This window comes from Zea mays, chromosome 1 (assembly GCF_902167145.1).
Source record: "Zea mays cultivar B73 chromosome 1, Zm-B73-REFERENCE-NAM-5.0, whole genome shotgun sequence".
NCBI classification, from domain to species: domain Eukaryota; kingdom Viridiplantae; phylum Streptophyta; class Magnoliopsida; order Poales; family Poaceae; genus Zea; species Zea mays.
The window spans coordinates 288645612-288715492 of record NC_050096.1 but is presented as its reverse complement, the minus strand read 5'-3'; the positions used below and the strand labels follow the sequence as shown (position 1 = coordinate 288715492).

The window sequence follows — 69881 nt, the reverse complement described above, 5'->3', positions numbered from 1 at the left end:
CACATGAAGAAACAAATGACTCTCACTCAGTTGTCAGCTGCGATAAATGTGGAAGAGCGTGCAAGGTCCAGTAACAAGCCATCCCAGCAACTCCAGGCTCACGTTGTTGAGAAGGGTGGAGATAGAAAATTCCAGAAGAAGAAGAACTCTCCACGGAAGAATCTGAACCAACCTAAGTCCAAAAAGATGAAGAAGAAAAAGGAGGACTTTATCTGCTACGTTTGTGGTGTCTCCGGGCATACAGCTCGGAGGTGCAAACTTAGGAAGGGAAATGGTCTTCCACCTCAGCGCAAAGAAGGGAACGTGGTGGTTAATTCCACCCCAGGGTATGCACCTTAGGCCTTTATGGCAAGTCCATCAGATGACTGGTGAATGGATTCCGGTGCTACTGTTCATATTTGTGCTGATCGATCCATGTTCTCTTCATTCCAGGGATACAGCAGCGCACCAGTCTTGATGGGAAATGGTGTTCCGGCAGCAGTTCGAGGTACTAGACAGGTCTACCTGAAGTTAACTTCAGGAAAGACGCTCGTGCTGAAGGACGTACTCTATGTGCCATCGATGAGCTAATATCGGGATCGGTGAAAAAATATGAAGTGTTTCGTTTTTTCGGGGTCCTGTTCGAAACAAGATAGCTTTGGTATTTACATAATTACAGTGGTGTCAGCAAACATTCACAAAAATTCCCGCATGTTCTTAGGACCACCAAACGCACGACTCGTACGTATAAAAGCTTCCGTTACTCGCGAGACGGTAAAAGTGAAAACCTCACCTGCTCGCGGCGTCAGGCGGCAAGTGCCAACTGCAGTGGCGAAGCTAGATCAAAACTGAGGAGCAGGGGTGGAGGGCCCAATATGGCCCAGTATTGCGTGAGCAATACCATAGGCCGGCCTAAATAGAGATTAGGTTATCCTCCGGCTGTCAGCGATCGTCGATCGAGCGTCGTTCGCCCGCCCCGTAGGCGCCGTCCCCGTACCCATAGACCGCTACTCGGCTACTCCATGTCTCAGCTCCAGACCTCCAACACAGCACACAGCGCCGCAGGCCGCACCGCGCACAACGCCGCTGCGCGCTCCGCGGGTCCGCGCTGCAGGATCTCGGACTCTCGGCGTTCGGCGAGCCGCTGCTGGCGCCTGGGGGCTGCGCGCGCTGCGCCGCTGTGGGCTGGCCGGCTATGGCTCAGCGGCAGGGCACTGGCTGCCTGGTCTGGTCGCCGGCCTCTGCTAGCCTGCTCCAGTGCGTCTCGGCGTGGTCAGCTACTCGGCTGATAGGGTATTTCAGACTTCAGTATTAAATTATTGAATATAGACATATAGTCTAGTTTACAATTCCAATTTCAGACTTCGTAAGTCATTTTTCTTTTTTTCAGATTTTATTCGCTATATGGCATTTGATTGTAAATAGATTATAATCAAAATGACTATTAAATAAGGTATTTTTCAACATCTATTACTTATTTTGTAGTAACAAGTTATTTTAAACTGTCATAAATTTTATTTTTTGTTGCATTAGCAACACCTAAATTTTCTGGCGTCCTCCGCCACTGCTGAGGAGGGTACATTTAGTCTTGTGGGTGCATAAATTTTTTTCTAGGAATACACATATGGTGAAATTTTAACTAAATCTATAGGATTGGTATTTTGTGGGGGTGCATTTGCATCCACAGTGTTGAACCTAGCTTCGCCCTTGGCCAACTGTGACAGAAGTTGGCGCCAGATTATTCGCCATGCAGGTGAAACCTATGACCGTTACAAAACGGAAAAAAAAACTAGTATACGAAACTGCAGCCGCCTCGTCTGTGATCACTCCACGTAGTAGGCCCACGCACCCAGAGAGTCAGAGCTCCAACGTAATTCCCGACAGCTACAGCCTCTGATTGACATATGGGTCCAGTAACACAGTTCCAGTGGGCCCCTCTATCATTGGACGTGCCGTACGTAACTACGTACGAGTAGCAGGAGCTGCTAGCTAGCTCCAACCAGAAAGGAATGGAATTGGCCCGTTTAGCTTCTGATTAAAGCCATTCGCTGGCTCCAGCTTTTAACTGTTCTCTTCTCTGTGATGCACTATAGGCTAAAGCGGCTGCAGCTTAGGCCTGTTTGAGTTTCTAAACAGCTTCTTAGCGTGAATAGATAGAAGATTAAATAAACAACTAGTTAATACGTACCGGCTTCTACTGATTCTATAAAGCTTTTGTCTCTATGGATTATAACTGAAGTAGTCCAAACAGTCGGCTTTAATTCAAAGCGAACAGTTATTGAAATGCCATAAGCTAATTTATATAGAAAGTAGAAAAATCTGACATTGTTGGCTTTCTTTAGTAGAGCCTAGAAACCGATAAAATCGCGAGACTCAAAAGATTAACAATAGTTCTTTTTGAAAAGTTGTTTTGGGCTTTTAATCATGAGAACTTAATAATAGCTTCTTCATAATTTTACTAGGAAGCCAAAAAAATCCATAAAACTAGACTTTTCAATTCGTATATAAGCCTAGTTTGGTGCGAAAGCTAAACAAAAAACATTTGTTTATTTAAACTTCTTACTTTTCATACTGATAAAAGCTTAAACAAACGAACTTTAGACTGTCTTCAACATCATTCTCTATATTCATCTTTTATATCTATTATTTACAGTTTACTCTGACAGATTTTTTTCTCTCTATCTCCTGCCTCTCTAGCGACATCCTTTATATATCGTCATCTATATATCTATATGTAAATGGCTATATTAGAGACATATTTTACTTTTAACAATCATACACTCAAATATATTGTACACATGTTAGTTTTGCTAAATCTATTGTTTAAAGTGTTGAAATAGATAGGAAAGTGAAGTGCTAAACTGTTTATATTTAGATTTTAGTTACATGACGATACATTGGAGACGTCTTAGGCTAGATCCATACGAAGCGAACAACCCAGACCCGACGCCACGCCCTGGCCACAGCCCACAGCGCAGCGCGCCCGCGCCGAACCCGTTCGGATCCGTCTCGGCTCCAGCTCGCGTCCCCACGGGCCACGGCCACCACCGCGCCTAACATGAAGCCCACGCGCCGTCACTGACATCCGGGCCTCGGAACCCGGGCCCGCGGGCGAGTGACGGGATACCCGAGCCAAGGCGCAACCGCGCAAGTGGGTGCGGGATTGGTGTCTCACAGCCACGGCACACCAGGATCCAGCCTGGCTCCTCCAATTCCACGGCTCCGTCGTTCTCGTTCCTCACCCGATTCTTATACCAACTCGTCCCCTCCTTATCTCCGTCGTCACGCATCGCCCTCGCTCGCTCCGCATTGCCCGCATCGCCTCCAATCTCAGCAGACCAGGTCGAGTTTCGCGCGGATTTTCAGTGTGGGAGGGGAGTGGAGGTGTGACGGGAGCAGCAGAGGAAGCGCGCCATGGACCCGTGCCCGTTCGTGCGGGTGCTGGTCGGCAACCTCGCGCTCAGAATGCCGGTGGCGCCGCCGGCCGCCGGTGCTGGCGCGGGCGTCCACCCGTCCACGTCGCCGTGCTACTGCAAGATCCGGCTGGGGAAGATGCCGGTCCAGAGCGTCCCGGCGCCGCTCGTGGTCTCCGACGGCGGGGAGCAGACGCCGGCGTCCGGGGCCCTCGCCGCCGCGTTCCATCTGTCCAAGGCTGACCTGGAGTGGTTCAACGGGAAGCCGTCGCTCTTCTCGTCGCGCGGGGAGGCCAGCCTGAAGGTGTCGGTCTACGCTGGCCGGAAGGGGAGTGCCTGCGGCGTCAGCTCCGGGCGGCTGCTTGGGAAGGCTACGATCGCGCTCGACCTCAAGGGCGCCGAGGCCAAGCCCGCCGTGCTGCACAGCGGCTGGATCTCCATCGGGAAGCGATCCGGGAAGGGCAGCACCGCGGCGACGGAGCTCAGCCTCACCGTCCGCGCGGAGCCGGACCCGCGATTCGTTTTCGAGTTCGACGGCGAGCCGGAGTGCAGCCCGCAGGTGCTGCAGGTGCGCGGCAGCATGAAGCAGCCCATGTTCACCTGCAAGTTCGGATGCCGCAGCAACAGCGACCTGCGCAGGCCGGGGATGCAGCCGGAGCGCGACGCCGCGTCGGCCAAGGAGCGCAAGGGGTGGTCGGTGACGGTGCACGACCTGAAGGGCTCCGCCGTGGCGATGGCGTCCATGGTCACGCCCTTCGTGCCCTCGCCGGGCACGGACCGCGTGAGCCGGTCCAACCCGGGCGCGTGGCTCATCCTCCGCCCCGCGGGCGACGGCGCCTGGGAGCCCTGGGCGCGGCTCGAGTGCTGGCGCGAGCGCGGCGGCGCCGGCGCGTCCGACAGCCTGGGCTACCACTTCGCCCTCCTCGTCCCCGGCGCGGACCACGCCGTCGCCCTAGCCGACTCCTCCATCCCCTCGTCCAACGGCGGCAAGTTCGTCATCGACCTGACCGCCGCGCAGCCGCTGAGCCGGGGCGGCACGCCGGGGTGCAGCCCGAGAGGCAGCGGCGACCTGAGCAACTGGCCCCTGGGGAACTACCGCGGCTTCGTCATGTCCGCCGCGGTCCAGGGCGAGGGCCGGTGCAGCAAGCCGACGGTGGAGGTCGGGGTGGCGCACATCGGGTGCGCCGAGGACGCGGCGGCGTTCGTAGCCCTCGCGGCGGCCGTGGACCTGAGCATGGACGCGTGCAGGCTCTTCTCCCACCGGCTGAGGAAGGAGCTCTCGCACCTGCAGGCCGACCTACTCCGGTGACCCACCGGACCGGCGGCAACCGCGAATCACGAGCGAATTGTACAGAAGTAGTTGAGGCAGACGTGTGCTTTGTTGTAGTAGTTCGATTCCGGTGATCAACTAGTTGATCGTGGTCACCTTTTCTTGTGAGCGCTGAATGCCTTTGTGTGGTGTGATTTTTTGGTTGGTTGCTTCGCTTTAGCCATGTAGGGTGTCCGCTTTTACGGATCTCCGTAATTTATAAGCTGTTTGGTTTGAGGAATGATCTAGTCCATCGTCTCCTCACTCCTCTATTTTTTGTTTGGTTTGTGGAATGGATTGAGTTGATCCATCATCACCTCATTCCTTATAGTTATTTAGTTAGTACTAATATGAGGAATGAGGTCATCCCACCAAATTTGAAGAATGGACCCATGATGCACCACCATATTTTGGATGAAGTGATTCTTTAAACCAAACACCCCCTTAGAGATTTTTTTTGTGATCGTATGAACTATGGTTCCCAGTTCTTGTTATTCAAATTGAATGAGCAACGATTAGACCGACATGACTGTGACCAGCGTCACTGTGTCGTATGAACTATGCAATCAGCAGGCTCATTTTTGTTTCGCTCTCTAATCAGGCTGTTTTGCACATCCGATTAGACCGACAGTGCCTTTGCAAACAGGTTGTTAGTATTAGATGGAGTTGTGGGAGATTTTCAAAAGGAGAACAAAAGGAACGTGAAAGGCAGGGCAAATGACAGTAGGAGCAGTGCGGAGGCATGGGCGCATCGCATGGGACAGCAGGCGAGCAGAGAGAGGGGGAGGTGGGTGGTGGTGGGGGAGCACGGCGGGTCGGCTTGCCCCTCCGGCGCGGGCTGGGCAGCAGTGGGCGCGCCCGACGCCCACCACTCACTCGGCGTTGGTTTGCAGGCCGTGGGGCCGCCCGAGGCGGGAGTGGAGTGCGGGCAGCGGCAGGCGCCAGTAGTGATGACTAGTCCAGTCCTGCTGCTGGGAAGTTTGTTGGGATTGGCGCCCAGCTATGCCTGCCCGCTCCTTTTTCGTTTGGCTGCCTGCCCGCTTGCAGCTGCGGTGGAGCTGGGTCCGCCCGGTCCGGGCAAACCCAAAAGGAATCCAACGCACAACGCAGTAGTACTCCGTAGAATGGAAAGAGGAGGGAGAGGGCTGCGTTGAGATCCGTTTCATGTTCACTACCCATATGTTTGGTTGCCTGTATTTGCTGGTGCTTGCATCGCGGGATGCAATGAGCTGGTGTTTGGTTGTTGTCAACCAGGCTCTACGCGTGCGAGGTGTGTGTTTGGTTACCTGCGTGCAGATGTGGAGTCAGGCTCGCACGATACTTAAAGCACCCTGGGCCAGGCTCTGCAGGCGCGAGCAAATTGGTCGCATCTTTGGAGCCAGGCTCCCGCCGGCCTGGCTCATGCAGCCGGGCTACCAGGAGAAGCCAACCAAACAGGCGGTACGTATTTTCTCATCTCTCGCCATAAACATCACGTGAGGACTAAACGATACTGTTATATCTATACCTTTATATAAACCACTAATTTAAGTTTTACAAAAACCACCCAACTAATTCACTTCCACGCACGTAGGGGCCGATTGGTTTGGGTGGCCCAACTGAGTATGACTGGTTTTTGGATCCACGTTGAGATGGGATTGTTCCAATAGGATTTTCAGACTGCGATGTTTGGTTTCATTTCTGAGGTCGTCCTGGCTAAGTGAAGAATCTGTTTTATTTCCTATGACATGTAACACTTATTGAAAGTACCTACTAATAGTTTGTATGGACCTCACGAAAGTGAGGTCTATGACCCTAAACCTTTGGTTATGGTCAACTACATGGAGGGACATTGCTACTTGCTCCTCAATTGCAGTATGAATGTTATCCCTAACCATGCTTCTAGATCCGAACATGTCACACAACTGAAAAATGGTGCTTTCCTCATCCTCAACAAGTTAACACAATGTGTGTCATCAAATTCATATATGAATAGTAGGTTATTCTACCTCTAGGGTATCACTAAGCAACGAAGGACCATATATTATAGATCTAGACTCTATCCTTCTGCGTCTAAACCAAAGGAAGCGGTACACAACAACCACGACTAGTGATGCAGCTCGACTGCAACTCTCAAGTTCATTCTCCATTTTCTAACAGAAGGTAGCAAAGTAGATATGTTAATAACATGGTCTTGCATCTCGAATTAGGTGCATTTTTTGTACCAAAGGTTGCTACATACATAGATGGTCCTCGAGTGATACACTAGTGTTGTATTGTAAATGTAATCATGAACCTAGATATGCTTCTCATAATAGAAAATATGTATACTAATCAGATATGTCCATGTGCAATAGGACCAGGAAAATACATAGCAAAAGTACACACAAACTATAAAAACATCATACTGGAAAATCAAGGCACTGAAACAATACATGATCTACAACATAACATGTCAAAATCAAGCGATTGACATGAGATCAGGAGGTGGTACTGCCAAATCATATCAACGTCTAAATCAACCATACTTGAAGAAATATAGCGGGAAGTAGCACGTAACTTACCACATCTATGCCAGGATGTAGCAAGCAACCAATTGGATCTACCAATCAACCATACTTGAGTAACAGAAAAAGTGGATGAAAACAAATTGAAGCAAGCAACCAATAGAATAAGGGAGGGGAACTCTAACCATGGAGGGAAAATCCTCCTGCCGTAGGTGTTCAAGAGGAGACAGGTACTGACGGATCTACACAAGAACAAACATGAATCAGAGTTAGCAAGTTCCAAAAATGCACGAATCGAAATGTACACAAAAAACTAGAGGTGGTGGTAGTGCGAAATCGCCGAGACTCTCTGCACGAAAACACTGACGAGTGCATGCACCAGTAATTCACACCGGTGAGTGGCGATGGTGAGCGACAGACAGAGAGGAGAGGGGAGAGCGGAGAACGAAGGGCGAGGAGGGGAGAGGCGACCTGGAGGAGAAAACCCTAGCACACAAGCATTTACACCTTGGTCACGGAGAGCACAAACATGAGTTGAACAAAGCAAGGCTCGCGAGAGCTCACCAAATCAAGTGTGTCGGTTGATCCTGGCTCCGGGGGGATTGGTCGTAGCCAACCTGGCTGGGGTGGCCCAGCCAACAAAACGACCCACATGTTGGCTGGATTAGACCTTGCTCGGGGTTGGGCCAACAACCAATCTTTCCATAACCTCCCCTAAATTCACCAAACAAATTAATTGCACCCACGCATAACACACCCTTAAAACCAACGATTCTCATCGTTTGATACCTCTCCTTCCTCTTACTCAAATATAACAACCAATGTTATTTGGATCATCCTTCCTCCCTCATCCCTCATCACACGTACAGTATCCCCTGTCCCCTCCCCCGCAATCCTGTCGATCCCTCCCCCTCCTCTCTCTAGGACAATAGCTAGTGTTGGTGTAACAGTCTTTAATCTAAGGTTGTTTAGAGGAGATTACAATATAGATTGGAGGAGGGAGATGAGCTCTCTTATCCTAGTTTCAACACTGTTGTATGTATCTATCATCATTTCATATTAGGCCGTGGCCAGTGGACCGTGCAAAACGCAGTTTTGCACTGTTTTACATCGTAGAGTATATTGTTTACAGAATGTTGTTTGAAATAGGACGTGAGACAGGTAAGACAACCTTATATTAATTATCGAACATACTATCAATCTCGTTATTGTTCCTCTCATACCTTATATACTATAGCGTTCTAGTGCACAATCTTTAGCATCATCCTACATACACCTCAGGGTTATATTAGTTTTTTATAGGCTTTTAGTTTAAATAAAACACGATGTTTTATAGACGCCAAATGCTCTCTCTCTCTCTCTCTCTACGTCCTTCCTCGTGCCCACCTAGCATGCATCAAACATATGCTATTTTCAGAGTAAGTGGGAAGGGAATAATGGTTTTCATAAACATCTGCTACTATTTGTATATGATGTCAACGCCGATGTTGGCTTGTTGATTGATGCACAATAGCTGTAGATTACGGGGTAGAATGCACTCATTGTTGGAGTTGTTTATAGTGGAACATTGGTAGATGACATCAACATCTTGTTCTTCGATTGGTTTGCATCTATTGTTGGGGACATTGGTGTCGTGTCGAACTCTTATCCAAATTCCTTGCCCATTGATCATAGATGTTGTCGAGAAGCTCTTCATAGTGGTGTATCAGGACGTGGCCGAAGGATCGGTCTAGTATCTAAATGCCAGGTGTAATAGTTCTTGACCTAGGGTCCCATTTAGAGGAGATCAGTAGGGGATTAGAAGAGGGGAACAACTGCTCTGGGGTTGGCCACATAATTAGGGCTTGTTCGTTTTGCTCTCAATCCATATGGATTGGGTGTGATTAAGTGGGTTTAAATCCTAAAAAAGTTAAAATCTTTTATATATTTTTCAATCTCATACAATCCACATGAGATAGGAATAACCGAACAAGGCCTTAGCTATGCATGTGCGAAAGTTGATGATCTAAGAGCATCTCCAACAATACCTAATATGCAATCCTAATCTCCATATCACGTTGCTTATCACACTTTCTATTTTAAATTTCTCTATGCAAACAGTACATCTATAGCGCAAAATAATGTGATACACGTTCTCATATACGGAGTTGCTGGAGCTGGCCTAAAACCATGTTTTGGCCGGCAACCAGAAAATCATTGCTCTAGCAGTTTCCAATCTAGTCGTCCAATCTTTCCGCACACCCAATCCCAGCAGCGTTGGCACCTATATTTCTGCCGCTCGTCTGAGCTCCCAATCCTTGTTTGCGCGTAGCCTGAGCGTGCAGAAGCCACACTGCGAGTCGTGGAATCCTACGAGCCGCTCGTGCAGGCGACCGTCCTCATTCCTCAAGATGCTGTACACATACGTCATGAGGAAGAGCGTGGACCGTGGTGGTGACGGCACGGAGCACGGTGGTGGTCACAATGCTGTACACAAGGCTGTGGGGGTGGTCACGGCACGGCGGTGAAGGCCGTGCACACCTGCGTTGAGGCAGGAGCTCGTCGCCGCATCCGCCTGCAGGCAGAAACGGAAGAGCGTAGTGAGAGGGAGGAGGGCGGGATGACGTGCCTTCGCTGTAGCCGAGCTTCGGCCTGTTGAAGCGGGTGTCGAGGAACTCGAGGAGCGTGGTGCTGGGGAAAAACAATTAGGAACTGTTGTTGCAGAATGGCAGTGTTTGTTAGGTCTAGAAACGTTCGAGGAAATTCCAGTCTAAGGACTAGTTTAAGAACCTTATTTTATTTAGAGATTTCTATTTTTTCAAGATAAATTATTTTATTTTCCTTTGATAAAACAGAAATCACTTGAGAAAAATAGAGTTACCAAACAAGTCCTAATTAGGAGGTTAAATATTAGGTTCTATTGGAGATGCTCTAACCACGTACTTTACCTGTATGTCTGCCTAAATTAAAACAACTTACGTTTTCGATCTGACGAAGTACAGATACATAGCTCAAGCGTGCTGGCGTACGAAGATTCCGTGCCACGAACGGTGGCGTCTGATGGCTCCGATCCCGGCGCAAGGGTTTAAGTGGAGGTATGTTTTGTTGGCTCTGCCACGTCTAAGGTTAAGCACACTTGATCAAGTTAGACGTGTTTGGTTTGTAGGCATAGTTGGAACAAGAATTTTTCTCTTTCTATGTAGGTCCCACTCGTCAATGACCTCGTAAAATATGGCAAAATTCTCTTAGACATGGAGATACAGAATTTGAACGTCTAACGTTAAAAAAGTGCAACAGAAAACATTGTAACAATTTTTAGCACCTTAGACATGCAACCAAACATGCCCTAATTTTTTTGGTCGTCCCGCCAGCAATCACGCATTCGGATCGTTAATTCTTGCTTTGATAAGCGTGCGCGCGAGTTGTATGTATGTATGGGGTTTTGGCCTTTGGGGGCGGCAACACGGCTCGAGAGAGGAGATGACAGTTCAACCTTGAAAGCCGCTAGTGCCAATATCTATTGTACAATATAGTCTTTTAGTTGTCTCCTGTGCTTGGAGAACCGTTTTGGTGTCTCTCCACTGTACATGCCCTTAAGCAGCCCGAAACACATTGCATTGCACGTCCGAATCACGACAGCTCACGCCGCTCTGGATCATAACGATGATGGCCGCAACGGACGGCTGGTCCGGTCGTAATCGCCAACTAGGTGAGTGCCCGTGCGTTGCGACGGGAGTAAAAAAATTGTATGAAACATAGAAACGGAACGACAACAATCACTATAATAATACAAAATCCATTAAAAATAATTTATTTGATATTAATAATGTTTACCACACAGATTTTGCATATCATATATGGCTAGTAGTTTCGCCTTCTATAGATTTCATGATTAGTGAAGTGATATACATCAATCACTCTACATCTCATATTTAAACCGTGTTGAAATAAAGCACAATCAATGAAATCGTGTTTCAATAATAATCTGAAACACCAAATGTGTGTTCCATAACAGTGCGAATACTTGAATGCAAATGGTTAAAATGCTCCGGGTTCCACCTTCCATTCATGACCTACGAGTTTCTAGGTCTATGACCCACTTATGACCTATCGAGCCTAGACCTAAGTGCGTTAGCCACCTACAGGCCCCGCAAGACGACGCCCCGTGTCGAGACCCTGGATACGACGGCCAGGGGTCGACGCTACACAGAGACGACAATAATCGTGCCAGGGCTTTTCGCCTTCCATGCTGTCGACCATAAAGAGCACGATCATGTACACCTGTAAGACCGAGACATATACAGACAAACATAGCCTTATCCAGGTAGAACGCCTCGTTTTACCACAACGCAGTAGCTCCTCAAGAAAGCTACTCGTGGCCGACCCCCACCTTAGCCTATAAAAGGAGGAGGTCGGCTAGAAGGACGAACAGACACACGAGACGAGACCAAAAGGCCCGGAGGCCAAAGCCAAGGCGGGAGCCACCGCGACGTCCAAGGTTCAGTTTAGAACTCTAGTCCCGTAGTCTTTAGGTTCACCCACGCATAAGAGACTTGGGAGCTCCACCCTCTCTCGCTCACTTGTAACCCCTACTACGGGCATTGAGTAACAAAGGTGTCAGTAGCGCGAGCCATCATAGACTGCATGCAGGAACGTTCCGTCTGAATTAGTATAAATCTTACACGCACCGAGCATATCATCTAAATCACGGAACAATCACATACAAATTTATTTGTCGAAGCGTAGGTTCGAAACGCCGACATAAATATTTAGTGTCTAAATTATTCTAAACGTAAAGAGTTTCAACTTTAAAATATTGAATCCTATCAAGCAAGACGACTTTGGTGTAGGGCGTCTCTCCACCTGACGTTATTTGAAAAAAAGAAGCTATTTTTGTTATTTTTAAAATCTAAAAATAAGAAACAAATTCAAATGATAAAACCACCAACTTCAATTTAGTAGATCTCTTCAACCCTACAAATGTGATATAAAGTTTGTATTTATCCAACTCTAGTTCACAAAACTATGTTTTTTAAATCTATTTTTATACGTGAGCCATTTTTTGACCGTGGTTGGAATTCGTTTTCTAGAATTGATGCTTCTAGCAATATCTCTATTTCTAGCTATATTAGAGACGGTATTTAACACCAAATCCTCTACGCATGGATTTCCATTTCAGACTGTATTCTCATTCATCGTGTTTTCTGATGCCCAAATTGCATTTCCCCAATTTCAGTGGTGACGATCCTCGCTTGTGGAACGACCACTGCGAGATCTACTTTGAAGTGTATGCCATCAGCGATACTCTGAAGCCAAGATTTTGCTGCGCTGAACTTTGAAGGGGCTGTAGCTACCTGGTTGCCATCAGTTGAGCTCAGGGGGCAGGTTCGGTTCTTGGCCTCTTCTCTGCGATGCAGTTTGTGCCTGTTTTGGTAGAGATCAATATCACATTCGTATGAAGTAGATGGACAATATAAAGCAGACTGGTTCTATCATGGAATACATTGAGCAGTTGGATCACCGAATTCTGTGTTATAACTCTGCTTATAATGATGTCTACTTTGTCACTTGATTTCTTGGTGGGATCAAGAAGGGTTTTTAGTGATCTTAAATCTGGGACTGCCCAAGTTATTCTAGTTGTTCAGGAACAAAGTCCATTTGACCCTAGTCTACTTCAGTTAAGCGGCATAAAACTATGAGATTTAGAGGCTTTGTTGGTAAATAAGAGATCCTGACATTATGAGATTCACGCAGTGTGGCTACTTTTATCCATGACACTTTGGTTGCTCAAGTCTAACATCCACAAGCTACTTGTGAATTGCTCAGGTACTAAATAACTGATGGTTCTCTCATGGACTCCACTACTACAGTGCTTATCTTCCATGGTTTCAGTGGTGCATCCAGGGACACTCATTCAGCTTTGATGCCCGAGTTCTTCCACTAAAAAACTTTGGCATAATTTTTGGCGTTGATTGGTTGGAAGAACACAGTCCCATGTAGGCTCTTGCTCATCATTTGGTGGAGGAGCCCTTCTCCACAATTAGGAACATGGTACTCCCATCATTAGATGCACTCCCATCTTCGGAGCCACTATCGTCATTAGATAATAATTTGAGTTCACATAACATTACACAAATTAATATAAAAGGTTCATGTAACAGTACAAAAATTAATAAATAGAGTTCACATCATCATGTGCTACTTTCTACCTGTCCATATTATTGTTGTAATAATATAAACTGAAACTCTGCCAGCAAATGAAACTCAAGCTTTTTAATGATGTGTTATCTTTCAGCATAATTTTTGTATAATTATACCTCGAAGTATTCATGTCTCTAGATTAGCCCAGCAAAGGATGGTAAGCCTATTTTGATTGAGATGATTGATGTTAAGACAAAAGAACACAAGGAGACACTTGAGGTAAATGGTAGGGAACTCTTCCTTTTCCGCTTCAGTACTGTAGATGATTTCTTCTAATCTTTAGGTACTTTCATCCTATGTTCTCCTAAGCTAAATGGTTTATACAAGTATATAGCTACATGTTGATGCCATTATCAGATATTAGTGGTGTCAAGCTAGATTAAATTGTTAGGCCAGAGTAAATGTCAGAATAACATGGGCAGTATGTTGACGGATGGTGCTTGCAATGTTATTGGCAACTCAAATGCTTTTACTGTTAGGTAACCAATTATTAAAAATTTCTTATATCTGTCAACCTTTGATGATTAATTAAAATCGTAATAAAGTTTATTAAGCAAACAATATTTCTGCATATTTCATAAACAATATACTTTGCATCTTGAAACTTAGATTTGCATCCACAGGTGGATGCAGCACTCGGTCGACGACTGCATACAAAAATTACCATGTTACAAACAACCAACCCACAAGTCTTGATTACCTGATGCCCTTCATTGCTAATCCATTTCAAAACTCAAAAAGAAAAAAGTACATCAGTTTATCACGTTTCCTAACTCTACAGTCTGCACACACCCCCAAAAAATTACACCTACTTTGGCCCCCAAATTACATCGTTATTATTGTGCATGGATCAGAGGAAAAATGTTGTGAGCAATCCATTGATATGAAATTCGTAACTCACCATCTCATTTCGGAGTAAGCAGCTACAACCTACAACATGCAAACTTGACAAACAGGTAGCACGTCTCGCCCAAATTCTAGTGTCTCAAACTGAATTCTCCGCTAGAATTCAGCAAAAGCAACAGATTCATTGTCCTGTATCACCATCAACCCCGAAAAAACCAAAGCAAGGTCTCATCTCCTTCTACCCTCCGCTCAATCAGACACCAGCCCAGCCGCCAAGAACTTGTGCCAAGACCGATTCAAGGGGAAATAGGAAATGCTTCGAAAAACGAATCGTCAGAGGGGAACACACCATGGCCCGATGCTCGCCCGCGAGGAACCACGCCTTCTGGTGCACGACGACGTACGTGTACACCTGGGACAGCGTGTTCGCGACGCCTCAGAACACCAGGTGCACCTCCGCCTCTACCTTCATTTCTTTGCAACGTGCGAGTTGGACTCCCACTCAGACAAGTACATGGGTGTCGGCATAAGGATGGCGGCGCCAGTGAACGTGCAGTCGCGCACTTCGTCGGCCTCCCCAGCCAAAGTCGTCAGATCGAGTGCCACGCACGCGACGCGGGGTGGGTGCGAGGAGGTGCGTGGGGAGGGGGCATGGGCGAGCATCGCGACGATGATGCTGCTGCGTCACGGGGGCAGAGGCAGGGCAGGCGAGGCTGGTTGTCGCGGCTGGGAGAGAGGGTGGGGCATGTCGTGGACGCCGACTATGGAAGTGGGGTGTCGAAGATGGAAACTCCACCTATGGATCGTCGACGATGTGCGAGGATCGAAGGTGGGCGCGGTTGGAAGGGGGCGGGGATCACAGTGTGGCATGCAGTGCGATGATGGGGCACGACGGCGCTGGAATCATGGGCTTCGGGAGACGGGGGCGGGGGCACGCTGCGGGTGCGTGGTAGGCGGGGGCAGGCGGGGGCACCACAAGGTGTGGACGCCCTCCTTGCTCTCTTAATAGAGTAGTAAAGATTGGGTCCGCCGGCCTGAACTTGGATGCCGCACGCGCGCCACACCCAAACCAAGCTGGCTGCATGGCTGCTCGCCTGGTCCCTGCGGCTGCTCGCTATGTACGGTCGCAGCGGTCCCTCCCCGCCATCCGACGGCCACGGGCGACACGGCACTCGCAGGCAGCTGATCCGATCCATGTGGCTGTCGTCAGCACGGTATCATGTATACGTACGCCGTACTACTGGCGTCCGGCCGTCCGTTCTCGCCTCCGGGCCAGGCTGCTGGCTGCCAGGGGGGCTGCCGTCGTGCCGTACGTACGACTCGATTCTACCATCGATCGTATGTGCCACAGTTTTTAAAGCTATTCTTTCTACTTGGTGAAACTATTACCATATTTGAGTATCAGGTTAGCACCATGATCTAGAACATTAAGATTATATAGATCAACATCAAAGCATGACATCGAGATATCACGCTATCGTGACGACTTGACCCCGACGTCGCCTTAACGTTGTTAGTCGTGGTATCAATGCTACGACCGACGGTATGCTGGGCTTTAATTTAAACTTCCGCATGGAGTCCCCTAGCCAAAGGAGATCTCATTTGTTTTGGATCTCTTTTTATTTCTCCATCTCTCAATCCTTTCAACAGTGTCCAATCTCTTGATTCAAAATCTTGGAAGCTTGGGCTGATGTGTATATCTTCGAGAACAAGTTATCATCTCTTCTTTCTTCAATTTGTACGTGTTTGTTAGCACTTCAAGAAAACCATACGTCAGGACAAATTCAAAGATCACAGTATAGAAAGTTATCGTAGGGTCCACCTATTGGGACCATCGCCTCTTAGGCCCCATGCCTAAGGGACTTTGCCCTGGCTTCACTCAAGGCAGGGGCCTAACCCTTCGGGCAACTTGAGCTTGAAGCACTCCAAAGAAATAACATCTACACCATAATGTCCCATTAAAAACGACCAAGAGCCTCAAGGCCCTTGCTTCCCTCGAAGCACTCCAAAGTTTGGGACACTCCCCCTCTTATGAGAACCACCCCGCAAGAAAAGTCTAAGACCTTGGGACCCCTATGCCCCGGGGCGCTCTCAACTAGAACGACTTTACACTGGCCCCCGCCTCGGAGCCAGACTACTAGAATGGTTAATTCCCTATAGCATCCAATGCCCTAAGGAGTTCATGATGAAGGATTTAAGTGCCATGGACCCTACAAACCTCGAGTCACTCATAATGGCACAAACACTTAGTCACTTGGGGCCCTCTACCGCCTCCAGTCCCTAACCTTGAGTAATATGAACAACCGACCCTCGAAGCCTACAGAGCCTAAGGCCTTCCATAAAAACAAGGGACTCTTGCTATGACTAAGTACAAAATTGTACGTAGGACAGAAGGATGTGGCTAGTCCCACCAAGGGCCTTATGGTCCCTAAAACAGAGATACCACGTTAAAGCCTAATCTTGACATGGCCATAACATTGTTATTTTGAATAAGCCTCAAATCAGACATATTAAATATATGATGCACGACGTTATAGCCTGATAGATGCACTGTCACAATGACTTAGGCAATAAGGTACTAGAGAACACTATTTGGTACGTGCATCGACCATGAGGCCACTCATGAACATGTTAGTATTCCATGAAGTATTATCAAGTATAGATTGCCACACTAGTTAGCAAGTATGTGGTACCCAATGGCATAGACTATAATATCTACAGAGGTGACATAATGTATCGGCCCTTATGTAGGTATGGCTGCCACTAAAGGACATCATCGATAATGTGGCACGACCAAAGGCATAACTCTCTATATGACTTCACAACCAGGATAAGATTGGTTTTATTGGGTATTAGGTAGTCGAACTCATCGTTTGAGTAACATATAAACTCTCTCACCTTGCTTTATAAAAGGGGATCATGATAACGATTGAAGGAGATTCTCCCACATAAAGGATACATGCTCATAGGATCCACTCCGAAACATAGGGATAAAACTCCCACACACGACATTTAAGAACAATCATAAAGTTGGATTATAGACCAATAAGCTAGAACTCTCAATATGACTAAGGAATATGTGGGGAGTTAGATGGTCATGGTGCTCAATTGATTCTATAGCTTATAATCTTCTTCACCTTTATGTTCATCAGTCGACAGTGGCAAGGGGATATGGAGTATTACACACACTATCACCCAAACCTATCTAAATTGCGTGTGTGCAAGTTCGAGGTCATGACTAGGTTCATCACAGCACTCGCATATGCCCCCACTATCTCCAATAATTCTCTTCTTCTTGGTGCTTTATGTACTCCAGTGTCATACCACGATGATATTTGGCATGTCGAGTAGGGGAACAGTGTTTTTCTCTTTGGATTGATGTGTTTTGCTATGCAACACGACTATGGTGATGTCTGCACACTAATTAGCTAGAGTAGTTGCTTCTAACACCTGCTCCTACAACTCATATTGTGAGCCACGCCACAAGAGGCATTAGAACCTCATGTAGTCTTCCCCACCACCACCTCCACCTGGTGGATATGCCTTAGTGGGCCACATGGCAATGTTCCCATAGGCCTAGCTTTGGCATGTGTCATGACTGGGATGCGCAATGCCTATGTGCTTTACATTGTATGCCTCCACAGGTCGTAAAGGAGCACGATTGCTCGATGCACGTCACTCTCCCAGCATCATGACATAACCTTGGGTGAGGCAGCCTCCAAGCATGAGGGTTCCTCCCTACATTAGTCATCTTGGCGAGATTTCCATCGCCTTGATTTTTGCATTGATAATGCCATTGGTCTTCTCAATGTCGTAGACGCTCTTCTTTTCCATCCACTGGCACCAAATGCCAGTGATGTTACTATTGAATTATGGTGATAGGATGTATCCAGGTTTATAGTTGCAACTAGGGTTAACCACGATCCTTTTTACCATATGAGTACTAAATCAGAAAACGTTGCAAGAAAATCATATATGTGTTCTTGGTCCCCAACCATGGTCCCCTAGGGTCTAGCCAATAAGGTTGTACCTTAGCCTATAGAGCCATGGTGCATCTCAACATTAGCTTCGAACACCGTGCTAAATGCCTAAGTGGTCACACGAAGTGCAAGGCGTGCTTGGCTACCCCGCAATGATGAAGTCGATCGCCAACCACAACTTTTCAGCCTAACATCGCATGTAGCACATGTCTGCCATAGAGCTCATTTAGGTGTATGGCAGTCACCCTACACTCTACTAGACAGCCTGGTCGCAGAAGTTCCCCCATATTTTGGAGAAGTATGATGGGATAATTTGCCTCATCGAGTTTCTCTAGATTTATGTCCAACTTATAGGGCTTTTACTCCTAGGACGATATGGAGTCCAACCTCCATGTTGCTCAATAGCCACCTCGTGAGTCCCTACGCATCTTCATGCAACTTTTTTGCCAAGTTAGGGACACCATTCCTTACACCTCGGTAACACCCATCATTGTTGTCTTTCGACAAGGAATCTGCAATGAGAAAATGCTTGAGAGTAAAGAATGCCCCCAAATCTGTGTCCAGTGGCGAAGACACCAGGGGGGCCGGGGTGAGCCTGGCACCCCCAACGGCCCAACTAAGGTATACCACTAATGTATTCTAGAGCCCATTATTTTGCCATCAGTTTATTGTTTAGTAGTCTAAAACCCTTAATTTTTTCCCTAGCGCGCACGATCGGATGCCGCATTGTCTTCTTCTCTCCGTCTCTCGTTCTCTGGCAGCACCTGCGCTGAGCGGCTCTGCCGTCTGCGGACTGCGGCTGGGCTGGCAGGCAGCACGCCGCACTCTGCGGCTCTGCGCGATCTGGCCGAGCGGCCAGCTGAGAGCACCTAGAGGGGGGGGGGGTGAATAGGTGATCCTGTAAAAGTTCAAAACTTAAGCCACAAAAACTTGTTAAGGGTTAGCACAAGTATGGCCAAGTGGCTAGAGAGAACTCAAAACACGATAACCACAAGAAAGCAATCACAGAGTTGACACGGTGGTTATCCCGTGGTTCGGCCAAGTACAAAACTTGCCTACTCCACGTTGTGGCGTCCCAACGGACGAGAGTTGCACTCAACTCCTCTCAAGTGATCCAATGATCAACTTGAATACCACGGTGTTTTTCTTTCCTTTGATCTTTTCCCGTTTGCGAGGAATCTCCACAACTTGGAGTCTCTCGCCCTTACAATTGAGTTCACAAAGAAATACGGAGTAAGGTGGGAATGAGCAACGCACACAAGACTCGAAAATCAGAGCAACAACACGCACACAAGTCGCAACAAGAGCTCGCAACGCAACACAAAGAGTTCACAACTCCACAAGAGCTCTATATGCTATCACAATGAAACGAATGCGTGAGATTGATGTCTTGGTGCTTAGAAGAGTTGTAGGAATGCTTGGTGTCTTCCTCCATGCGCCTAGGGGTCCCTTTTATAGCCCCAAGGCAGCTAGGAGCCGTTGAGAACACATCTGGAAGGCTATCCTTGCCTTCTGTCGTCGGGCGCACCGGACAGTCCGGTGCACACCGGACACTGTCCGGTGCCCGATTTGTTTCCTTAAACAGCGCATCCGACCGTTGCTGTCAGAGTCAGATCTGCGCACCGTTGGCGCACCGGACATGTCCGGTGCACACCGGACAGTCCGGTGCTTCCTTCCGACCGTTGGCTCGGCCACGTGTCGCGCGCCGATCGCGCGGCCGACCGTTGGCCCGGCCGACCGTTGGCTCACCGGACAGTCCGGTGCACACCGGACAGTCCGGTGAATTTTAGCCGAAGTCGCCGGAGAAAAACCCGAGAGTGGCCTCTTCGGCCAAGGCATCCTGGTGCACCGGACACTGTCCGGTGCACCACCGGACAGTCCGGTGCCCTAGACCGAAGCAGCCCCTTGGCTGTACACAGCCAAGTCTTCTCTTCTCTTCTTCTATCTGTTTCTAACACTTAGACAAGAATATTAGTACACAAAACCAATGTACTAAGGCTTAGAAACATACCTTTACTTGTGATTTGCAACTTGTCCATCCATGAGCATATTTTCACATTCTGGCACCTGTGTTTGCACTTAATCACCAAAATACTTAGAAATGGCCCAAAGGCACATTTCCCTTTCACCAGCGGGCAGCAGGGACAGGGCGTCCAGCCGTGAGCCGTCCACCACCAAGCACCAGCCACCAGGCGTCCAGGCAGGTAGCCGAGTTTCTTAATTTCTTTGATGTTTGATCTAGCTAGGTGCCTAGGTAAAATAATAAATTAGATAATTACCATTTACCATCTGTCAATTATGTTTATTTGGGGCATTGTGATTATGTAATTTTGCATCTACTTAATTTCAGCCAAGATGAAGAGAAAACTCAAGACAATTGATTGTTTTTTCCAACGTGATAATCCTAGAGCTACTCCTATCGAAAATCCTAACCTAACCAATGTGCAAGATTCTGATCCAATTAATTTGCATACTGAGGCAGCTGAGCTAAATCAACAAGAGACTTTAGCCACGGCATTTGAGAGAGACCCAGGTAAACGTGTTCAAATTTTGAGGCTACCTTTTGATCAACAAGATGAAGCTCGGAGATTTTATATATCTGAGGGCCCATATCAAGTTATATTAGATGAGTACCCATTGAATGATGCATCTCATGCTCGTCGATTCCAGAGCAATTGGTTTAAACAATTTAGTTGGCTAGAGTATTCACCTCATACAGATCGTGCTTATTGTCTCCCATGTTTTCTTTTTTCAAAGAAACCAATTGGAAAGTATGGATCAGATACATTCACAGTCAAGGGGTTTAACAATTGGAAAAAGGTTAATGAAGGAAAGGAATGTGCTTTTCTAAAACATATGGGAAATTCTGGTTCTGCCCATAACTATTCTGTTGGATGTTTCAATAATCTAAAAAATAGTATGACTCATATTGACAAGGTGATGGTTAAAGAAAATGAGAAATTAGTTGCAGAAGCAAGACTAAGGCTTACGACTACCATCAATTCCATTAGGTAAAAAATAAGTTTGTTTTTTATGATGTTTATACATATGTATACATTATTATCATCATCATCATCTTAATAATTTAATATCTTAAACCTTGCATGTTGTGTAGGTGGCTAACATTTCAAGGTTGTCCATTTAGAGGCCATGATGAATCTCAGAATTCATTAAATCAAGGTAATTTTCTTGAAATGGTCAAGCTTTTGGCTTCATATAACAAGGAGGTGAAAGGAGTTGTGTTACAAAATGCTCCAAAAAATGCCAAATACACTTCATCTGATGTCCAGAAGGAAATTCTAAGCATTGTTGCACGGAAAGTGCAAAAATTAATAAGAGAAGAAATTGGCACTAGCAAGTTTTGCATCATGGTTGATGAAGCTCGAGATGAATCTAAAAAGGAGCAAATGGCAATAGTCATCCGTTTTGTCAACAAAGAAGGACTTATCAAGGAACGTTTTCTTGACCTCGTTCATGTGAAGAATACTACTGCAGTGACTCTTAAGAACTCAATTTGTGCTGTCTTAACTGCTAATAGCTTGAGTATAGAAGACATCAGAGGGCAAGGTTATGATGGTGCAAGTAATATGAGAGGGGAGTGGAATGGATTGAAGGCTCTAATTCTAAACGAGTGTCCATATGCATATTACATTCATTGCATGGCTCATCAACTGCAATTGGCTCTAGTGGCAGCATCAAGGGAAGTGCAACAGGTACACAACTTCTTTCAACATGCAACTTTTATCATAAATGTTGTTAGTTCATCTACTAAGCGCAATGATGAGTTACTAGCTGCACAAGCTGAAGAAATAGCTCGTGAAATTGAATTGGGAGAGCTTGACACTGGACAAGGTGCAAATCAGATGAGCTCTCTACAGAGGCCAGGGGACACTAGATGGAGTTCCCATTACAAGTCAATTCAAAGCTTAAAGAAGATGTTTAGCGCCACAATTTCAGTCCTACGTAGTATTGCAAATGATCGTTCAGTTTCAAAGTATTCTCGTGGTGATGCTGCAGGTGCACTACAAATTATTGTCAAATTTGATTTTGTGTTTATTTTGCTCATGATGGAAAAGATTATGAAGATTACCGATGTGCTATGTCAAACACTCCAAAAGAAGTCAATTGATATTTTAAATGCACTAGATTCAGTTTCCAATACTGAAGTCTTACTTGGTAACTTGCGAAATGATGGTTGGGATCCTCTTCTTCAGGAGGTCAATTACTTTTGTGAAAAGAATGACATCGATATTTTGGATCTGAATCACAAGTATGTTTCCTTTGGCTAAATTATTGCACAATTATTATTCATATCATATGAATTGATCTTATTTGTATTTTATCACATTTGTAGGTTTCTTGATGTGACCAAATCTCGAAATAAGAATGATAACACCACCGTTTTTCATCATTATAAATTTGATGTGTTTAATGTTGCAATTGATCAACAACTGAATGAGATAGAAGATCGATTTGGTGGCCAAGCGACAGACCTTTTATCACTTTGTGCTTTCTTGAATCCAATACTTGGCTCTTTTGACATGGAAAAGGTATGCTCTCTAGTGGAAAAGTATTATCCTGCTGATTTCTCAAATCAAGAAAGAATGCAATTAGAGTGCCAATTGCCACATTTTCAACTTGATGTTTGCAACCATCCAGAACTAAAGGGTTTATCATCTTTGGCTGATTTAACAAGTGGATTAGTTAAGCTGGGTAAAGATTCTTCTTATCCGATGGTAGATAAATTATTGAGATTACTTTTAACTCTCCCTGTGTCAACTGCGACCACAGAGAGAGCCTTTTCAGCTATGAAATTTGTGAAGACACGTCTTCGAAGCAAAATGGGAGATGCCTATTTACGGGATTATCTGGTCGTTTATATTGAAAGGGAATTAGCGGCAATGATTAGTTCCGATGATATTATCAAGGCCTATGATCTAGCTAATACACGTAGAGCTAAATTCAAAATAACTGAGATGTAATTTTATTTTGTTTGACAAAATAGATGCTGTTTTATTATACTGTTTTTGTAATGAACATTATATATCAATATATGTATTGTGGTTGGTTTCTTTGCCATTTTAATAATGTATCCTTGCTGGTTTGGTCGCTTGGAGGCTAAGTCTGCCCCCCTATCTTCGGATCCTGGCTTCGCCCCTGTCTGTGTCACCATAGAAAGCAAGAGTGAACCTACGCCTCAGGACAAGAAGTAGGACACTCAACGCCCTTGGAACCGATAAGTATTTCCATGTGCACAAGTTAGATAGCCATGACATGATTGAGTGTAGGGCAGTGGCGGTTAAGGAACTACCCGACTCGAACATCGGTCTCTAAACTGTTCGTTTCCCTGTGTGTGGAGAAAATTCCTTCCTCCGTAGGTTTTAACAGTGCCCTAAAAATTGTTCTCTAAATATAGAAGATGCATCTCAATCCTCTCTACATACTGAGCCTCTCTTATCTCCTGTATCTACTTTTTATATTTTAAATAGTAGATTTAAGTAAAACTAAAATATGAATAGGAGATTTAAGGGTACAACAAATAAGTATGTATAAAAACCTAGAGTAAATACATGTCTAATATGGATATTCAAAATAGAGGACGAGATAGAGTTTTAAGTGCACTGCGTAAGGGCAAAACTGTGTAATTCCTCTGCACATAGACCATGGTCGACCTTTTGAAACTTCATCCAAGCTGCCATGCGCCACCGACATGATGATTTTGCACTCACGCGGCTGAAAGTGGTGGCACCTCCGCACCTGACACGCGAATGCACTGCGCATCGGACGCACAAAATAAATGGCCCCTCTCTCGTTTCTCGATCCCTCCTCGGCCGAGCACATGACGCCGGTGCAGAGCCTGACCCGCTAGCCTTGGCGGTTTGACCGGCACGCAACTAGAGATGGTAATGGGTACCCGAAACCCGAAACCCGATGGGTTTTTACCCCATTAGGGTACGGGTTTGAGTCAATTTTCATACCCATGGGTTTGTTAATGGGCATAAATCTATACCCGGCGGGTTTATGGGTACGGGTTTGTTCCTATAGTACCCAAACCCGTGAACCCGTGGGTTTTTTAAACCCGACCAAACCTAGTGCATATTGTCATTTTATTTTATAAACGACCAACAAACTTGTTATTCCTTATTTACTTCATAATTTTTATCAATTGGTGAATGCATCAATAGTCGGTGAGAGTGTTGCTTGCTTGCTATTATAATTTTTACTAGCGTTATATATGTGGTGGATGGATAACTTAGTGCAAGGTCACTTAATTATACAACTTATTATTTGTATTTCATTCTCTCTACTAATAATTTTTATACCAAATCATGAACTCGTTGTTCATTACATAGATTTTGGATCATGATCTCATTAATCATTACGATACTTATTGATTATGAGAAGAACAAGTATATTGGAGATGAAACCCGCGGGTAACCCATGGGTACCCGCTAACCCGACGGGTACGGGTTTGGGCAAAATCTCAAACCCGTCATGGGTACGGGTTTTTTAACGGGCATGGATATTTTTCACGGGTACGGGTTTGGGACGGCAAAACCCAGCGGGTTTGTACCCGTTGCCATTTCTAGTCGCGTCTGCCGTCTCGTGACTGGAAATCCATGCCATCATCCTCTTCATCAGCGGCAACGGCAAGTCCATCGTCCGCGTCATCTCCATCGGCCTCCGGTCCCTCATCGCCGCCTTCGGCGTCGCCAGCCTTGCCGCTCAAATCATCATCCGACGAGCCGCCGCTCCAGCTCCTGGCCCCAGCAGCAATGTCATTGTCATCGACGGACGCGTGGCCCGGGAAGCGGACGAAGCGCATCCTGCCCAGCCGGCGCCGCGCCGGCTCGGCGTCGTCGTCGTTGCTGCTGCCGCTGGTCTCCTCCACGGCCACGTGCCGCCGTCGCTCGCCGAACGGATGCGTGAGCTGGTACACGATCCAGACGGCGACGGCGACCAGCAGGAAGGCCTGGAAACCGTGGCTTGCCCGGAGCTTCTTGCTTCTATGGCTCCTGCTTGACAGTTGCCTCAGCATGGTGGGCTCGGCTCGTTTCCTTTCGTTCGGTGGATGAGGATCACTTCAGGTGCTGGCTCTGTACTCCTCCCTGGCTTCATCAAGTACCATGCGAAGGGGAAAAAAAAATAAGAGCAGCAAGTGACCTGACGGTGAACTGTATATGCACTTCACTCCAAAGAAACTGTTGCATGCTCAATGCTGCCCAGCGTAATACAGGAGTAACAAAGACACGGCGCTTATGGCTATGTTCTTGGAGAAAAGTTACCGAAGAGGAAGGAAGAAGCGCTGGAAAGCTTGGCTTCCTGGCAAAGTCACTGCGACCGAGAGAAACTGGAGTGGAACCAACCGCCTGCTTCACGAGTTGATGCTCCAGGCCTTTACTGACTCTGTGCGCCCTGTCTCGGTTTGGGAGAGGACGAAGACCAGCAAGACACCATGAATGCATGCCGACCAGAGAAGGCACGTACGGAGCTACTTCCTCCGTTATAAATTTGATTCAATTAGATTTGGCATGCTTTGCTTTGAGTCTTCGATGATTTGGAACGGAGCGAGTGGCTATATAATACTGCTACTGTGATGAAGGCATGAAGCCCAGGCAGTCAGAGTAAACACATGAGACGGAGGGAGAGAGAGAGAGAGAGGCAGAGAGCTACCGATGTCTGAACCGTCAGCCACCGGATCGATGACCATGAGCGCAGCGGATCGAAACAAGCAAGTCACCGGATCTCCAAAAGCTGGAAGCCTAGAGCTCGAAAGGAGAACGTGTTGCGTGTAGAGATGGCAACGGGTACAAACCCGCTGGGTTTTGCCGTCCCAAACCCGTACCCGTGAAAAATATCCATGCCCGTTAAAAAACCCGTACCCATAACGGGTTTGAGATTTTGCCCAAACCCGTACCCGTCGGGTTAGCGGGTACCCATGGGTTACCCGCGGGTTTCATCTCCAATATACTTGTTCTTCTCATAATCAATAAGTATCGTAATGATTAATGAGATCATGATCCAAAATCTATGTAATGAACAACGAGTTCATGATTTGGTATAAAAATTATTAGTAGAGAGAATGAAATACAAATAATAAGTTGTATAATTAAGTGACCTTGCACTAAGTTATCCATCCACCACATATATAACGCTAGTAAAAATTATAATAGCAAGCAAGCAACACTCTCACCGACTATTGATGCATTCACCAATTGATAAAAATTATGAAGTAAATAAGGAATAACAAGTTTGTTGGTCGTTTATAAAATAAAATGACAATATGCACTAGGTTTGGTCGGGTTTAAAAAACCCACGGGTTCACGGGTTTGGGTACTATAGGAACAAACCCGTACCCATAAACCCGCCGGGTATAGATTTATGCCCATTAACAAACCCATGGGTATGAAAATTGACTCAAACCCGTACCCTAATGGGGTAAAAACCCATCGGGTTTCGGGTACCCATTGCCATCTCTAGACGCGACGACGATCCGAAGGCCGTGCATGGAGGAACTCATCAGAATGGACTGAACATAAGCGGTGTTGCTACAGTGAACGGCACCGGCACTGTGCTGGATGGTGCTGCCGTTCTACTGTCCGAAGCGACTGGCGGTGCTGCAGATGGCGCTGCCCTGACTCTGACTGCTTCTGCCAAAAACGATTCATCTGTCGTCGGTACGGCGTTGTTGCGTGGCACAGGATCAGCTGGTGAGTTGCTTGCCAACAGTTTCGCTGCAGGGGCACCTGGAGCAGAGAAGCCTGCTAACAAGACCCAGAAGGCAGGAACCTTCTGATAAAAAAGAACGCATCTCGAGCTGAGAATGCACGATGTTACCCGGGGCAGGGAGAACTCTAGTTCTCCATGCATATTGATTTATCACTACCTTGTACACAGGGCATTTTGACTCGTGTTTTTATTTTTGGGGGTCAGATGTCCTATGATCCTATCACCAAAATGGGGGATGCTACTGCCCGAAGCATTGTTTTCCTAGTGCAGCAATAGAGAGTTTGCAGATGAACGATGAGGTCTCTCTTTCCCTGAAACTACAGTTGATCACAATTTCTGATCCGTTGCTACACAGCTAGAAACCGAAAGCTGGGATTCACAAACACTAGCAATAGAGAACATTAAAATATTACCTTGTCCAACCTACATGTTTACTGGAAAATAAACAAAACAAACCATTACGTTCTGCCTTGATAGAATGATAGTTGATACGGGAAATCATCACGAGCACAGGGTGCAATCTTAAGCCATCAGAATATGATAACAGCTTTTGATAATTGTGATGCCGTTTCCTGACACCGGGCAAGATCAACTTACAGGTGACCATATTTGACGTGGACGGCAAAGAAAAGAAGACAAGACGGTAACAGCTAACACAGTTAAAACCTCACTGTCAATACAAGAGTTTGGTCATTCTTATTTCTTGTTGCAGCAAATAGGTCTCAAGGGAAAAGGAAAATCACTGAAACAACCATATAACTCTTTTAAGCATGCACCAGCTCCTGAATGTGTGCTAATCAGGGCTCAGTGGTGGTCCTTCGTCTCAAACAAGCCATCAGGGCCTGCATTACACAATTGTATGATGTATCAGAAATGGAAAAGCAAAATTCATAATCGATAGCCTGAAGTCTGAAATCACAAATGGAGCTGTTCGGCAGCAAGAAAAGGTTGCTGCTGCTGCATACTCCAGTGTTTCACTGAGAGAGAAAAAAAAGTCCATCTGCTACAGCAGCAGCCGCCGCAAGCTCTGAGCGAACGGCTTCAATAATGTTTACCGTTTGCACCTAACTTAGATGATACAAAAGAACTCTCTGGATTCTAAAAGGCATTTTCCTATTAATATATACAGGAAAGAGCTGCAGCACTTATTGAACAATGATGAAAAACAGTTTGGAGTGAATGCCATCTTTGGCATACTACTGAGTACTGACTACTCAGTTCCAAAAAAAGATGCAATTCTAAGTTTGACTAAATTCATACTAGATAAGCTTCACTAGATTTGCCATGAACTATATTTTCGTATACCTATTTGTAGTCTCAAAACGTTGATACTATTTTCCATAAACTCAGTCAAACTTATGTTAGTTGGCTATGCCCATACCTAGAATTGCATGTTTTTTGGGACCGAGGTAAGACACATTGAACCAGATTACAATGAAGACACAAAAACATTCTTTTCAAGGTATTTTTGGAGTTTGTGAAATAAGGGTGAAAAGAAAGACAGAAAGACACACTTGGCATCATGTTTGAATGTCTCAATTCCGAACACTGACCAGGCTGGGGATTAGATCAACTGTTATCTTTTGTAAGGTGTTGAATGCAGTGGTAACTCAACAGAGTAAATGATCACAGATAAGTGGATAACAAGCAAGCAAATGCTGATCTTCGCAAAATAACCACACTACTATGCTATTCAATCACAAATCAGTTTGGTCATGATGCAGGGCAATCGAGTTCAACTAATATTCCAAAGCAATGTGGGTCGTGTGAAACATTAAATGAATTCTAAAAATTATTGAACAGCCGACAATAATAATAATAATAATAATAATAATAATAATAATAATAATAATAATAATAATAATAATAATAATAATAATAATAATAATAATAATAATAATAATAATAATAATAATAAAAGACTTGGCCAGGGGGGAGAGACATCCCCCTCAGTTTGCCCTTAGGTTTGAGCCAGCCTTCAAACCTGGACTGGTGACAGGGGTTTCCAGACCCACCGAATTCAACAGTCTACCCAGTGTAACTAGGGAGAAGTTGGCGAACAGCCCTAACTAATACTGTAGAAACTTGCTCGATGTTCAAGGCTAACACATCGTTGTCCCTTTCTTGAGACGATGCAAACCCATTTTAGTATACGGTCATACATGACAAGACAACCTCTTGCAGTGTCACACAGGATAAACTAATGAGGCATTCCATCAGAGTATCTATTCCCTAGATAGTTCCTGGCTAGAACAATTATTAACAGATAAAGATAACAATCCCATAGCATGCTCACCTGGTGTTTCAATATTTGTGCAAAACAAAACAACCAAGAATAAGGGAAAAATATAAGATACCAATGTGCACCCTTAATATTATTTGTAGAGCTATCAGACAGATGCATACAATTAGTTAACCAAGACGATAATCCTATACGCAAATAGAGAACTCTGTCAACTAAATACTAGGCTATAATGTCATACAGAGGCCTCTAGTACACAAAGTATTACAGATTAATCCGATGGCATATCACCAAAGCAAGTATTAATCCTGACGCATTTCTTTCAACAAAAGGGAACGGAGCAAATAACATAAAATCAAACAAGCAGCCAAATCGAATTGATGAGGTATACAGTCCATACCCCATGGGAACTCCTTGTTGCGGATGTGCAGATAGGGGTACGCCTGCAACAACAACAAAAAACATTTTAGACTCAGGCCAAATCTAATCAGATATTCCGAGAACTCAAGAGTGAGATCTGACCGGCGGCTCATCGAAGTGGGGGTGGCCCTTGGACAGGTTGTACGCCGCCAGGAGGGTGCAGGTCACGATCCCGGCGTAGGTGATCTTCTCCCACTTGGCCGTCTCATCTGCGAACGCGGAAAGCGAAGGGCCCAGAACCCAGATCAGGATCCGATCGGGTCTCGCAAAAAGAGAAGGAAGGGAACGGGGTAAGCGACCAAGGCGGCAAGATGTACGTACAGGCGTCGTCGTGGACGGAGGAGGACATGCGGCGCCTCAACGGGCCGGCGCGCACCGCCAGCGACCGGAGACCGGATCTCGCCGCCGCCGAAGCCATGGGTGGTGCCGCTGGTTTGGTGGGAACGGGTTGGGCTGCGTCGTTCGTTCCGGGGAGCGTGGCTTCGGCTAGTGCCTTCGCAACCTTCTTTAATCCGCTGGTTTGGTGGGCCGTTTTCTTAGCAATCTGGGCTGTTTTTTGGGCCATGGGCTTTATACTAATTCGACAGCACCTGAACGGCGTTGACCTACAAATATTCGCCGCCTACTAGAACGTTTATTTTTTCCTTGAGTAATGTTTTCCCGTTCCTAGTCGAAAAAAATGTTTCACAACCAAGGAGATTCTTTTTAGGGTTTCTAAGGGATTCTTATTTTCCTAATGTTCCGTTTGGATCATTGGAATTGAATTTTATTCCAATAATAATAATTTATACATATATCAATTAAGCTAATTCGGTTTTATACAAAATATATTTGTATACTATTATTAGCAAGATGTCGGAGATATTTATGTACTATATTTTTATTATAAATGAGTGAGACGAAGAGTGTTATATAAGTTATAGAATATAAACAAATTATACTAATGCACAAAATCATTTCTCATCCTACGCCCCATGAATTTGAGATAGACTTATATCTGAACTTTGGAAAGTGGTGGAATCTCAAATTCCAAACTAAATAAGTTAATTTATTGAGTAAATTCCAATTCCTCTAAAATGAAGGGATCCAAACGCCCCGAAAAAATGTACCAATTTCTCCTGAAAATGGAAATCCCTTAGGTAATCGGACAATATTCAAAGATGTTCTTATAGAAGGGAAAATATCCACCGAGTAAAAAGCACTGTTCGTGGCTTAATTATCAGTGCTCGTTATTTGATAAATAGTTACTCCCTTCGTTCTTTTTATTTGTCGTCGATTATTTCAAAAATGAACTAGCGGACGATAAATATTCAAGAACAAATGTAGTAGTTATTAGTTAGGTAACATTTTGGTCTTTAAAAACTGTTGTGAGCCACCCATTTCTTCTCATGGCCAACACAAGTTCCCTCGGCTGCAAAATTTTCGTCACAGGCTCCACCCTTGCCGGCAATGTCGTCGTGGTCTCCCACTATTCCGTCCTCAAAAAGGACTTGCTTTTGTTTAGTTCAGCTTTTTTTAACGTTCTTCTCTCAAAATCTGGTTTCTTGGAGAATCTGGTTGTGAAGAAAATCTAAATATCCTGAGATTTACATATGAACAAAGATAGATGAGTCTATAGGGTTTAAGATTTATGTCGGTGTTTCGACCCATGGGGTCCCTGGACCGACGAGTAAAATTGTCGCTGCGTGCCCCAGTCCAGATGGGTTGGCGCGAGACGGAACACAAAAGGGGGGAAACCGCGGTTTCGTGTTATCCTGCGCCAGAGTGGGTGCGCTTGCAGTAGGGGTTACAAGCGTTCGCGAGGGAGAGAGGGAGTCCCACGTGACCACCCTCTCGTATGAGGGCCCTGGCCCTTCCTTTTATAGATGCAAGGAGAGGGTCCAGGTGTACAAAGGGGGTGTAGCAATATGCTAACGTGTCCGGCAGAGAGGAGCCAGAGCCCTATGTACATGCCGACGTGGCCGTCGGAGAGGTGCTAGAGCCCTGTGCACGCGGTGTCGTGGCCGTCGGGGGAGCGTTTGAGCCTTGTAGAAGCACAGCTGTCGGGGCTGTCGGGACCTTGCTGACGTCTCCTTGCTTCTGTAAGGGGCTGAGAGCCACCGTCGTCATAGACGCACGCGGGGAGCCATCATTACTTGTTACAGGGGCGAGCCTGGATGGGACGCCGGTCTTGTTCCCCCGTAGTCTGAGCTAGCTAGGGGTAGGGTAATGATGTACCCCCTGCGACGTGGTCGGTCCGAGCCCAAGGTCGGGCGAGGCGGAGACTCCTCCTGAGGCCGAAGCCGGGGTCGGGCGAGGACGCGATTCCACCCGAGGTCGAGGTTGAGGCCGAGCCCTGGGGTCGGGCGAGGCAGAGACCACCTTCCGAGGTCGAGGTCGAGGCCGAGCCCTGGGGTCGGGCGAGGCGGAGTCCACCTTCCGAGGCTGAGGCGGGGGCCAAGCCCTGGGGTCGGGCGAGGCGGAGTCCACCTTCCGAGGCCGAGGCGGGGGCCGAGCCCTAGGGTCGGGCGAGGCGGAGACTTCTCCTGAGGCCGAGGCCCAAGGTCGAGGCAGAGCTTCCTGTGGCGACTGAGGCTGGACTCAGCTGCTATCAGCCACACCCTTGCGAGTGGCACAGCAGTCGGAGAGGGGCGAGCGGCACTATTTTCCTGTCAGGTCAGTCAGTGGGAGGGCGAAGTGACTGCGGTCACTTCGACCTTGCCGACTGAGGCACGCGTGTCAGGATAAGGCGCCAGACGATCCTTGCATTGAATGCGCCTGCGATACGGTCGGTTGGTGAGGCGATTTGGCCAAGGTCGCTTCACTACGAAGCCTTCCCGAGCTGGGCTTCGGGCGAGTCGAGGGTGCGCCCGTTGCTTGAGGAGGCCCTCGGGCGAGGCGTGAATTCACCTGGGACTACTATTCCCGCCCGAGGCTGAGCTCGGGCGAGGCGAGATCGCGTCCCTTGAGTAGACGAAGCTTGACCTGAATTGCGCCCATCATCCTCTACAGTTTGCGCTGATGGTGACTACCAGCCGAGTTTAGGAGTGTTGGGGGTACCCCTAATTATGGTACCCGACAGTAGCCCCCAATCCTCCAAGGGAGTGTTGGTACTCGCTTGGAGGCTTTGTCGCACTTTTTTGCAAGGGGACCGGCCTTTCTTGGTAATATTTTGTTCCGATGGGTGCGCGCGAGCGCACCCGCCGGGTGTAGCCCCCGAGGCCTCGGAGGAGTGGTTTGACTCCTCTGAGGTCTTAATGCCTTTCGTGATGCCTTGGCCGGTATGGTTGTTCCCTCATGCGATCTGATCGTAACCCGGGTGCATGGTCAGGTTCTGACTTTTCAGGCTGGTTTGTTGACGCTGTCAACGGTTTGGCCGGAGCGGGTTTGCGAGAGCAGCCCCCGAGCCTCTGCACAGAGCGAGAGGACGATCAAGGACTGACTCGGCTTTTATCATATGCCCCTTCGTCGCCTTTTCGCAAGGAGGAGGGGGGAAAGCGCCATGTTGCCCTCGGAGGGCGCCGAACATGGTGTCTCTAGTGAGTTGCTAACGGGTGATCCGAGTGGACGCCCGTGCCCCGTTCGATAAGGGTTGGCTAGTGGCCCAGAGGTACGCTCCAAAAGTACCTGCAGGTGATTTGCCAGACCCGGTCCTGTTCGATAGGGTCCGAGGGCTCGATGCCTCCCTCTGATGGGACTCCGTTACAAAATCGCTCCTGTTGGTCTCGGAAATGTCCTAGGGTACCTCGGGAGCGTAGCCTGAGCCTCGACCATGTATCGGACGTACCCAGAGTCATCCCTCGCTCTACGTGCTCTGGGGCGGCTGTCGAACCCTTCGAGGGGCCAGCCTTCGAACCCCTGATCAGTATTGGGCGCGGAGCCCGAGTGTTCTGAGGCGGCTGTCGAACCCTTCCGAGGGGCCAGCCTTCGAACCTCTGATCAGTAATGAGCCTGAAGCCCGAGTGCTCTGGGGCGGCTGTCGAACCCTTCCGAGGGGCCAGCCTTCGAACCCCTGATCAGTAGGAGGGCTCGGGGCCCGCTTCCTTCGCGGAGAAGGATCCCTTTCGAAATATCCCCTTTCCCGGTCCCTGTAGCAAGAGAGAGAAAGGGGAAAAAGAAAAGGATACGAATTTAAACGATGTGGCGCACCTTTTTTGACGCGGCCATCATGGCGGAGGTGAAACGTTCGCCCGCTTCGCCCGCCAAAGGTGTCGCTTGCCCTGCCGCGAAGTTAATGCGACGGGACGGGTGGTTCGCGGGGTGGTCGTTGCGCGAGCCGTTCGAGGGACTGAACACGGGTGCGTCGTCTTCACGCCGTGGGAGAGGGCTCCCCTGCTGCTCTAGGAGGGGACGTGAGCCTGCAGACGATTTGACTGCTGCTTCCGCTCGCCTGCTGCCACCATTACTGTCGGCCCACTTTTGGCCATATCGACCGTCGCGCCTCCTCCCACGGCTGACTGACCCGTGACCGATGTGCTCGGTTGGCACTGTTGGGCCATGCGCAGTGTTGCCTCGAGTCGCGGCACCAGTTCCGTAGTCGAGAAGGCGCGGCATTGGCGCAAGTGGCGGTGTAGTTTTTCGCACGTATTAACCGGCGCGCCGGTTTCATGACGTGTGGGCCTGGGCCTCCATGTTGGATGCGTCGAAGTCGAAGGGGTGCGTCTCCGTGGTGCGGTTGCACGCCACCTGCATGGCGGTCTGCCCTTTCAACCATTGGTTTCAGCGAGGGTGGAGGAGTGCTTGTAACCGTGGGGCAGTTACACGCTCCGCACGCGGCGATTTGGCTTCTTCTGTTCTGGGCCAGCTTGTATGACGTGTGGGACCCAGCCCCCGTGTCGTAGGGGGAGGACCCTGGGGCACGTCAGTGAAGACTTAGTCTGTGACGCCTGAGGACGCGAGTGGGGAGAGCCGCCTTTTAAAAGGGATCGGACCCCCGGGTGGTAGCCATGTCTTCGCACTCCCCTCATGCATCGCATCCTTCCACCTTCCGAGCCCCCGGATGGGGAGCGCCCGCGTTGCCTTCGTCTTGTCGTTGGAGGAGCGCAACCTTACGGAGGTGGGCACCCTTCAGCCATCGCTCGGCTTCAAGGATTTTCATCAAGCAGCCCGGCTGCATTCCCTCACTGATGGTCACCCAGGATGGTGACCACCAGTTCGATGGTGGAGAGAAGCAAGCCGAGCTGCGGCCTCTGCCCCGCCCTCAGCTTCAAGGATCTTCATCATCCTTGCTGCGGCGGGGGGCGAGCTGAGCCGGAGCTCTACCTACCGTATGGGCCAGCGGGCCACCTCTTCCTTCAGCATTCAGGGGAGAGGGCGCTCACCGACCTAGCGGAGGGGGCGGACTTCGACAACATGGGGCCGGTCGGCCGCAGGCGTCGTCAACTCCAGCATGCATGGCTTGCTGGCTCAGCTGGCTCTGGCGCTGCTTCCAGTGCCACCTCCCACCGCTGGGGCAGAGCGTGGCTATCCGTCCGCCGTACGGGCGGCTGTTGCGCCGTGCGCACCGGGGGACCGCCCAAGATGTCGCACGCCGCTAGGGCGGTTCATGTTCTTGGGTTGTCTTGTCCTCACTCCGGCACGACGCCTCTGCGCGAAGGTCGGTGCTCGCCCGTCCGGGAGGACTTGAGTGGGGATCTGCCGGTGGGCAGGTGGCTGCCTGTCATCGATGCTGAGGTGGTGGCAGCCGGAGAAGGTTTCTCCGCCGATGAGACCGTCAGCGCCACCCGCGGACTTACCTCCGGCTCTTTGGCTTCGATAGCTTGTCCTTGCCCCTCGAGTGGGGATGCGGGCGAGGGCCTTGTCGCAGCAGCGTCTGCCCTGAGGTCATCGCTGCTGCTGTTTAGCCGCGCGGAGCGGAGGTCGTTGTCGCTGCTGCTGCAGTGGTCGGCGGCGAGCCACCCGGAGTTTGTCGTCCCGCAGGCCCTCCGATGTGGAGGTTGTTCATACCCGCGGGAGTGGAACCGGAGTTCCGTTTGTAATGGCACCTTGAGTGCCGGTGTTTATTCATTGTGGCTGTCGAGGCATGAACATCTAGGTATTTGAGTGTAATATCGTGTTTCTTCCTCATTTCGAGCACTAGGACTCGCCTGTCTGCTAGCTGAACCGCTTAACCAAATGTGAGTTGCCCTGTGCGGAAGGTGACGAGTGAGGTATCCGTATCCCGGAGGCATAGGAGTCCCTCGGCTCGATCGGCCTTGCCACCCAAGGCTTCTCTTGCTCAGTTAAAGAACCCTCGGCTGCTCTGTGATGAGCCGGAGCCGGAGGCAGCGGTGTTAGCGTGGACAAAGGCGGAGTCAGCTCAGGAAGAAGCTTCGTTGGCCCGGGAGTACGTGGCCTCCCTGGCCGGAGAGGTGCATCAGCGGCGACTGGAGCTTGGCCAGGTCGCCCGCTGGCGAGACCAACCCCGGAGTCAGGCTGCCGAGGCCATGAGCCGGGCTGATATCCTAGGGGACAGCTGGCTGAGGCTACGGAGCGGCCGGTCGAGGTGTTTGCCCGGGCCGGGACCCTTACAGAGACCTTGGCTATGATGGCCCGAGCTTGGTGCTAGTCTCCTCCTTCGAGGTGGAGATCCTTCCGCCCACGTCGCCGTCCGAGTCCGGGCCAGATTCCTCCGAAGGTGGAGACGACGCCGAGGGTGCTGCTGCTCCCTCTGTTGATGTCTGAACCTGCAGGGAGAGTTTGTCTGTAGTGTGCGTATGTTTTCGCGGCCGCCGAGGCCCAAACATACCATTGTCGTGTTGTAAAGCTGCATTTCCTTTCCTCTTGTTTCGAGTATTAGGACTTGTTCGTCGGTAGCAGAATCGTTTATCCGAGCGAGAGTTACTTTTCACGAAAGGTGATGATTGAGGTATCCGTATCCCAGAGGCATAGGAGTCCCTCGGATCGGTCGACCTCGCTGCTTACGTGCACTCTTACTCGTTCGTAGGATTCTATTATCGATATAGTCGAGAAGGCACGAAAATCATTCTGGTAGAAAAGTTTTCAAGCGTTAAGACTTGTTCGGTTGGCAGAATCGCTTATCCGAGCGTGAGTTACTTATCGCAGAAGGTGATGAGTGAGGTATCCGTATCCCAGAGGCATAGGAGTCCCTCGGCTCGGTCGGCCTTGCCGCTTACGTGTACTCCGTCGTTTTCAGGATCTCGCTATCGAAGCAGTCGAAAAGCGCGAAAGATGTTCTGGCAGAAAGACTTTTTCCGAAGAAAATTTTGACGCAGAGGGGGTCCCCCCCTTCTAGCCCCCGAGGGAGGGTCGGGCTTTGCCGAGGCAAGGCTGACCCTTCCTTGACGGTTAGACTTTATTTGTGTATGTATAGAAAACGAGGTATATGAACGACTTGAAAACATCTTAAGGGTAAAAGCGACGTAGCTGTCGGATGTTCCAAGCGTTGCTATAGACCTCGCCTTGATTGTTGGCCAGCTTGTATGTTCCGGGCTTCAAAATCTTGGCGATGATGAATGGCCCCTCCCAGGGAGGAGTAAGCTTGTGGTGCCCTCGGGCGTCTTGCCGCAGCTGAAGCACCAAGTCTCCCACTTGAAGGTCTCGGGGCCAAACCCCTCGGGCGTGGTAGCGTCGCAGAGACTGCTAATATCGCGCCGAGTGTAGCAAGGCCATGTTCCGAGCTTCTTCCAGCTGGTCCAGCGAGTCTTCTCAGCTGGTCTGGTTGCTTTGGTCGTCATACGCCCTTGTCCTCGGGGAACCGTATTCTAAGTCTGTGGGCAAGACAACCTCGGCCCCATAGACTAGAAAGAACGGTGAGAAACCCGTGGCCCGGCTTGGCGTCGTCCTCAGACTACAGACCACCGAGGGTAGTTCCTTCATCCACCACTTGCCGAACTTGTTGAGGTCATTGTAGATCCTCGGCTTAAGTCCCTGCAGAATCATGCCGTTGGCACGCTCCACCTGCCCATTTGTCATGGGGTGAGCCACGGCGGCCCAGTCCACCCGGATGTGGTGGTCCTCGCAGAAGTCCAGGAACTTCTTGCCAGTGAACTGGGTGCCATTGTCGGTGATGATGGAGTTCGGAACCATGAAGCGATGGATGATGTTGGTGAAGAACGCCACTGCCTGCTCGGACCTGATGCTGGTTAGGGGTCGGACCTCGATCCACTTGGAGAATTTGTCGATGGCGACCAGCAGGTGCGAGAAGCCCCCGGGTGCCTTCTGCAAGGGACAGACGAGGTCCAGACCCCACACAACAAACAGGCAAGTGATGGGTATTGTCTGCAGGGCCTGAGCGGGCAGGTGCGTCTGTCTCGCGTAGAATTGACACCCCTGGCAGGAGCGTACAATCCTAGTGGCGTCGGCCACCGCGGTGGGCCAGTAGAAGCCTTGTCAGAAGGCGTTCCCAACGAGGGCTCGAGGTGCTGCGTGGTGACCGCAAGCCCCCGAGTGTATCTCTTGCAATAGCTCCTGCCCTTCGTGATGGATAGGCATCGTTGGAGAATGCCTGAGGGGCTGCGGTAGTAGAGCTCCTTTTCATCGCCCAGTAAGATGAACGACTTGGCACGCCGCGCGAGTCGCCGAGCTTCGGCTTTGTCGAGGGGGAGCTCTCCTCGGTGGAGATATTGCAGGTACGGGGTCTGCCAGTTTCGATTAGGCGTGACCCCATTCCGCTCTCCCTCGACACACAGTGCCTCACCCTCGGCGGCCGAGGCATCCCCGGGCTCGGGCGTGTCGTCGGTCTTGACGGAGGGTTGATGTATGTCTCTGGAGAAGACATCCGGGGGAACCGTTGTCCGCCCTGAGGCTATCTTAGCCAACTCGTCTGTAGTCTCGTTGTACCGTCGGGCGACGTGGTTGAGCTCGAGTCCGTAGAACTTGTCTTCCAGGCGCCGAACCTCGTCGCAGTAGGCCTCCATCTTCCGGTCGCGGCAGTGGGAGTTCTTCAAGACTTGGTCGATGACAAGCTGAGAGTCGCCACGAGCGTCGAGGCCCCGAACCCCTAGCTCGATGGCGATGCGCAACCCGTTAACCAGAGCCTCGTACTCGACCACGTTGTTTGACACCGGGAAATGGAGGCGCAACACGTAGCGGAGGTGCTTCCCGAGGGGTGAGATGAAGAGCAGGCCCGCACCTGCTCCTGTTTTCATCAGCGACCCATTGAAGTACATGGTCCAGAGTTCCGGTTGGATCGAAGCTGTTGGTAGCTGGGTGTCGACCCATTCAGACACGAAGTCTGCCAAGACTTGGGACTTGATGGCCTTCCGAGGAGCGAACGAGATTGTCTCACCCATGATCTCCACCGCCCATTTTGCTATCCTACCCGAGGCCTTTCGGCACTGGATGAACTCCCCTAGGGGGAAGGATGACACCACAGTCACCGGATGAGACTCGAAGTAGTGTCGCAACTTTCGCCGCGTCACAATTACTGCATATAGTAGCTTCTGAATTTGCGGGTAGCGGATCTTGGTCTCGGATAGCACTTCGCTGATGAAGTAGACCGACCTCTGGACGAGCAGTGCATGCCCTTCTTCTCATCTCTCGACTACGATCGTGGCGCTGACCACCTGAGTGGTTACGACTACGTAGATCAAGAGGGCTTCTCCTGCAGCGGGGGGCACCAAGATGGGCGCACTTGTAAGGAGCGCCTTTAAGTTTCCGAGGGCTTCCTCGGCCTCGGGGGTCCAAGAGAAGCGCTCGGTCTTCCTTAAGAGGCGATACAAGGGTAGGCCTCTTTCGTCGAGGCGCGAGATGAAGCGGCTCAGAGCCGCAAGGCATCCCATGACCCTTTGTACTCCTTTCAAGTCTTTGATAGGCCCCATATTGGCGATGGCCGCGATTTTCTCTCGGTTGGCCTCGATGCCCCGCTCGGAGACGATGGACCCCAGGAGCATGCCTCGGGGGACTCCGAAGACACATTTCTCGGGGTTGAGTTTCACGCCCTTCGCCCTCAGACACTTGAATGTCGTTTCAAGGTCAGAGAGGAGGTTGGAGGCTTTTCTCGTCTTGACTACGATGTCATCGATGTAAGCCTCGACCGTTCGGCCGATGTGCTCTCCGAACACGTGGTTCATGCACCTTTGGTATGTCGCACCTGCATTCCTCAAACAAAATGGCATAGTAATATAGCAGTACATGCCAAAAGGTGTGATGAAAGAAGTCGCGAGCTGGTCGGACTCTTTCATCTTGATTTGGTGATACCCTGAGTAGGCGTCGAGGAATGACAGGGTTTCACACCCAGTAGTGGAATCCACGATTTGATCGATGCGAGGCAGAGGGTAGGGAACCTTCGGACATGCTTTGTTTAGACCAGTGTAGTCTACACACATCCTCCATTTCCCACCTTTCTTTTCACAAGCACAGGGTTGGCTAACCATTCGAGATGGAATACCTCTTTGATGAACCCCGCAACCATCAGCTTGTGGATCTCCTCGCCTATGGCTCTGTGCTTTTCTTCGTCGAAACAGCGCAGAGGCTGCTTCACGGGTCGGGCTCCAGCTCGGATATCCAGCGAGTGCTCGGCGACATCCATCGGTTTGCCAGGCATGTCCGAGGGACTCCACGCAAAAACCTCGGCGTTCGCGCGGAGAAAGTCAACGAGCACTGCTTCCTATTTGGGGTCGAGCTCGGAGCCGATCCGGACTTGCTTGGAGGCGTCGTTGCTGGGGTCGAGAGGGACGGACTTAACCGCCTCTGCTGGCTCGAAGTTGCCGGCGTGGCGCTTCGCATCTGGCACCTGCTTGGAGAGGCACTCTAGGTCGGCGATGAGGGCCTCGGACTCGGCGAGGGCCTCAGCGTACTCCACGCACTCCATGTCGCATTCGTACGCGTGTCGGTATGTGGATCCGACGGTGATGACCCCGTTGGGGCCCGACATCTTGAGCTTGAGGTAGGTGTAGTTAGGGACGACCATGAACTTGGCGTAGCACGGTCTCCCCAGCACCGCGTGGTAGGTTCCTCGGAATCCGACCACCTCGAACGTGAGGGTTTCCTTTCAGAAGTTGGAGGGAGTCCCGGAGCAGACGGGCGGATCGAGTTGTCCAAGGGGCTGGACGCGCTTCCCGGGGATGATTCCTTGAAAGGGCGCCGCACCGGCCCGGATCGTGGGCAGATTGATCTGCAAGAGCCCGAGGGTCTCGGTGTAGATGATGTTGAGGCTGCTGCCTCCGTCCATGAGGACCTTGGTGAGCCTGACGTTGCCGATGACGGGGTCGACAACGAGAGAGTACTTTCCTGGGCTCGGCGCGCGGTTGGGGTGGTCGCCTTGGTCGAAGGTGATGGGCTTGTCGGACCAATCTAGGTAGACTGGCGCCGCCACCTTCACCGAGCAGACCTCCTGGCGCTCTTGCTTGCAGTGCCGAGCCGAGGCGTTTGCCACTTGCCCACCGTAGATCATGAAACAGTCGTGGACCTCGGGGAACTCCTCTGCCTTGTTTCCCTCCTTCTTGTCGTTGTCATGGCCTTTGCCCCCTTCCGCAGGGGGCCCGGCCTTATGGAAGTAGCGCCGAAGCAAGACGCATTCCTCAAGGGTGTGCTTGACGGGACCCTGATGATAGGGGCACGACTCCTTGAGCATCTTGTTGAACAGGTTGGCCCCTCCGGGAGGCTTCCGAAGGTTCCTGTGCTCGGCGGCAGCGACAAGATCTGCGTCGGCGGTGTCGCGTTTCGCTTGCGACTTCTTCTTGTCTTTCTTCTTCGTGCCACGCTGGGCGGACGCCTCGGGGATGTCTTCCTGCTGGCGTCCCTAAGGCTGCTTGTCCTTCCGGAAGATGGCCTCGACCGCCTCCTGACCAGAGGCGAACTTGGTGGCGATGTCCATCAACTCGCTCGCGCTGGTGGGAGTCTTGCGACCCAGTTTGCTCACCAGGTCGCGGCAAGTGGTGCCGGCGAGGAACGCGCCAATGACATCCGAGTCGGTGATGTTGGGCAGCTCGGTGCGCTGCTTCGAAAACCGCCGGATGTAGTCCCGCAGGGATTCCCCTAGCTGTTGGCGGTAGCTTCGGAGATCCCAGGAGTTCCCAGGGCGCACGTATATGCCCTGGAAGTTTCCAGCGAAGGCTTTGACCAGATCGTCCCAGTTGGAAATCTGCGCAGGAGGCAGATGCTCCAGCCAGGCTCGGGCGGCGTCGGAGAGGGACAGGGGGAGGTTGCAGATGATGAGGTTATCATCATCTGTTCCACCTAGCTGGCAGGCCAACCGGTAGTCCGCAAGCCACAGTTCCGGCCTTGTTTCCCCCGAGTACTTGGTGATGGTAGTCGGGTTCGGAACCGGGTCGGGAACGGCGCCCGTCGTATGGCCCGGCTGAAGGCTTACGGACCAGGTGGTTCGGGCGAGGGGCTCCGATCCTCCCCACTGTCGTAGCGTCCCCCACGCCTATGGTGGTAGCCTCGGCGCACCTTTTCGTCGAGGCAGGCTCGACAGTCGTGGCGGCGGTGCTCGTTGTCGAGGCGACCCAGGGCTGCAGGTGTCACGTCCCGTGTGCGCCCGGTGTGGATCGAGGCTTCCCGCATGAATCGGGAAGTCGTGGCGCGATGCTCCGGGGGGTACCCTTGCCTTCGGGAGGCAGAGCTCTCGGCCCGTCGGACCGCGACATCTTCCAGGAGATTCTTGAGTTCTCCCTGGATACGCCGCCCCTCGGTGGTGGATGGCTCCGGCATCGCTCGGAGTAGTATTGCCGCTGCAGCCCAGTTCTGGCCGACTCCACTGGAAACCGGGGGCAGCCTTGCCCTGGCATCGTCAGTGATACGGCGCTGGACGTCCTGGGCCTGATGACGCGCTTCTCCTGCTAGTGCTCGGCCTGCCCACTCCTGCTCGATGTTTTGCCGGAGCTGCACAAGTTGTCCTGCTTCCTCGTCGAGCTTGGCATGCATCTCGCGGATTTGCTCGAGCTGTGTGTCCTGACCCCCCGCAGGGACTGGGACCATAGCTAGCTCCCGCAGGATGTCAACGTGAGGCGCAAGCCCAGGGGGATCATCGTCCTCCGGCATACCAAGGTGGTTGCCTTCGTCGTGACCCCCTAGATCGACGTGGAAACATTCGCGACTTGGGCCACAACCTTCGTCGTCAAGGCTGTGGCCATCATCAGAGCAATCGGAGAGGCAGTAGTCACATGCGGTCATGAAGTCTCGCATGGCGCTAGGATTACCGAGCCCAGAGAAATCCCAACCAGAGTCGGGCTCGTCGTCTTCCTCGGAGCCCAGGGGCCCGTAGGTCGAGACGACCGTCAGTCGGTCCCAGGTCGACCACATATGGTACCCCGGAAGGTTAGGATATGCCTTTATGAAAGCGCTCACCGAAGCGGGATCGCTTGGTGGATCGAAGCTGAATCTAAAAGGCACAGGGTGGAAAACGGACGGTACCTCTCGATCGATGGATGGTGACGAAGTCGCGTCGGGGACGAACTGCACCGTTATCTCAGGTACGAGGCTAACGCCCAACAGGCCCTTCGCGAGCGTGCTGGCGTCATCTGTCCGCTTGGGGTTGGCGTGTTGCGGGGAAACGACACTCGTCGTTGTCTCAGGCGCGAGGTCAGCGCCCGACATGTCCCTCGCTAGGGTGCCGGCGTCGTCGACTCGCTCGACAGCCGACGAGGTGCCGCCTCCTGCCTGGCCACGGTTGCCCCGCCTCCTTCTCCTGCGGCGAGGAAGGCGACGGGACAAACCCGGATGCTGCTCTTCCACCATGGGGGGAAAACATCGCCGAGTCCGCCGCCGCCGGGCGGGCTGACGACCGTCGTTGTCGCTGTCGCGCTGTGGGGGAAGGAGTACCATGTCGTAGCTGTCGTCGAGGGACATGAACTCGAGACTCTCGAAACGGAGCAGCGTCCCGGGCTGAAGAGGTTGCTGGAGACTACCTATCTGGAACTTGACGGGAAGTTGTTCGTCGACACGCAGCAGGCCCCTACCTGACGCGCCAACTGTCGGCGTTTCGACCCCGGGGGTCCCTGGACCGACGAGTAAATTGTCGATGCGTGCCCCAGCCTAGATGGGTTGGCGCGAGACGGAACACAAAGGGGGGGACCGCGGCTTCGTGTTATCCTGTGCCAGAGTGGGTGCGCTTGCAGTAGGGGTTACAAGCGTTCTCGAGGGAGAGAGGGAGTCCCGCGCGACCACCCTCCCGTATGAGGGCCCTGGCCCTTCCTTTTATAGATGCAAGGAGAGGGTCCAGGTGTACAAAGGGGGTGTAGCAATATGCTAACGTGTCCGACAGAGAGGAGCCAGAGCCCTATGTACATGCCGACGTGGCCGTCGGAGAGGTGCTAGAGCCCTGTGCATGCGGTGTCGTGGCCGTCGGGGGAGCGTTTGAGCCCTGTAGAAGCACAGCTGTCGGGGCTGTCGGGACCTTGCTGACGTCTCCTTGCTTCCGTAAGGGACTGAGAGCCACCGTCGTCATAGACGCACGCAGGGAGCCATCATTACTTGTTACCGGGGCGAGCCTGGATGGGACGCCGGTCTTGTTCCCCGGTATCCTGAGCTAGCTAGGGGTAGGGTAATGATGTACCCCCTGTGGCGTGGTCGGTCCGAGCCCAAGGTCGAGCGAGGCGGAGACTCCTCCTGAGGCCGAAGCCAGGGTCGGGCGAGGACGTGATTCCGTCCGAGGTCGAGGTTGAGGCCGAGCCCTGGGGTCGGGCGAGGCGGAGACCACCTTCCGAGGTCGAGGTCGAGGCCGAGCCCTGGGGTCGGGCGAGACGGAGTCCACCTTCCGAGGCCGAGGCGGGGGCCGAGCCCTGGGGTCGGGCGAGGCGGAGACTTCTCCTGAGGCCGAGGCCCAAGGTCGGGCGAGGCGGAACTTCCTGTAGCGCCTGAGGCTGGACTCAGCTGTTGTCAGCCTCACCCTGGCGGGTGGCACAGCAGTCGGAGAGGGGCGAGCGGCGCTGTTTTCCTGTCAGGTCAGTCAGTGGGAGGGCGAAGTGACTGCGGTCACTTCGACCTTACCGACTGAGGCACGCGTGTCAGGATACGGCGCCAGGCGATCCTTGCATTGAATGCGCCTACGATACGGTCGGTTGGTGAGGCGATTTGGCCAAGGTCGCTTCACTACGAAGCCTTCCCGAGCTGGGCTTCGGGCGAGTCGAGGGTGCGCCCGTTGCTTGAGGAGGCCCTCGGGCGAGGCGTGAATTCGCCTGGGACTACTGTTCCCACCCGAGGCTGAGCTCGGGCGAGGCGAGATCGCGTCCCTTGAGTAGACGAAGCCTTGACCTGAATTGCGCCCATCAGCCTTTGCAGTTTGTGCTGATGGTGATTACCAGCCAAGTTTAGGAGTGTTGGGGATACCCCTAATTATGGTACCCGACAGTTTAGAAACTAACAAATTCCTTTAATCACAACGATCTGCCGAATTCTATGTTCACATTGACGTGGATGATTTTCATCAAATCAATTCTCACATAAGCGGGCTTAGAAGCAAAGTGTTTGACTGTCAAAACCTGATTGTGACAGCCATAATCTGATTTTAAGGTGAAATAAACACCCACTTAATTTGGCAGGCGCGGCCATCTGAGTACTATCGCCGGACAAGTCTCTCACAGCCTCACAAGCCCTACCCACTTTTAGGGTTTAGGGTCTCTTACAGCCTCGTGAGCCATAAACAGGATAACATGTCATGCGATTTAATGAAAAAAGATACAAGAGAGTTTAATGAAATATATTATAGTTTCATGGGGAATCAAATTTTAGATACATTTTTTCCTAGATATATATTGACATGACATCCTTAAAAACAATGCATGAAACTATCTATTGAAAATGGCCTCACAACCCTATCAAAAAAATTATCTTGGTTGTATGCATGCAAATGCCACATTTCTCATTGTTTTCTAACGTTTCCATTGTCCAGAGCAACTCAAGTCAAATAATGTGACCTTCTAAACAGTCACAAGTAAAGCCGTAACAAGTGTTCTGTTCACATGTCTCATAGTTTGGCATCTTTGTTTGACTGTGATTTAATGATTTTGGACTTGGTACCTGGCAGAATGGCAGGTAATTCTAGACTACAGATTTTTTTTAAGCATACCTCTTACTATCTCTATCGTCTTTACTTCACATGCGTTCAGATTCCTACCATCGATGTCTAGCCTGAAGAATTTTGACTTGTCTGATGATTTTTTCGTAGACCAAAGTTTTACGGTACAAGATCTCATCAATCGGTCATTAGCTCATCCTCATTGCCGAGTTCAGACACCCAAAGGACACAACATGATAAGTCGGTACAAGATCTCAGCCTATATTTTGAGAGCGAGTTGCCCGTCTAAATAGGCTACCCGCGAGCGCATGAACGTCCGACGCTGGCGATGGTGGACTTTGGACGGACTGACCCAGAGGATGCGTTTACATTTGTCATCAGCTATTTAGAGCTTTTTACCCGGCACTTATCGACGACTTCGTACTGCCGCCAATAATGTCTCTACCGCTTGCAACGTCTTTGTTCATGTTGTTCAATCTAACTAGTAGTGTACGAGCTTGCTTACGCTAGTATTTATATCCATACTATTAACCTGAGTGTATGAGTTATGTTTCCACTAGTTTTTATGTTCATGTTGTTCAAACTAATTAGTATATATGTTATATCTATACTATTTTACGACATTGTTACATATTTGAATTTTAATATATAAATTGACTACTTTTTAATAATGTCCGTGCTCTGATTTAGGATGTTGGGTGTTATGTGATATCACTACACCAAAACAGTTAACTTTCTATAGCCTAAACTCTAGAAAGTTAGCGGAACTCTCGGAAGTAAAGCTATCCCGTCGAAAGTTTGGCTCTCGGATTTTTTTCCGGAAGTTAGCTTAACTTGCTAGAGCCCTCTAGAAAGTAAGCTAGAGCTAGCGTCCCCTCTCGAAAGTTAGTAGGTTCACGCCGTTAAGTTATGTAGCGTCGTCAGCCAGCTAACTTCTTACGTGGATGGTGATGTCCTATTCCAAGGCTTAATAGAATTAATAGATTACTCATATAAATAAGGCGCATCTTCTTTTTCAGAAGCCTAACTCGAAAAACCTCCAGGTTAAGCGTGTTTGGCCTAGAACAATCTTAGGATATGTGACCGACAGGGAAATATTCTCGGATGCGCATAAGTGAGGGCAAAGTGCACACAAAAGACTCGTGTTAATATGTGAGGATGGTCTATGGTTCTAGAGGGTTGTCAGAATTAAGTATCGTCGGTCCGGGAGTGGACGAAGTTTTCCAAATGATATTAGAACCGACCCTTGCGGTTTCACGGGCGTGGGCTAGGGGGTTCGGGTATATGGCGTATGTCGTATATGGGTACAGAGTGGTCAGATAGCATGACATATAACGACACTAAACATACATGCCCATGAGGATAGGTTTCTAGCTTGGGGTGACCACTGTCTTCTGAGGGGATGGATTGTGATATCTTGTCCCTATTAGATGGTGATATCCTGGCCCAAGACTTAATATAATTAATATAGTACTCATAAAAATAAAGTGTATCTTCTTTTTTGGAAGCCTAACTCGAAAGGACCTCTAGGTTAAGCGTGTTTAGCCTAAAGCAATCTTAGGATGGTTGACCGGTCGAAAAGTCTTACGTACATATAAGTAAGGATAAAATGCGTATAAAATATTTATGTCTGTTAGGATGGTCTATGGTTCTAGATGGTTGTCACCAGAAAATAGCGCCGGTCCGGGAATCGGCGGGATGTTACATGTTATTGGTAGAGTACTAGAGTTGCTCCTCCAGCTTCAAGAAATTGTAAAATTGGCAACTCTACAGCATAGCATACTACTGGTACGTACTGGCGCCATCCAATGTACATGCTCCAGCAAGACAGCGCGCTCGTCATCTCCCATCAGAGAGGCCAGTCATAGTCCCTATACTCATCGCCGTGGACGACAACGGCTGCGTCGTCGACGCCGACAGGATAAAGGAATCGAACCCTTCGCTCCGCATGAGGGCCAGCATGCTAAAGCTGAGGTGCGACGGCGTGAGCTCAGGGAAGGGCATGTCGCCGTCGAGATACTGCATGACCTGCCGCATGCTGGGCCTCGCAGCGGGCAACGGGTGCGAGCACAGCAGCCCTAGCTTCAACGCCAGCATGGCCTCCTCCTCGTCGCAACTCCCCTTGAGCTTCGCGTCGATCACGTCGGCGAGGGTTCCGTTCTGCCAGTGCTCGAGCACCCAGTCCACCAGCATGAGCCGGCTGTCGGTCATGCTCTGCTCCACGGGTCTCCGGCCACAGACGACTTCGAGGATGAATGCCCCGAAGGCGAACACGTCGGTGAGAGGGGACGCTTTCCCTGACCGCGCCAGCTCTGGCGCGAGGTACCCCATGGTGCCAACGACATGGGTTGTTTGCGGGTCGGCTCCATGGTCGTACAGCCTCGCGAGACCAAAGTCCCCCAGCCGTCCGTTCATGTCGCTGTCGAGCAAGACGTTGCTGGCCTTGATGTCTCGGTGGATGACCACCTGCTCCCAGTCCTCGTGGATGTACAGCAACCCTGACGCCACGCCTTTGATGATCCGGAACCTCTGCGCCCAATCCAGCGTCGCCGTGGCCTTGTCGTCCTTGCCGTAGAGGTACTTGTCAAGGCTGCCGTTGGGCATGTAGTCGTACACCAGGAGAAGCTCGCCTTTCCGCCGGCAGTAGCCGAGCAACTGGACGATGTTCCGGTGTCGGAGACGGCCGATGCTGACCACCTCGGCGACGAACTCCTTTATGCCCTGCCTCGATTCGTGAGACACCTTCTTGACGGCAACCTCCCGCTTGGATTTCGGGAGCACTCCCCTGTACACTCTCCCGAATCCCCCGGCGCCGAGAAGCATCTTGGTCTTGAATCCCTCCGTCGCGCGGAACAGGTCCTTGTACGTGAAGCGGTGCGGCCCGAACTCGACCTCCCAGTCCTCCCGCAGCTCGGCGTACTTGAGCCGCCGTCGGACGAGCGCAACCACGACCGCCACCACGCCGAGGACGGACGCCGCGGTGGCGATCGGCAGCACGACCTCCAAGACCTTGGACCGCGGATTGGGGCCGAACCGTGGTAGCTTGGGCAGGCTGGCGATGTCGATGTCCGGAGCAGGGCCGTCCATGGCGAAGCTCCAGCCGAGCACGTAGTGCTCCGACCTCACCGTGCCAGTGGCGGACGAGAAGCCCACGTACGCCGGGTCCACGACCACTCCCGACAGGTTCTGCGCGGCCGACACCAGAGGCCTGGTAGGCTTGGGTGTCCTGAGGGGAGCCAGGAACACGTTGACCTGCGCCGTCTCGCCGTCGTAGTCCAACCAGACCTGCATGGGCTTGGCGCTGATCAGGGTCAGGTCGTGGAACGCGCCGGTGCCGTCGTCGTAGTAGCCGGCGGTGCTGGCGTTGGCGGACGTGAGGCTGTTGACGTCGATGCCGACGTGGTTGTTATCGGGGTCCTTGAACTCGGTGCTCTGGATGGTGTCGAGCTCGACGCCGAAGACGTGGTTGGTGAAGTTGCCGTTGTTGCTGGAGTTGAGGAAGCCCAGGTACTGGCTGGGCAGCGCGGTGGCGAAGCTGTCCCTGCCGACGAAGAAGACGATGCCGTGGCCGCTGAGGTCGGAGTAGGGCGGGATGATGCCGAACACGAAGGACGCCGAGAAGGAGCGCACGGGCCCGCCGGGTGTCCGCTGGAACCGCATCGGCGCCGGGTGCACGGCGTGGCCCTTGAGCTGCGCCGTGCCGTTGGTGAGCTCCAGCAGCCCCGACGGCGTGATGGTGGCCGTGCCGTCCAGCGCGAGCGGCGCGCCGGTGAAGCCCGAGTAGACGAACTGCTCGTCCCCGGCGCCGTGGACGAGGACGGCCAGTCCGGCGAGGAGGACGACGCCGGCGACGAGTAGGGACCGCAAGTCAACCATAGCAGCAAGACGGCAACCAAGAAAGGCCGCAATTCACTTCACATCCGTCGAACTCCACTTGTTGTGTACTCCTAATTGAGATCTGCGCTTGCAGTGCAATCGCGCTCTGGCGGCTGGCGCTGCCGGTTTTATAATCCGGAGCCAGTTAGCTCACCGCAACCGGTGACCAGTCCAGGGTAAGCACTTATTTTTCATTTGCGATTGCGATCTGGAGACTGGAGTAGATAGGCCGGGCCTAGTCCTTGTCCGTCATCGCGTCCGCGCGCGTGCCGCCTGTCCAGTCATCCTCTCGCCTTGGACTTTGGCTGGGCGGGGTCCAGCTTGGAAGTTTCCACGAACTGTTTGTTGTTCCAGTTCTGACGCTGGCGATGTCACGATGTGGACGCCTGTGACTGTGAAGAGGAACCCGGGCGGATAGAGACCGGCGGCGAATCGTGGCCGGCAAGCTCAGACTACTGGCGGTGATCCGACCGGCCGATCTTTTGCGAATCTCCTCTGCCACGGCGACCAGTTGGCTGTGAAATGGAAAGACTACTGGGCGTGCGTGTGCGCGTCACTGTTCCGGCTCCTCTTGGGCACTGCTTGGCGGTGACCCGGCCTGCGGAGTTGGAATCGCTGGATTTGACGCTCTAGATGATGGGAAATACTGTGGCATGCCATACGCAGCCACGCAGGCTTCCACAGACCACAGTGTCACTTCCAATCATGTGTTACATGTACCGCCGCCGCCGCTACTGCCACTCGCCGGTGGTTGGCTTGACTGGACCTGCCAGTTGCCGCTACCCGCCGATACAGACCGGTCTGAATCGTTGGCTCGATCGGATTCTTGTACATCACTAGTAAATGGCTCGCGCCTCGCGCAAGTCTTTGACCGATCTATGTATATAGTTAAAAGAAGGTTTAGAATTATCTGAACATTATAGTAGTAGAATAGTTCAATCTGCAAATGTAACTCTGTAACCAGTCTAGATGTTATATTATATTGGTGCTTTTTGAAGGGTGAGTAATTATATAAATGTGCAACAAATTATTGGTCTTAAAGGCCACATAATAATTATGCACTCAAAGCTGAAGCTACGTACTACCGAGCAGCTATATATACATTTTTTTTAGGCAACAACATATTGATCGCAAAAGCCATAAAATACAGATCAACAAAACAGAAACATATGGCGTCTTTTTAGGATCGTATTTGATCTTCATATCTTTCGTGTTCCTTTTTCTCCGGCTTATATGTGTTAAGTACGTGTCGGTAAAGTAAGAGATTGATTACTCAACATGCACATATAATAGGATAATCTATTTTTTAATATAATAGATCATTTTATGGGACTGGACTATAAATCACAATAGTGTAAGTAGAGATTATAATGATAGGCATGAAATAGAAGGTACATATTTAGGAATATAACTTTTTTTTTGTGCGGAGATTCTATTGAGGTCCCTTTGGCCTCATTGATGGTCTTCCATTGATCCTAGTGGTGAAAAAAATAAACTATTAATGATAGGATTTTTTTTATTTATGTAATCACTTATTTTATTAAATTATCTGTGCAACGAAACATCTTTTCTCAAGTATATTCCCTTAAAAGAATATGACTTTCTAAGAAAATAACTATATGCTGATTAGGATGGCAGTCCTTATTAGGGGTAATAAAGTTTTAGTTTCTGTATTTAGTAATTTAGTGACTAAAATGAATAAAATTAAGGGACTAATTAGTCCTTATAAACCCAACAACACTCGGAGGAAATATGTGTTTAGTGAATCATTGTTCACATAGGAAAGAGAAGAAACGTACATGTAATTCATGGCAGACAAATATTTGGCAGAAGCAAGTCGAGTATCCTGCCTCCACCGTGAGTGATGTTCGCACCAGAAACACTCACCGCATCATCATGGCTCATGGTCTGGAGTCTGGACGATCTCACACAGTCACACCATTCTCCGAGCTCCCCTTTAACAGTCGTTCGCTAGACTTTGGCTTTTTATGGTGCTGCTCGCCTGATTGTACAGCTCCATTGAAGCTCCCATCGCTGCCATCATCTCTCATGCTCAATGCAGCTTCGTTTTCGAAGCCATGTGAAAAAGGATCTGAATGGTAGCGGAGAAGCTCATCCAGTAAGGGCTTGTTCGGTTATTCCCAAAACACATGGATTGAATGAGATTGGAAAAAAATGAGAAGAGGTTTGACTTGTTTGGGTTTCAAACCCATCCAATCCCACTCAATCCACATGGATTGAGAGCTAACCGAACAAGCCCTAAAATGGAAAGACATGTTAAAATGGGGACAAAAATCTCAGCAGGTTCAACAAATTATTGAAATTATGCACTCTCACCATCTTGCACATTGGAAATCGTCTTCGACATCCGACTCGCTCATCGCCAAGCAATCGTACCAAGCCTCCTCAATGCTCCTGGACACTGCAGCATGAGATACCCCCGAAATCACGTCAGGTCACATTGGAGTATCGAGTACGAATTAACGGTGGCTTGGCGGAGGCGAGAGCACGCGGGTGAGCGAGTGACCATATTGGCGAGGCGAGGCGAGGCGGCGAAGAAACTGGGTAGCGCTAGAGGCGAAGCAGCTCAGTAACTCACCGTGCGCGATATCGGAGGTTGCAGCTCAGTAGCTCAGTAACTGGGTTGCTTGGCGTGGATTACGCCTTCCTCGGTGTGGGCACCGACGGTAACCGGAGCCTGCAGCGCAGGAGCAGGCGCAATGCGGCGATGAGGTCGTTGGAGCTGCTCGTGGACGAGGGTGGTGCGGACGTCTCTTGGTGGACGCAGGCGTGGCGGTCCAGTGCCACGACGGGGGAGCTGGGCGGGGACGCGCGCCCCAGCTCCTCGCCGACCGCGCCCCCACACAGGCTTCAGATCCACCGCGCGCCGACGTTTGATTCATGTTGGCTTTTCAATTTGCCAGGCTGGTAACAAAGTATGCTCGAGGAAAGTCTGGAAGCTACGCGTTCTTCTTGATGAGACCGTCCAAAGCAGATCCGACGATCAAGATTTTAGTGGTGACATGGCTTAAGGAGATGCACGTTTTGCGTCGGGCTTTAATATGTATGTACTGGTGTCTAACGCGCGCCCTGCGCGCGCTGTTTTTTTTATGGTCCACTAAAATATGTATGTAAATAAGATCCTATGTAGAACACAATAGTGATAGTTTTTTACATAAACAAATGGAAGGTGCGATGCAATTTCTTAAAATGAAGAAAAAACACTAATATAAGTGGTAGATCTAAAAATGTAGAGGAAATAGTGCAACTTAACCTGTTTTGTATGAAGCTATAACTCTTTAATGTGTCACTTTGGTCCTCGAGATGTCCATCAAGTTTGGAACAAATAGTTTTAAAAAAGATAGTCATAATCAGCTATTATATACTAATCCCGTTCTCGAATATTTGTTGTCCGTTATTTTATTTTTGAACTATAAACAAATAAATAACGGAGGGAGCTATCTACGGAAATCCCATAAAAAGTCATTAAAGATATAGAGCACAGGGCACAATACATTGGTAAAAAAACGACATTATTTTTTTTATCATACATAGGCACATACATACAATCATTAAAATGAATAGCCAAAATAACCTGAAAAGGTGGACATATCAGTTAAAAGAATAGGTAAGGGTGAGTATTGCCCGGTAGCAATTTTGGAGTTATGTAGAATACATCGGATATCACATGGATAAGGAAGTTTTTAGTGAAAGAAGTAGATTTTTTTTAAAAGCAATACAAATTGCCAAAAGAATATGTGGCATGTTGTTGTCACTGTACGGAAGAAGCTTTGATCGGACCAAGGCAACTCATGCTGGGTGCAGAGCAGCTGCGCTACGACCTCCGGCTCCTAGCCATGGGGTAGCAAGTCGAACCTGGCCCAGCCGGCCTCCCTGACCCTGACTAACCCTCCGGCCTCCATTGTGACTGTGATTGTGTGTAGATGTTGGTGTCTGAGGTGCTTGCTTGGTGAAGACCAGTACAGGTGCTTTTATACCGTTTAGGAACAGTGCTGCAGACGGGAGCATGTTCTTCAAATTCTTCTTAAAAAAACAAAAGGTGGCCATCAATATGTTTAAAGAAACGACGGTCCATGATTGGGATGAAGCAGTTTATGGCCTGCTGATACAAACAAATGATAGGTTCATTATTCAGTGTAGAATGTGTCGACGTCCTTATTCCATGTGGTTCTAAATCAGCATACCGGGAAGAAGAAGAACTGAACAAATGCAAAAAATGTTGTGTACAACGCGGCTCTGTAAAAGGTCAAACAGGACACTGGTTGCAGCAAATACTACCAAAGGCCTTCAGAAAATCAAACCAGATTTAAAGTTCAGATCATGGCACATTTCGTGAACCTAAGACCATGTGCATCATCAGAACTGAGGGCTATCGCGTTCATCAAAAAATAACAAAATTGGAGGCCACGATATGTAGGTTTCCACAATGTCCAACGGGTCTAAATCTATCGGGGATGTGTTGCTGGACACTGGTATCCTCACAAGCAGCAAGTGATCTGCATCCATCTAGTAATCAAGAGCCGCACAGGACTCAGACCCTCCATAGTGTACGAATCAGCTAAATACTTATGAACCAGTGGCCCGCACAAAAGGCAAGTAGGATTAGGGATCATGATTACCTATGAGGTGTCCGTGGCATCGACGGCGTGGGCATCCAGGGACAGCGCACAGGACCAGCAGCTGCGAGACAGGACCGGGACAGCGAAGGTGACGGGGCAGCCACGCTTGGAAGATGCTGCAGGTTTTCGGCGAACCCGCACGCTCCGTGTGCTGCGGTAGCCGCATCGTCACCGGGGGCTTCCCATATCGCCTCTCCAATGGCTTCAGCGGCTAAGCGTTAGACGAGCTGAGAACTGTCGTCGTGTGGGCAATGGGGCGGGCCGGCCGATGGAGACGGTGTGGAGGCCGGTAGAGGGAGAGGGCGGCGAACACGGCGTTGGAACTTGGGAGGGAGGCAAAGGGGGAGGAGGACGATGGAGACAACACTAGGAGAGAGACAGAGAGGGCGCTGTTATCACGGCCAGTTCTTCGGCTGGAGTGTCGAATGTTCTAGATTCGCAGCTGCTGGAGAGACGCCCTTTCGTGTGGGTGGAAGGCCCTCGTGACCGTAGTTTTGGAATCTGACGGTTGAGCTGTTTTGGGTAGACGTGGCTGCACCAGCGGCACGTTTTCCGTCCGGCTTTAATAATAAGTAAATTCGCACGCCCTTTCGTGTGGGTGGAAGGCCCTCGTGAGTCGTGACCGTAGTTTTGGAATCTGACGGTTGAGCTGTTTTGGGTAGACGTGGCTGCACCAGCGGCACGTTTTCCGTCCGGCTTTAATAATAAGTAAACATTATGTCGTTTTCCTCTCCTGTAGAATTGACGTCGAGGATTGGGCCGGAGCGTAAAATGATCAGAGCTTGTTTGGCAGCCATAAAATTAGTGGAGATTACAGGGCCTAAAATTCCTTTCGTATGACTAGTTTGGAAAACCCATTTTATCAAGTGATTTTCATTTTTCTAAAAAAATAGTTTATTTTCTCTTGAAAAATATAAATCCCTTAAAAATAAAGTTTTTAAACTAGTTTTAATTAAATAAAAAATATTCTAACCCCTACAATCTTCTCTGGTTTTGTGTTCCTAAACTGGTCTTTCAAAGAAAAAGATCCATGTGTGCGCACTGCTCGGAACCTCCAGCCATTTGCATGACCCCATCCGGTATCTCTAGGCACCGTTGGTTCCACAAAAACATGTGCCTGGACTCTGGAGTGGGCCGCGCCGAGGATGTCATCCGTGTTGGGCCTAGTACAACCCATGTTTTCCCTGGACCAGATGTCTCTAGGCTGGTACAGGGCTGCTCGTTCCCGACCAGCTTGGGAGTTGGGACTCAACCCGCAACGTGCCTTTAGCACTTGTTAAGAAACGCTACTACATATTTGATGACTAGGTGTGTACCCGTGCGTTGCAACGGGAGTACCCTGGGATGAACATCGACAAATATATCTTATATTTCCTTGGGGTCTAGAAAAAATTTGCTCGGAAGCCAAACATGTTAAGACTTGAGCGTTGTAGCACGTAGGGGTCATTTGGAGGCCGCCGCTGCGCGCGTAAAGACTCACTACGCATGCACAGTGGAAGGGGAGGGGCACCACGCGGCTGCTGCTTCAGCCAGCCTAACACAACTCTGCTTCTCTTTTCTCGCAACCTAGCCTAGCCTGCCCTTTTCATGGTTTTAATGATGTGTAGTGTGATGGTTGCAGCCTTGCAGGCTCGCCCACTGTGATTATAGGTTGTCAAGCGCTAACTCGCTTGGTATATCGCAACGCCGTCCTTTACCTAGGCTTTAGGGCGGCTATATTCAGACAACAACAACATAGGCAAAGGGGGAGCACTGCACTGTAGCCAACATAGGCAAAACTGATCAACCCACCGTAATTCCGAACTCAGCTTCACCTATCCAAGTTATGTCCTTCCCAGATTTGAGTCACGAAAAAATCTACAACCAAATTGGATTTCCAAGAATAGTAAGCTAAGGTTTTGCCTACATGGTATTACATGAACATTTCCAGCGTCCAGATGAATCGAACCCGTGACATTTCTGCCGAACAGCCAAGGAATTGCCATGCTTCCTTCACCAAGAGCTCTCCTATTGAATTGTTTGCACATCAGAAAATCAGTGACACAAACATTCACTTCTGATTCAGTTCACAATCAATGTAAATTTGTAATGTAGTCATTTTCCTTGAAAATGAAACGCATCTGATTGTGAAGCATGATGAAATGTTAATGAAAACCTTTAAAAGGCTCAAGGTAAACACCAAAACAGGTGGATTTTGTCATCATGGTTCTCTTATCAGTATGACGCAAGAGGACAATACATAACATAAACAAATTTGTAACTCCTCATACCTAGATACTGCTCAAACTGGGTATCTCCATGAAACTAAAAATGAAATAATGTGCCATTTTGACACTCACTTCTCTAACAAAACTCTGCTCCTCATACCTAGATACTACTTGTGTTAGACCTTCGCCGCAGGATCTGTAGCCTAATTAACATGAACACTACTAAATTAAGGTGGGGATTAGCAGCAATGACCAGCCCCTAAGGCTAAATGGTTTGCCAGCAATGAACTCTTTAACTCCTCCCCCACCCCCTGCCCTCTGGCTAAACTCTTGGAAGAGTTATGGACATTGGCCAATTCTCATTCTCTTTACATGGCTAGACATCATTGTCGGCGTTTCGAGACAGGGGGGTCCCTAAGCCGACGAGTGAGTGTGCTGCGTGCCCCAGCCCAGATGGGTCGAGCGCGTGGGCGAGCGCGAAGGGGGGAGAGGTGAGGTGGCCGGAGCCGAGCGTGAGAGAGGTGGAAGTCCCGCGGCCTTCGTGTTCGTCCCGCGCCCAGGTCAGGTGCGCTTGCAGTAGGGGGGTTACAAGCGTCCACGCGGGTGAGGGAAGCGAGCGGCCCCAAGAGAGCGCCTGTCCCGTCCTCGGTCCCGCGCGGCCAACCTCCTCTGAGAAGGCCCTGGTCCTTCCTTTTATAGTCGTAAGGAGAGGATCCAGGTGTACAATGGGGATGTAGCAGAGTGCTACGTGTCTAGCGGAGGGAGAGCTAGCGCCCTAGGTACATGCCAATGTGGCAGCCGGAGAGATCTGGGCACCCTGCTGGCGTGACGTCGTGGCTGTCGGAGGTGCGGCGGAGCCTGATGGAGGGACAGCTGTTGGAGCGGTCGAGTCCCTGCTGACGTTGTCCTGCTTCCGTAAGACAGCTGGGGGCCGCCGTCGTCATAGAGCTTGTGGAGCGCCATCATTGCCTCTCTGGCGGAGCTGGCCGGATGAGACGTCGGTCTTGTTCTCCGTGACCCGAGTCGATTCGGGGTAGGATGATGATGGCGCCTCCTGTTGACGTGGCGGTCTGTGCCCTAGGCAGGGCGACGTGGGGTTTCCTCCGAAGCCGAGGTTGAGTCTGCCTTCTGTTGCCGTGGCCGAGCCCGAGCCAAGGGGTCGGGCGAGGCGGAAGTCGTTCGGCCGAGGCCAGGGCGGAGTCCGAGCCCTGGGGTCGGGCGAGGCGGAGTTTCGTCGTCTTCCGGGTCTTAGCCCGAGTCCGAGCCCTGGGGTCGGGCGGAGCGGAGTTCGCCGTCTTCCGGGTCTTAGCCCGAGTCCGAGCCCTGGGGTCGGGCGGAGCGGAGTTCGCCGTCTTCCGGGTCTTAGCCCGAGTCCGAGCCCTGGGGTCGGGCGGAGCGGAGTTCGCCGTCTTCCGGGTCTTAGCCCGAGTCCGAGCCCTGGGGTCGGGTGGAGCGGAGTTCGCCGTGGCGCCTTTGGCAAGGCCTGACTGCCTGTCAGACTCACTCTGTCGAGTGGCACTGCAGTCGGAGTGGCGCAGGCAGCGCTGTCCTTCTGTCAGACTGGCCAGTGGAGCGGTGGAGTGACGGCGGTCACCTCGGCTCTGCCGGGGGCGCGTGTCAGGATAGAGGTGTCAGGCCACCTTTGCGTTAAATGCCCCTGCAATTTGGTCAGTCGGTGTGGTGATTTAGTCAAGGTTGCTTCTGAGCGAAGCCAAGGCCTTGGGCGAGCCGGTGATGTGTCCGCCATAAAAAGGGGGCCTCGGGCGAGACGGAAGTCTCTCGAGGTCGGCTGCCTTTGGCCGAGGCTAGGCTCGGGTAAAGCGTGATCGAGTCACTCGTGTGGACTGATCCCTGACTTAATCGCGCCCATCAGGCCTTTGCAGCTTTATGCTGATGGGGGTTACCAGCTGAGAATTAGGCGCCTTGAGGGTACCCCTAATTATGGTCCCCGACAATCATCTTCCAACTTTCTCCCCTTTGATGGAAAGGCTCATGTTGTAAGTTCACACTCTGCATAGGGATCCATACAATGCCATGTTTAAGCATGAAAAATGATGTCGCCACCAAAGGTATAATAGATCATCATTAGCTAATAAATAAACTACAGTAGTCTTTCTCTCATGCTGGGGACATAGATTATGTATTTGATCTAAAAACAACATTAACTAATAATAACAGGAGAGTAGAGTGCTTAGGGCTTCATCAACATTTTAAATTCACCTTATTGCCAACATCAGCATAGTAAATAAATAAACAGTCCCCCATGAAGAATTAGTAATCTGCAGAGTTAATCATCCAAGTATATGAATAAGTTCAATATCGCACAAACTATTTTAAAGAGTCAATATAGAATTTTTAATAATAGACAAATATTACGGTATTGTCTTGAAACTAAGAAAATATCATGTTCCCAAACATGCTGCTAAAAAAATCTCCCAGAAATGGGATTATACTCATGCTAGCCACAGCAACATATTAACAGTTTCGAACCTAAAGCTTTTATATGATAGGTATACGAAATGGAAAGAACCATAGGCAGTGATATTTTAGTTCCATTCTCTGAAAACATTTCCAATCAGTCTAAGCTGCAATTGCAAAGGTTTCCAGAACATGCGGCGTATGAGTTTCATTCCTGCGAGGCTATTATGGCTTCCAGAATCAGCACAGGTAGCTAACCAAGCTGGCAGTGGTAGGCCCCTGAACACCTTCCCCGGAGATAGTGAGACTACTCAAGCGCGGGGCAACGAAACTCACTCCAGCTATCCAGCACCTGTTATCCTCTTGCAATCCAAAAGCTCGAGCCTCTGTTTCACTCCAGCATGAAAGCACGAACTGGGCAGGTCTGAATGAGTGCGACTATACCATACCTTTCTGTGTGAAACCTTATTTTAGTGGGATACACAGTCGAACAACACGTAAAGGTCAGCTCAACAACCTCAAGCATAGGGCAGCTGAGACCAGGGGCCTTGATTCTCAAACCGTTAGACGGTTGTCTGCCACTCCAGTGCCGAGACAGAGTACTGTGACATCGTCCATACCATTGCCAAGTGTTGCTTGGTTACGACAACTGCTACAGGAACTTCACACCTCTGTTTCTTCAGCGACCATTGTGTATTGTGATCATGTGAATATTGTATATATGACAGCCAATCCAATGCATCATTGTCACACGAAGCATATTGAGATTGACATACACTTTGTCTGCGAGGTCGCCTTGGGCCAAGTTCAGGTGTTCCACGTGTTGTCCTCTCACCAGTTCGCTGACATCATAACCAAGGAGTTGCTTGTTTAGTTATTTACTAATTTCGATCTAGTCTCTACTCTCTACGTTCGTGATTCTCCCGCTGCGACTGTATGCGGGTGGGTTGTATAGGACTATATCTAGGCACATATTTTAGATGGTCAACCCCCCCCCCACACACACCTAAGGGTGTGTGCGTTTCCCATCTATCTTTCTACAGCCCCCTTAATACTACTTCCATTTTAACTACACATCGGGAATATATAGAGATGACACATTCTGCTTACCGTTCGAAAGCTTATGCTGACATGTGAAAGAAGTTTTTTGACACTCAATATTAATAAGAAGAATTAAATAGCAATCTAATTTTCTGCACGTAAATAGGATTGCATAAGTTTGTTAATAAAATACTCCTAGCTTACATAGCTCCACAGTGTATGACTCAAATGTTCTTTTTCCATTGATAGAACAATAAATACTTCCTGGTTTTGATTGATTATTCATAGTTACCAAATATTTCCCATCATGGTCAAAAAATGTAATCTGTGCAAAAGACCCATCATTTCTAGGAATAGTGCATTTCATATTTCTGAACCCCAGTACTAACAAGAAATGTATCAGAGCTGCTAGTGTCCTCCACATGCAAAAAAGAATGACAAACAGAAACATCATTCTATTCAAGAATCAACAATCTAAGAAATTTTGCTCTCCAGACCATGTGAATTTAGTTTTAAAACTTAATAGAACTACGACTTGTAAACTCAAGAAGCAAATTCAAATATATTAGATATCTGTGAGGGGCTGAGGGTACTGAACCAATGAACAAAAAAAGCAAACAATAGGAAAGGAAAAGTTGATACAACACTTAGAACATACCACAGGCTTTTGCATGGAGCTCTGATGCCAAACAATTTGCAATGTATAACAGATAGTGAGCATCAGTGCGTGCATACTCGATCATTTCTGGAGTCATAGGAGGCAGTCTCCAATCTTCACGCTAAGATCAAGTTAGGGAGAAACAAAATGAGAATGGATATCAGGCAATTCCGCAATTGACATTAAAATTTTTAAGTTTCAAACAAACTGAAATAATGGAACATCAAAAGGAGAGAGGGCCAGGTTGAAATGCAACATTATGACAGTCATTTATGTTGTACCATAAAGCGTTTCACTGAAAATGCCTTCTTTGCGACACCTGTCCTCCACCCCCAACTTAAGTCGGCCACTGCTGTTGCCAGAGACATATGTAGACTCCTGAAGGTTGAATGCCAACATTTTTCTTCTCTACTAATACGATCACCTCCATGAGAAAAATAATATCCTACTTCGTCAGTTCCTTCAAGTGCAAATAGCCAATTTCGAAGCTCAGTTGATACAATTGATACATCAATATCATCTGGCACCCCAAGATCAAACTTTCAACTGTGATCATTAACTTTGGAACTTTCATCTATAATGTTCGGGGAAAGAAAAAAAATCCACGATTAATGTAATGAAAATGCAGCAAACCAAAGGATTGAGAAGTTGGCCTACATCTAAAACCAGAGTAAAGCATTTGCTTCATAAATTATTCCAATAATAATAATAACTTATATTAAGAAAATTATTGTTGGCAACTTGACTGTAGTGTGGACAACTTGACTGCAGTGTGGGCGAGCATCTGCCACCAATGCAGCCCATAAGCTCCAATTGGAAAAAAGAACAAGGCAGCTAAAATACAGAGAGCTACGAGCTGGACGGTGGCTACTGGTGACATCTTACCGTGATCTTACTGCTCTAAAATAGATTCAGAGCGGTGCTTGATTTCATACAATTAATTGTATGTTTAAGCACCACAATGACTCACCTCTTTCTCAAGAATAGTTCCATATCTAGATAGAGTGTAAAAAATTAGAACTTCCCCCATTGGAGAAAAACTGAAATAAAAATGTGATTAATTAATACTAAAATCCTAGATTGTATGTCTCATTTTCGATGCCAAGAAAAATAATATTGTGAAAGGCCAGTCCTAGGACATGCAAAAAAATCAATACCTGATGAATAGGCAGGTGACAGACAGCATGGTAAGGTGATGGACTTCTTAAGGCATCAGAAAGGTCCATGCATGCAGCTAAACACTGAAAGGGATCCTCAGCATTCGTCCACCAGTAGTTCCCATCAACAGGATTTGCTGATGAATCAAATATATCAAACAGTTGGTTCTCCACAAAAGCTAGTGTGCCCTCGTGAGAAAGCTTTTCAATGCCACCACCATATTTGTTAGCCAAGTGTATCTTCAACCAGCACAACCCAGACTTTCCTAGTGGCCGCCCTTCAGCATACTCTAGAACACCCCGACAAAGACCTAAACCTAGGTGACTCAAATGAGGATGCATAGGGTATGCACGCCCACAAAAATCTAAATTGTGAGGGTAATAAAATTCATCCTCCTCTCTCATTTTACGAGCAACCTGTTTACAGAAAAGGAACAAGTATAATTCCAGCAATGCAATAGCATATAAACTGCACCACAGTATCTCAGCAAGAATGAACAGTAATTATTTATGCTGCATACCGAGAGTTTGAGCTTAGTGTCACATCTCTCAGCATGCAGCTCACGGTTAGTTTTCTTTGCCTTCTTTATGCTGGTACTTCCATTTCTGCATTTCATCAGGGTCCTCTGATTCTGGTCGTTCAAGCAAAGGAATCTATAAAAAATAAGAATAAATAGACATTATGTTCAAAAAGGTAAGCGAGGGGAATGAACAGAATGGGAAAGAAAACAGAGTACAAATATCAAGATCCAAAAATATTAATCATACGCAGGAACTCACATTTGCCTTGTCCACGAGCCCTGCAATGCCTCCACCTTGACTCCAGATAGTCTCAACAACATCATAAACTCTTCTATTCACCCTCCATTTAGTACTCCCAAGGATATCTAATGCCTGGCAACATGCTAATACTTAAGCAAGCATGAAAAAATAATGGTCAAAGGGATATGATCACGTTAAACATCATGTGAACTTGTGAAGCGTGGAGTGCATGCATAGTCCTGATGGTTTTATCTTTTGAACAAAATGAAAAAGAATTTGGTAAAGATAACGATGGTTATCGTGGTTTAGAACACCTCATGTTGACAGGCTTATGTTCGGTAGAGCAACAGAGAACCCATGTGAAGTACTTTTTATGCAGAGAACAACAATAATAAATATAAATGTACATTGTGACATAGATGGGAGATCAGTAAACCTCAAATACTTTTTGCAGCTGTTTTCTAGGAACACTATTAATTGCATCCTTTTGGTCCTTCACACCATGTGTCCTCATAATGTATGAGGGTAGAAAAAGGTGACCGCCTTTATCATAACTGCAACAAATTATGGTTGGCACATTCAAATCACCCGCAACAAGCAGTAAGTTCTATGAATTAATACAATCATAAACAGTCTCAGCATGTAAGGAGTTTGCTGGAAAGGTACAAAAATTGAACACCAACATACCCTTTCCATTTCTTCGGAGGTACCAGCATAGGGAGGTAGGGTATATCAACATGCCGAGCCTACAAGTTTGAATTAAAATAATCCTAAAATTTCATTTATGCAAACTGAAAAAAAGGTATCGATTAGAAAAAGAAATTTGCAATTTTCCATCCCTGCTTTTGGCATATGAGACAATGCCCACAGAAAGGAAGATGATAGAATTGTTCTCCATTTAATCTTTTGGTTGCCATGATCAATAAATCTATTTTATATAAAAAACTGATGTGGTTGGCAGAGCAAAGTAAACTTACAGTGCTTTCAAACCCCTCATGCACAAGATGGTCTATCACCCAATGCTTCTTCTTTAGCCTCCTGCAAGTTAAAGAGAAATATCACAAAAGGACCCTTCATGCATCTGCACAAGCATGCCTAAACAAGCATAGGATGGTGATGAAACAAGGCATCCCAGTGCAACAACAGCACATGGAACGGTGCAATACGATTGTAAAGAAAAAACACAGCCCTACCCATTTTCTATTATAGGCTGACGTAGCACATGCTTAAATGCAGGTGGAGAACTATCTGGTGTTTGATCAGCTGGTGGCTGCACAAATGCTGAATTTAGTAATAATTCAATCTGGTATTCCCGGTGTGACACGGTGCCGCCGATTCCTATGCAAAAGTGCAGGACTAAGCTTCGATGACTAACCTTGGTTGTAGTGTACCCAGTAGCCAGCGCAAGGATAGGTTGGACTGCAATATAGAGGTCGGGCACATTGAACGTCTCGAACATGATCTCTCCGGTGTACTCCCGGGTCTCAAGGGCAGTCAGAGGGCTCCCAGTTAGAAGAAAATAATGATCTTCTGGGTCGCACCGGAGGTAATTAAAGATGCACTGAACCTCTCCATGGTTTCCCAATTCTCCACCTGAAAGAGTTCGCTCCAGCCCAAATCAATCATAAGTAAGGTCACGAAAAAAAACACCAGCAACTGGACACGGCATTACACACCTAGAGCGCCCACCTGGCCGTTGCGGATGGGATAGCTCAAACTATGCGAGCTGCTGGCGCGGGATCGGGCCAGCGCTTTGAGGTCAGCTGGACTTTTGTTTCAAGGCATTTAGTTGTAGCAATAGCTGGTAACCATAGCTGATATATATAGATGTTTCAATCCACTCTTGTGATTAGTTTTCTCATAGTTGAGATTTTAGTACTGCATTGAAACACAATAAACCTGCCAAATGACATGAATATATACTGAAGGGCAAAATGTTCTAGTTTCAACTATGAATCACCAATTGCTCAATATATCTTTCTTAAAATTACTGAAGAAATCAAGAGGAATTGTTTTTAACCATTATCCGACACCCTGAAATTCTGATGAAAATCCCGAAAATTTTCCTTTTTATTTACAACTATCATGATGATATTAATCCTGTAGTACATCTTGCATGCTGTGCTTGTGCTTAAAAACGTGTTGACATCCTTACTTCCCGCCTGCCATATCATCTCATTTACGTACTCAAGAAGTGGAGTATAGCTGATTGATTTATCACCTTATTGACATTTTCCTTGCCAGGTGTCATATCGGGAGCTCTCCTGTACATTAGAGACGACTTTGCTGTGGTGGAAAAGAGCACTGTATTAAGGGTACATGACAATATTTCCCATTATGCACGGTGGTTCAAGTTTAACTTCAGTTCATCTAACATTTTCTTTAGACAATACTAACATTCTAGCAAGGTTGACATCTGATGTCACAGACTCACTGTTTAGTCCAAATAACAGGAGACAATAGTCAGCATGGCTGTTGCTAGAGCTATATTTGGAGCTGCATTTGGTGGCTGGATGAATGACAAGTTTGCAAGGAGGCCTTTCATCATACTTGCCGATGCACTGTTCTTTGGAGGTGCCGTTATCATGGCATTTTCCCCGACACCTAGAGTTATCGTTGTTGGGAGGGTATTTGTTGGTCTTGGTGTTGGAATGGCTTCCATGACAGCTCCTCTGTACATCTCTGAAGCCTCCCCTGCTAGGATCAGAGGTGCTCTAGTGAGCACAAATGGGCTTCTCATCACTGGTGGCCAGTTCTTGGCCTACCTCATCAATCTAGCCTTCACTAAGGTACCCGCTCAACTAAACATTGAACTCTTGCCATCTTCTACAAATTTGGAAAACATTGTTTTGCAAAGTCTGTGTCACATCTTTATCTGAACTTCTATTCTTTTAATTTGAGCGGTAGAGCTCCTGTCTTTTCATTAAGAAAAAGGAATAATTGATGTTACATCCATTGCCTGTGCCAGGTGCCAGGGACCTGGCGGTGGATGCTTGGCATTGCAGGGGTTCCTGCCCTGGTCCAGTTCGTACTAATGCTAATGCTGCCAGAATCACCTAAATGGCTCTACAGGAAGGTTGATAGTAGTATTTGTTTTTACAAAAAGTAGTTCGTATACAAGAATTACTTTGGATTCAAATACCACATCTTTGTCTGTACCTTATAGATAGCTACATAATATAGTGAGTCATTATCCAATGCCAACACGAGGAAAGGATTATGCTGCAAAAGGGAAGGAACAAAATGGGAAAGAAAATAGAGTAAGGATTATGCCAATTCTCCATTCGCTCCAGCCCAAATCAATCATAAGTAAGGTCGCGAAAAAAACCCAGCAACTGGACACGACAGTACACACCTGGAGCGCCCACTTGGCCGTTGCGGATGGGATAGCTCAAACTATGCGAGCTGCTGGCGTGGGATCGAGCCAACGTGTGGCGGAACCGCCCGAATTATTCCAACTTAAGTGCCTAAGTCCCGCCTTAGAGGCTAGACCACACTTAAATAGGAATAACCCGTCAGTCCCTTGGATCTAGTCCGATAAAGCCACTTATCCAGGATCGAATACCACTAGCTCACTCGAAGGTGAGGCACAGAGAAATACCATAAAACATAATACCACAAATTTAATAACTATCATTAGTGATTACATTATCGGAGTATCAGAAATGATAACCATAAATTTTAATGCAGCGGAAATAACTAACGGAGAAAACCCGAGTAACATGGCGAAGCCTGGCCACGCTACTCCTCCTGGTCCTCTCCTGCGGAAGCAATAACCCTCTCGACCATCTATCCCGGTGGCAGGGATGAAGGCCAAGTCACACCAGCAACCAATCATCCTAAGAAGTACCTGCAAAAATTATGCCACAAGCAAGGCTGAGTATACTAATACTCAGCTAGACTTACCCGGTGTGAGGAGTCTACTCCTCTACCTCTAGACATGCAGCTGTTTGGCTGAGGGGTTTGGTTTGCCAAAAGCACTAGCTGAGTCTAAAATCAAGTTTTAGCTTTTCAAGTTTTAGTATGATCCTTTTAACTAGATGTGTACCTAGCTATTCATACATGATATCAAACATTTTATCAATCAACATCATTTTGCCAGTCACCTCATTTCCACTTATTACTCAATGTAGCAGCATGGATCAAGCAGTCTCATTAGCTGCGAGAAGCAGACGATTCGAATCGAGTTTTTAAACCTTGCAAGGTAAACCTAAACACACGACATGTAGGGGCACTCCGTCCCCACACACATCAACCGTCCCCATCGATCCCCTGGCAACAGATCAGGGCTCACCGCCTTGGCGTACAATGCCTCACTGACCCCGACTGCCGTCGTGCAGTGACCGCACTTGTACCCACCATAACCGGAATGGGAGACCACGTCTCAGGTCGCGTGAGGGGTAAAGTCTGCGGGCAGGTTCACTCAGGTACTAGGCTTACCGATTTACCATATTTCTCGGTATGTGTTTAGTACGTTCAAACGCTTGACTCACGGTACCACACCTTAATCCTTATTCCATTTTCATCTCGTAGACCACGCGTCCCCATGGACCCGTGTCCACAAACCATCATCATTCTGTTATCAAAGTGGATACAACCAATTCCTGACCTCGCGCGAGTGCTAGAAAAATCACTCGTCTTCTACCGAGATCCCTAATTAGCAAAGCAGCTACTCGACCTAGCATACTAGTATCCATCTCAAAGGAAACCTGAGTTCATGCAACTAGGGTTTCAGGCAACTCCTACACTTAAGTGCACAGTACAAGCCTACAAACATTAAGTGTAGTAAAATAGCATATATAAACGGTTATGCATAAAACCGGGGCTTGCCTTTAATTTAACACTTGGATAGTGTTTGCTGGGTGGCACTCGCTTGGCGAGCATCCACTGGTTAAGTCCATTCCTCAGGTCGTCCACCAACTGCGTCTTGTGGTTGGCACCACATCAGTTGCTCGATCATCATCTCTCGGTCCTATATGAGATGCAGGATGCACATGTATGAATATAATGAAATATATCACAAGACAATCCCAAAATAGACGATAGCGAACTAAACATTAAATCGTAAGACATCGTAAACAACCACACACTAGCATTAGTTATCTACACGTCATCGGGCATACGTAATCAATACCATTACAAAGACGACAATTACCTTCTAGAGTTAACCAGCGCAACACGACATCACACGTGCAAGCATTTATCGCATTCGCTCTAATTTCCCATTAGTTCTTTTATTATTATACTAGTTAAGTACACATAAGTTTTCTATGACTTATATATTTGGACAGACTTAGACAGAAAGGGATATTCATTTAATCGGGGTTTTACAATCATTCACAATATTCACATGCAAGCACACACCAAAGAGAACACACATGAGGAGATAGTTTAATCGTCATTACATATTATACTACTTTAATGACGTTGGTTACTTAGTAGTATTAGCAGAAATCCAAGGACAGGACATTATTCATTTTGTTTCCCTAATATATTACTGTACTTGCTAACTGTTGATTAAGCTAAGCTACGTATTAGACCTTAACCAATTTAGTTCACTAACTTAGTGAGATGTGTACTATTTACTTATATATAACCTGATTATATTAGTTACTATCATTGTTACTCATATTCACTTAAAACCAAAACAAGCAAGCAATCACTCAAGTCAAACACAATAGAGTAGAGCAATCAATCACTTCTAACACATTTAGGACAGCAGCATCGTAGTTTTTGTTTTAATCATAACTCTTCAAAAATTAGTTCAAAATTATCAAACTAGGATTTTCTGGAAAGCTTAAAAAGTGCTCTACAACATTGGTATTGTCATCACAGCATGATCAAACACTTAGCAAGGTTAAAAGTGCTAACACAACAGATCTATCCAGATTTGGACAGATTCAGACTTGTGACTTTAAAAATTCATAACAAAAGATTCATACATCCAAACAAAGTGATCCTAAACTTTCTGGAAAGCTAATTAAATGTTCTACAAATTATTTATAAACATCCCTGGCTGGTTTAGCATGTATCAAGGGTAAAATATACTATGAAGGCTGTGCTGTCCAAAACTGGACAGATTCAGTCTTCACACTTCAAACACATGTAACTTAATCTTCAGACCACCAAAAATAGTGATCCAAGACTTTTTGGAAAGCTTGGGAAAAGTACTACATAACTTTTATAATCACCAAGAAGTGATTCCAGGTTTATGCAAATCAAACATTATTACAGTTTTTGAAATCTGTTCTGACAGAGGACAGAACACAGCAACCAGTTTGTAAAATTCATAACTCTTAAACTATCAGGCCTATGGTTATGAAATTTTAACACAAGCAAGATAAGAAAAGCACCTACAACTTTCTTATAATGACCGTGAACAGATTGTAACATTAACGTAAGCAAACAATGCAGTTTCTGAAATCTGTACAGAAATTGGACAGATTCAGGTACTGAAATTGTGAAAAATATAACTTCTAAACCATTAATCCTTAGCTCATTAAATTTTTAGAAGAGCTAGATATACAAGTTAATTACAACTTTTATATAGAACATATGTACATAAAACACACTTTACTTTACTAGATTAACCGCACAACAAAAACTGTACGTGTAGGAATTTCAGTTTGCTAGCACAATAGCACTCAACTCAATCATTAGTTAAAATCATGGAGAGACACTACCACCAATTTCTCAAGTTTAAATCATTATGACTTAGTTATCAAGTTTCAATTTATATTGAGATACTTAAGCATTTCAAAGAAAACATGCACGCTTTTGTTTATTTCTAATTTTTCACTAATTGTTCTTATAATTATAAAATATGTGTCATTTTAGCACCATATGAAACTATCTAATTTGGGGCTGAAATTTTTATGAGGTATAGGTAATAACAAATTATGACTAATGTATAAATTTTATATTCTCAGGTTTTATATTGTATTTACTACAAAAATAACAAATTACTAATGCAATAAAGCATGTGAGAGCAAGTCAAATCTAAAACTAATTATGTTCTGTGGATGCATGACCATGTTAAGTTTTCTTAGGCTACTATAATATTATGAGAGGACAATGGAACACCATTTTCTATTTTTACATCCATATATTATTTATAAACCATTTGAAACTACTTAAGGTGCATTAAACAAGTTAAATCACTAACTTAATCATACATGCACCACAATTCATGAAATATTTACCAGTCACCAAGCATCAGAACAAGAGTCTACTGTAAAAATTTGAATCCATTTGGAGCACTAGAGCTACAGATCTAAAAATAACAAGAAAAACAATCATCTTTTTCCTATTTAACATGTTTAAATTAACACACCAAGAAAACAGTGAACAACCTACAAGTTTTATATTTTTCTTAGATAGAGTATGACAACATCTAACTAACAAAACAAGTTTCATCATTTTTGGATTTTTATAAATAAAACTATGGAGAGAAGCAAGTTCATTTATTCTCTAAACCAGTTTTTAAATACTAATTTCTACAGACAAACTTTTCCACTAAAACATACCAACATATAGATCCAATAGTTAGAGCATTTCATAAGGAAGCCAACAAAACAAGTTTCACGATTTTAGGAGCTCCAAAACTCGAGATATGAATTTTTGAACACAACACAAAAATCTGCAACTTGTGTACTCA

At 48.2% G+C, this 69881-nt stretch overlaps 6 protein-coding genes and 1 pseudogene across 15 annotated transcripts; 3 read left to right on the top strand and 4 right to left on the bottom strand.

Annotated features, from left to right (window-relative positions):
• Nucleotides 1–2823: 2823 nt before the first annotated feature.
• LOC107197954 (Formin-like protein 18) lies at nucleotides 2824–4942 on the top strand. The gene is given in 1 exon segment (NM_001320236.1): nucleotides 2824–4942. A coding segment is annotated over 1 exon segment (1308 nt). The 5' UTR covers nucleotides 2824–3393; the 3' UTR covers nucleotides 4702–4942.
• A 15604-nt stretch (nucleotides 4943–20546) lies between these two features.
• Nucleotides 20547–22858, top strand: LOC118473248 (zinc finger MYM-type protein 1-like). The gene is made up of 4 exons (XM_035962196.1): nucleotides 20547–21204; nucleotides 21309–22463; nucleotides 22548–22743; nucleotides 22853–22858. Exons 1-4 carry the CDS (start codon nucleotides 20549–20551, stop codon nucleotides 22856–22858), a joined length of 2013 nt encoding a protein of 670 aa, XP_035818089.1. The 5' UTR covers nucleotides 20547–20548.
• Nucleotides 22859–24500: 1642 nt separating this feature from the next.
• On the bottom strand, nucleotides 24501–25997 carry LOC100276571 (uncharacterized). Of its 2 annotated transcripts, none has more exons than XM_008667278.4 (2): nucleotides 25480–25997; nucleotides 24501–25306 (listed from the first exon to the last, which is right to left on the bottom strand). In XM_008667278.4, the coding sequence occupies exon 2, from the start codon at nucleotides 25230–25232 to the stop codon at nucleotides 24780–24782; it is 453 nt and encodes a 150-aa protein (XP_008665500.1). In that variant the 5' UTR covers nucleotides 25233–25306; nucleotides 25480–25997; the 3' UTR covers nucleotides 24501–24779. The 2 variants fall into 2 exon arrangements, with proteins under 2 accessions (XP_008665500.1, XP_008665502.1); XM_008667280.3 differs by having other exon boundaries at nucleotides 24702–25302.
• A 1383-nt stretch (nucleotides 25998–27380) lies between these two features.
• LOC100274770 (Cytochrome c oxidase subunit 6a mitochondrial) lies at nucleotides 27381–30047 on the bottom strand. The gene is made up of 4 exons (NM_001149056.2): nucleotides 29907–30047; nucleotides 29688–29794; nucleotides 29566–29608; nucleotides 27381–27765 (listed from the first exon to the last, which is right to left on the bottom strand). Exons 1-4 carry the CDS (start codon nucleotides 30001–30003, stop codon nucleotides 27728–27730), a joined length of 285 nt encoding a protein of 94 aa, NP_001142528.2. The 5' UTR covers nucleotides 30004–30047; the 3' UTR covers nucleotides 27381–27727.
• A 17011-nt stretch (nucleotides 30048–47058) lies between these two features.
• On the bottom strand, nucleotides 47059–54408 carry LOC100281599 (L-type lectin-domain containing receptor kinase SIT2). 9 transcript variants are annotated; one of them, XM_035964388.1, is made up of 5 exons: nucleotides 53982–54408; nucleotides 51941–53461; nucleotides 51679–51763; nucleotides 51141–51600; nucleotides 47059–50217 (listed from the first exon to the last, which is right to left on the bottom strand). In XM_035964388.1, the coding sequence occupies exon 5, from the start codon at nucleotides 49339–49341 to the stop codon at nucleotides 47305–47307; it is 2037 nt and encodes a 678-aa protein (XP_035820281.1). In that variant the 5' UTR covers nucleotides 49342–50217; nucleotides 51141–51600; nucleotides 51679–51763; nucleotides 51941–53461; nucleotides 53982–54408; the 3' UTR covers nucleotides 47059–47304. The 9 variants fall into 9 exon arrangements, with proteins under 9 accessions (XP_035820281.1, XP_035820283.1, XP_035820284.1 ...); XM_035964390.1 differs by having other exon boundaries at nucleotides 51941–53385; XM_035964391.1 differs by having other exon boundaries at nucleotides 51941–53354.
• Nucleotides 54409–58734: 4326 nt separating this feature from the next.
• LOC103645643 (DNA-directed RNA polymerase 3, chloroplastic-like) lies at nucleotides 58735–63683 on the bottom strand (annotated as a pseudogene).
• Nucleotides 63684–64778: 1095 nt separating this feature from the next.
• LOC118476179 (inositol transporter 4-like) lies at nucleotides 64779–65444 on the top strand. The gene is made up of 2 exons (XM_035964387.1): nucleotides 64779–65013; nucleotides 65193–65444. Exons 1-2 carry the CDS (start codon nucleotides 64810–64812, stop codon nucleotides 65331–65333), a joined length of 345 nt encoding a protein of 114 aa, XP_035820280.1. The 5' UTR covers nucleotides 64779–64809; the 3' UTR covers nucleotides 65334–65444.
• The last annotated feature ends 4437 nt before the right edge of the window (nucleotides 65445–69881 follow it).

What these genes read in the sequence shown, in the direction of transcription:
- LOC118473248 (XM_035962196.1), top strand. Translation starts at nt 20,549, where the DNA reads ATGAAGAGAAAACTCAAGACAATTGATTGTTTTTTCCAACGTGATAAT. An exon ending in ACTACCATCAATTCCATTAG is followed by an intron (nt 21,205 to 21,308) that starts GTAAAAAATAAG and finishes CATGTTGTGTAG; the next exon opens with GTGGCTAACATTTCAAGGTT. An exon ending in ATTTTGGATCTGAATCACAA is followed by an intron (nt 22,464 to 22,547) that starts GTATGTTTCCTT and finishes TCACATTTGTAG; the next exon opens with GTTTCTTGATGTGACCAAAT.
- LOC100276571 (XM_008667278.4), bottom strand. Translation starts at nt 25,232, where the DNA reads ATGCTGAGGCAACTGTCAAGCAGGAGCCATAGAAGCAAGAAGCTCCGG.
- LOC100274770 (NM_001149056.2), bottom strand. Translation starts at nt 30,003, where the DNA reads ATGGCTTCGGCGGCGGCGAGATCCGGTCTCCGGTCGCTGGCGGTGCGC. An exon ending in CCCACTTCGATGAGCCGCCG is followed by an intron (nt 29,609 to 29,687) that starts GTCAGATCTCAC and finishes TTGTTGTTGCAG; the next exon opens with GCGTACCCCTATCTGCACAT. An exon ending in CAACAAGGAGTTCCCATGGG is followed by an intron (nt 27,766 to 29,565) that starts GTATGGACTGTA and finishes TGTGTAATGCAG; the next exon opens with GCCCTGATGGCTTGTTTGAG.
- LOC100281599 (XM_023302146.2), bottom strand. Translation starts at nt 49,341, where the DNA reads ATGGTTGACTTGCGGTCCCTACTCGTCGCCGGCGTCGTCCTCCTCGCC.
- LOC118476179 (XM_035964387.1), top strand. Translation starts at nt 64,810, where the DNA reads ATGGCATTTTCCCCGACACCTAGAGTTATCGTTGTTGGGAGGGTATTT. An exon ending in TCAATCTAGCCTTCACTAAG is followed by an intron (nt 65,014 to 65,192) that starts GTACCCGCTCAA and finishes TGCCTGTGCCAG; the next exon opens with GTGCCAGGGACCTGGCGGTG.